General features: G+C 42.0%; 2 protein-coding genes across 2 annotated transcripts in view; one reads left to right on the top strand and one right to left on the bottom strand.

The window, feature by feature from the left end:
- The window catches only part of LOC139473214 (protein brambleberry-like), a 19,828-nt gene extending 5,316 nt beyond the window's left edge, over positions 1 to 14,512 (top strand). The window contains exons 3-11 of the mRNA XM_071255736.1: positions 1 to 93; positions 922 to 1,144; positions 2,207 to 2,323; positions 2,873 to 3,052; positions 5,882 to 6,088; positions 9,813 to 9,980; positions 11,613 to 11,731; positions 13,102 to 13,226; positions 13,520 to 14,512. The exon at positions 1 to 93 is cut by the window's left edge and continues 93 nt beyond it. Coding sequence (XP_071111837.1) covers positions 1 to 93; positions 922 to 1,144; positions 2,207 to 2,323; positions 2,873 to 3,052; positions 5,882 to 6,088; positions 9,813 to 9,980; positions 11,613 to 11,731; positions 13,102 to 13,226; positions 13,520 to 13,634 — 1,347 coding nt within the window. The 3' untranslated portion in view covers positions 13,635 to 14,512. The remainder of the gene's footprint in view (positions 94 to 921; positions 1,145 to 2,206; positions 2,324 to 2,872; positions 3,053 to 5,881; positions 6,089 to 9,812; positions 9,981 to 11,612; positions 11,732 to 13,101; positions 13,227 to 13,519) is intronic.
- Positions 14,513 to 21,421: 6,909 nt separating this feature from the next.
- Positions 21,422 to 68,820, bottom strand: LOC139473208 (autotransporter adhesin BpaC-like). The gene is made up of 11 exons (XM_071255729.1): positions 68,644 to 68,820; positions 46,588 to 46,790; positions 43,582 to 43,709; positions 41,347 to 41,492; positions 39,102 to 39,214; positions 37,583 to 37,730; positions 35,904 to 35,992; positions 33,936 to 34,082; positions 32,213 to 32,336; positions 30,731 to 30,787; positions 21,422 to 28,470 (listed from the first exon to the last, which is right to left on the bottom strand). Exons 1-11 carry the CDS (start codon positions 68,705 to 68,707, stop codon positions 27,572 to 27,574), a joined length of 2,118 nt encoding a protein of 705 aa, XP_071111830.1. The 5' UTR covers positions 68,708 to 68,820; the 3' UTR covers positions 21,422 to 27,571.
- Between the last annotated feature and the right edge of the window lie 3,269 nt (positions 68,821 to 72,089).

The following is a 72,089-nucleotide window of genomic DNA, read 5'->3' as shown; positions in this document are numbered from 1 at the left end:
CAGCAGGCCCAGTTTCACCGCCTCACGGAGAAGACGGTCAACAACCTGATGACCAGCGCTCATGGTCAGACCGAGGTCATGAAAGAACTCAAGGTGAGCATGTTAACAAATTATTTACCCCAAGGGGGTTCCGGTTCACCATAAGTCCCCAGCAATCTCTGCTGGGTGTAAGGGGTGACTTATGGATCAGGGCCCCGTTCCTCAAAGTGATCTCAGCACTAGGGTGATCGTAAGTCCCATACTTTAACATAGGCTTACGATCATCGTAGCGCTAAGATCACTTTGAGGAACGGGGCCCAGTTATCTTGACTGAGTTTGTTTGTTTGTTGTTTAATGCCTCATTCAGCACTATTCCAACTATGTGACAGCTGGATGTAAATAATGCAATCTGAACCAGACAAGCCCGTGATTGATATATGCAATTGGGATACGATGACATGCATTGACAAAATCAGCGAACCTGACCCCCTAATCCTGATGGCTAAACTCGGAAGTGTTTTTTCTCTCTCAATTTTATCTCCCCTGCATCCATGACTATCCCAGTATATCTCAATACGTATCGCAATGAAGATACCTGCATTACAGACCTGTGACGATCCGGGGTAGAATAGGTCTTCAGCAACCCATGGTTTCTGTAAAAGGCGACTATGCTTGTCGTAAGAGGCGACTAACGAAATGGGGTGGTCAGGCTTTGCCTTGATTGGTGCATGTCATCGATCCCAATTGCATGGATCGATGTTCATTATGTCAATCACCGGAATGTCTGGTTCAGACTCGATTATTTACACACTGCCGTCACATAGCCGGAATACTGCTGAGTGCGTAAACAACAAACAAACCTGTATTGTTAAATATAGCAATAATTTTTTGTGGCCAATACACATCCCTATTACATTTAATCAACACTGGTGGTATGTTCAGGATGGGCAGGAACAGCTTCACCTGATGACCACCGAGACGATACGGAAGCTGTTTGAGAGTCAGCAGGAACTACTCATCACCCATGAGAGCCTGCGGTCAGCCCAGGAGGGCGTGTTCACACACATCAAGGACAACATCCAGGAGCTGACGAAGGAGAAGTCCCTCATAGCGACCGGGAACAAGGAGCTGGCAGGCATGACCCAGAAGATTAAACAGGAGCTTGGTAGGATTTCATTTCTATTGGCTTCATTAGTCCTTGAAAGTATTTTCTCCCTTGATCATGTTGAAAAGGACTTGAAAGTGGATGATATGCCTTTGTCTGTTGGTAGCCTTGAAGAAGGTAAAACATGAGCATTTCTGATTAAATGCAGTGTTTTTATACTTACCTGACACTACACCTATAGGCCCACCCGGAATCCATCCTCCTCCTCCGCCTTAACGTTGGCGCCACTGTGTACTCTATGTCTGATGTCATCCAGTGAAGAATATGATGAGTAGGGGCCAAGGGGGATAACTCGTGGATGATGTGGCACGGGCTGTAGTCTGTTTAGACTGTCTCTTCGTCCAAGTACTGTCTGTTTGTATAAGGTGGGGAAGCTTAAGCACTGTGTAGTGTCAGGTAAGTTTAAAACATTGCATTTAATCAGAAATGCTTATTTGTATTCGATCTGTTAATGGTTACTGTAGTCTCCAAAATAAGCACCCCCAGATTGACAAAGGCACTTATACTGATTAATTACAAATTGGTCCAGAAGTTGGTCAGGGGTGCTTAATATGATGAATATATAGAAGTTGGTCGGGGTGCTTAATACGGTGAATACTACAGTAAGAACATAGCCATAGAGGCTGCATCTTCTCATGTTTCACTCTTTTGAGCAGTTTAAATGTTCAATGTTGTAGTAGTAATTCTTTAAGTTTGAGGATGGGGATATGAACAGGTTTTCAAACTTTCAATCAGACAAAAATCATCTTTTCAGGGTTCTAGAAGTAGATCTAGTCTTGCATACTTTTGCTCTTGAAATTAACAGCATCTCCATCATAGGCTAAAACTTTATGGCAGATCAAACTCCTTGTTAGTGTTCCATCAAAACCTGTTGTGCTCTACTCTATACAATGGTACTGTGATTTGTGGGATTTTTGAGTCTGGTAGAAGGTTTCACGCCAAGAGAGAATCTATGAGCAGCCGCAGGACCAGGAGTCTGCCCAGAGACAGAACCACCAGCCCTTCCTAGTGTAGTTTGTAGCATCTATTTCATGATGATGATGATTTTAATCTATGTGACAGATCTGACCCGTGAGCAGCTGCAGGACCAGGAGTCTGCCCAGAGACAGAACCATCAGACCATCCTGGAGGATCTCAAGAACATCCGCAACAGAGCCAAGGATGCCTTTGATAAACTTGGTATTGTCACATTCTACACAAAATGTTTTCAGTTGATTTATCGCCTAATTCCCCAAGATGAATTTCTATACCATCAATAAAAATGATATCATCTACAATCACGTGTTCTGTACAAGGGTTTGTCATGAGCATTCACAAATAAACTCTATTGACGTCTCTAACATGAGACAGCTGTCTTCCAGAAACAATGTATTGTACAAAGTATTTTGCAAGTCTATGACAAAATATTTCCTTGTTGCCATGGTTAAAGACTACAGCACCAAGAACCTTGAGTCATTGTCTGTAATATGTTATGTTGTCATGGTAACTGAGTCAAGCATTAAACACTTTCTAATCTCATCGCTAATCTGTCATGTTGCCATGGTTACAGACTCCAGCACCTACTGTCCAGTTTTGTCTGTAATCACTCCTCTTGCCATGGTTACAGAACCCAAGCACACAGCACCTTCTGCTCAGTCTTGTCTGTAATCTGTTATATTGCCATGGTTACAGACCCAAGCACCTTCTGTTCTGCCTTGTCTGTAATCTGTCGTGTTGCCATGGTTACAGACTCCAGCACCAAACACCTGCTGTTGAGCCACAGCAACATGACTACCCACTACCAGGAGATGTTCTCCAACCTGCAGAAGATCAACAAGACGGTGACTGGCCTGTTGAGGTCCGTGGCCGAGATGCAGGAGAACATGGAGAGGAAGTTAGGCTGGATCTCCCAGCTGCTTGGGGGAGCAGGTGAGTTGTTGTCCATACCGATTAGAAATTCATGATAGCATGTAGGACCATACTGATTTGAGGATCATCTGACAACATATCAGGTTGAAAATTTTTTGTTCTTGTACTTGGGCTGGGACAGGTAACTAGGGTACCAGGGTCAGGTGGGTATTGAGTAGGACCCGGGTACCCACAGGACTACCCAGACCCGTGGTTAGTCACGTGCTTATATTGTTTAATGGCAAAAAAATATTTTGAACTCTATGGTTACACTATAAGTGACAAATGTCTTTCTGATTGTACACACATTCCTTCTGACTTTATATGTTTGCATAATTATATAACTTCAGTGTATGCATGACCAGATCGCATTATACATGTATCTAAATTTATTTTTACATGAGTATGGTCAAACGTTTCCCAATCAGACATTTTGTACATCTCCCTTGAGACCTACAGTGGGTACCCGGGTAGGGTCGGGTAATAGGGGGTGGGTACCCGGGTAGTAAGTTTGGACTCATCCCTGCCAAATCATGTAGAAATCAAGAGTAAGAAATGTTCGAAATTTGAAGGAATACTGTAAATCTGGACAGTTTGACGCCATGGAATTATTGGGAGTGTTGATCACCAGCCTTAACTGCATCTTGAATTTTTTGCGACACCGTTGATGAGATTACCAAAGATTAAAGCTACTTCATCAGTAGGAATCGGTATGATTAAAGGGTACCGAGTGTCAGTCAGTGTTTAATGACAAAATTTATCTAGAGCTCTATGGTTACACTTTAAGTGTCTAAAGTTTGCATGCCTTCTGACGTCATTTGTTTGCATAAAGATAAAACTTCGGTCAACTTCAGTGTATGCATGACCAGATCGTTTTATATGTTATCCAAATACATTTTGTCCGGGCTACGGTCAAACTATTCCCAGTCGGACATTTGGACCTATCTCTTGAGACCTACAGCGGATACCCGGGTAGGGTCGGGTAATAGTGGGGTGGGTAAGCGGGTAGTTAATTTGGACTACCAGAGCTCCAGAGATTTTTTTGAGCAATTGTGTTTTTACTCGAAGGTTTCTATTTTACTTGGGTTCTTACATTTTTCATTGGGTAACCAATATCTTTTCACTCATCTATTCATCACTCTATTGGTTTTTTTCCCAAATGAGTAAACATTTTGAAATTTAAAAAAAATAATAATAATGTTTTAGATGTATATAAGGGTTCTAACTATAGGCATGACTCGGAAAGTATATTAGCTCGTAATTGTGTTTCGGAAATTAGCTCCTTTGTACACTTGCTGACAAAGCTTCATTGGGTATTCATGCATGCTGTTATTATACATTTGAGTTTGTCATTTAATGCATGCGTTTCGGTATGCAAGTTAATTGAAAGTAATCACGGTTGCCCCAATTATGTTTCTAGGTTTGTCAGCACCATACCCGTGCTCGTGGGTTTCACTTAAGTGGTAAACGTCTGAGACCTGCATCACTTCGGGCTTTCCTCCCACATTAAGTTGACACGCCGTGATATAACTGGAATACTGTTAAAAGCGGCATTAAACCCAACTGGTGGTGGGGATTGAAAATTGTACAAATCATGCAAGTGGTAGCGCTGACCCCCGTGGGGACTGAGGTCTGGGTCGAAATAGGGGTAATATGGCTGTATTTCTTTAAACGACTTCTTCTCTGGAACTTAAAGATAGATATCAACCATATTTGGTTGGAAGCATTCTCCGGTGGTGAGGATTCAAAATTGTACAAATGGAGGGGCTGACTCCCAAGGAGCTGACGGGCAGGGCCAAATAGGGGTAATATGGCTGTATTGCTTTAAACAACTTCTATTCTGGAACTAATGATAGATATCAACCATATTTGGTTGGAAGCATTCTCCGGTGGTGAGGATTCAAAATTGTACAAATGGAAGGGCTGGTCACCCTCAAGAGGCTGAGGGCCGGGTTGAAATAGGGGTAATTTGGCGTTACTGCTTTAAAAGACTTCTTCTCTGGAACTAAGAGATAGATATCAACGATATTTGCCTGGAAGCCTTCTCAAATGATGGGGTAATTCTGGAGTGATACTCTTCATTGTATAGATGGAGCGGGGCCCAGTGGGAGAAATTGAATCCAACTTGGAATCTATTTGTACAAATACTTGACATCATAACACAAGCACATTCATGTTACCAATATCTGCCTTGGATTCTGTTGCCACCCCAGGGGTCCGACTCGAAAGGGACTTTGGGTCATAATTACTTAAAAGATCATCAAAATCCCCATCCTATATACCCATGATCATCTTCATTAGACAATACATCCATGCTACCAGGACTGGCCCTTCTGTTCATCTGTCTGGCACTCCCAAAGGAGTTAGAACCTTGACCATACCATGCAAAACCAATATTATCCCCACCCTATAATAAACAGATACATTGTATACATTTGTTTGTTATGAAGAAAAAAATACATTTATGCCAATAGGATTTGCTCTGGGGTCCAGCCTTGCCTCTGGAAACTTAGATCCTGGATCATAACTTGGAAACGGTTCAGATCTTTATGCTACATTTGTATCTAGAGAAGTGCATGTTCATGCTGTCAGATTTGCCATTCAATTCTTTTAAATGCTGACAGTCAAAATAACGAAATATTTGCAGTATTATATACATGTACAATGTAAATGTATATTTTGTCATGATTGCGTAAATATCCAGGTGGGTGATATAGGCTCTATGGGCCTCTTGTTTACGGATTGTTGTGATATCTTTGGAATAATTCTGACTGTGTCATTAAACAATATTCATTCACTCATTTTGCCTAGACACATTGCCTTCATTATTCGATGTTTTGTGTTGGTCAGATGACAAGCTGCAGTTGTTGACCAGCTGCGTCCTGCACATCGCTTACTTCCTGCTGATGGTGGTAGCCGCTGCATTCCTCCATCTTCCTCTCTTCTCTCGCTTCCTCCTCCTGATTGTCATTGTCTCCAACGCTGCCGCAGAGATCAGCTACAGCACCAGCCTCGACTTCGCCGGCATGACAGCATTCATCTTCTCAACATCTATGGGTATCTACACATTTCTTTTGTCCTTTATTTTATTGGCATTTTGATAATACAGAGCTCCAGATAAGCTGCGTACCTGCATCAGAAGTGCAGAAATACGCAGTAAAATATAATCCAAGCGTATCAAATGCGCAACGAACATTACAGATACGCTACAAAAATAAAACTTGTGCGTATCATCAAAATATTGTGAAGTAACCCTGCGTATTCGATTAGCAAATCAGCAACTTATTTTGAAATTATAAACGGGCATTACGTCAACCTTGCCAAACTCCACGATGACAGTTACATCATGATCATTTGCCATCACACTTTCTTGTGGAAGTATCGTGGTATTTTTAAGTCCTATAAATCTCTCGAACCCACATGACACCAGTTTGCAGGGACTAGATGAATATTGTTTTTGAATATTTTAACTTAAATACCCACATGTGTAAAAACTAGTGGGTAACAGAAATTTGAATACCCAGATAGAATTACTGATACCCAATGATTTTAAAATGCATGGGTAAAATACCCACAACACCAAAAGCTTACCTGGAGCTCTGTAATACATTTGTGTGTTTATTGTTTAACGCAACACAGAGCAATATGACAGCGGTCTGTAAATAATGGGAGTCTGAGGTTGGAGCATGAAGCAACTCATCTTTAGAGACGTAGGTCACTGAAGTCACTGCAAGGTGCATCCGTTTTAGCAGGTCCCAAACCCTTACATGCTCATCTCTGCCTTGAGCAGTGGGCACAGATGGCACAGTCGTTTAAGGCGCCGCGATTTGCTGTGCAGAGTTGCGTCCCTTGGGCACAACAGAAACCTATGATTGTGGGTTCGAATCCCGGTTCCCCCAATTATGTTCCTAGGTTTTGTCAGCACAATACCCGTGCTCGTAGGTTTCGCCAAAGTGGTAAACATCCGAGACCTGCATCACTTCGGGCTTTCCTCCCACATTAAGCTGACACGCTGTGACGTAACTTGAATACTGTTAACAGCAGCGTTAAACCCAACTCACTCACTCCTTCACTCACACTGGCTTGAGCACGTGATGTCTCAGTATTGGTTTACAGATCCTCTTGTGGATGCTGTCGATCGTTGCCTCTTCTCATCTGTAAAAAATCGAGTTTGGAACAAACTCGTCAGTGATAAGCGTTAATTCATTTAATTGGGATACAATACCATGCCATCAACCAAGTCACCAAACCTGACCACCCAACCTATTTAGTACCGTCTTTGACAAGCATCGAATGCTGGGTCATCTATCCCTACACAGAATCCCAACAGTTATTGTGATCACAATAAGAATGCATTGAAACTCTGTTAATCCAGACAGGAAAGTTCTCAGGGAAATATACTGAACAACAAAAGTTCCTGTGACATTGAATAAGATTTAATGCAAAGTTATGTTTTTTACCCATTCTGGAACAATTTCGGTCTGCAACAGATAAAAGACTCCTGTAAGTGTTCCAATGGTTTAATTTGCCATACTGACTTCAGAAAATGAGTGATTTCATAAAAAACATAAACATGCCAAAATGTCAATTTACAAATCAATAGCGTGTGTGTCCACCTCTGATTGCGATGCAAGCAACACATCTTCGTCTCATGGAATGGACCAGGCATTGCACAAAGTCCTGTGGGATATCTGTCCATATCTGCTGGAGCATGTTTCAAAGTTCCTGGAGTGTCTGTGGATCACGTGGTTGACGTCGAAGGCACCGATCCATCTCATCCCACATGTGCTCGATTGGTGAGAGATCAGGGGAGCAAGCCTGCCAGGGTATGACATTCACGTTGTTTTGTTGAAGAGAATCCTGAACAAGTCGAGCAATATAAGGCCGGGCGTTATCATGAAAGGTAATGCCCGGGCCATGGCAACGAAACAGGGTTGATGAGCTCATCGTGGTAGCAATGTCCATTGACAATTCCCTCTACCACTATCAAACGGGTCCTCTGTCTTGCTGTAATCCCACCCTATATCATAACGCTGCCGACCCAAACCGATCTTCCATGAAACAATGATTGACATAACATTCACCTCGACGTCGGCATACTCGAATCCTTCCATCTCTGTGGCTGAGGTGAAAACGAGACATGTCAGTGACCAGAACTTGTTCCCACTGCATGGCCGTCCAGCGTAGACGCCGTCTGCACCACTGTAGACGTGCTTGACGGTGGTTTCCTGTCAAAATGGGACGTCTGGCGGGTCTTCTGGTGACAATCCCTGCACATCTGAGGCCGCGACGTACGGTTTGTGAAGAAGTCACTGTTGCTGGCCGGAATTGATTTCGTAAGGGTGTGGTTGGAATCCAGTTGTCTTGTCGATTATTGGTTACATGTGGCCTGCCACTCCGAGAATGGTCTCTGACTGCATTCATCTGTTGCCAACGTTGCCATAAACACCTAATGGTGTTTCTGTGGACGTTAAATTGTCTTGCAACATCACGTTGGCCTGATCCTGCTTCAAGCATACCAATTGCTCGCAGACGCTCATTTTTGGACAGGTGTGGCATTTTGTAATGTTGAATAATTGCATAAATTTTTGTTTTTCTGAGTGGTTTGTTGTCAGCACAATGCGAAACAATGCATATGGAATCCCGTTAACGCACTTGTTTTATTACCCATTCTTGGGTAGTGAAATGCATGGGGCTTGCATAAAAGTCAAGTTTTGCATGGAATGCATGCTTTTCCTTAGCAGTTGCGTTTTTGTGACTTGATTCCATACATGTGCTACAATATTGAAAACCAAGTTTAGTTGTTTGAAATACACTAAAATATTGGTGTCACAGGAACTTTAGTTGTTGAGTATATATGGAATTTTGAAATTTATCCTATCTCACACTTTCATTTCTCTTTTTTTCAATCTTGGTGTGAAAATGGTGAAAATATCAGGAGGTTGCTTAAGATTTTTGTCGAAGTTTCAGAAACAAAATATTGTAGAGCAACATACTGTCATTTGCCGATTGTAGTCGCTTACACGCTTGGGAATCTGTGCCCAATCGTCAAACAGTTGGATAAAATGCATAGTGTGAGATAGGATAAGTATATCTATATGCAATTTGTTGTAAAAATTCAAAATAATATATTATGGAGCAGATGGCGATGACCTTTGAATATAAGAAGACATTCTCAGTAATAATTGTATGGAATAATGAGACTGTCCAACACATTGGGAATTGCTTCCCAGTTTAGCATAAATGATATTTTAAGCGACATGATGGAGTGGCTCAATCGTTTTACTACTGTCTTAGCCATGCTTGTGGTTTTGACACAGAGGTCCACCCATGGTACGTCCCAGAATATGTAGAGGGCGTCTTGGAAAATGATCCATACAAAATTCTTTGGAATAGGCCTCTACACAGCCTCATACCTATCCGGGACAAAAAAACTGAGCTTGTATTTTTTGATAAATCCAATGAAATCATTTATATCATTCATTTTTCTGTCCCTTTTTACACAAATGTGATTGACAAGGTTCAGGAATTGATATTGATATTGCTGGAATATTGCTAAATCAGCATAAAAGCCAACTCACTCACTCACGCACCCACTCACTCACTCACACACTCACTCATCAACTCACCCACTTACTCACACACTCATCCACTCACTCACTCACTCATCCACTCACTCACTCACTCACTCACTCGATCACTCACTCACACACTCACTCATCCACTCACTCACTCACACACTCATCCACTCACTCTCACTCACTCACTCACTCATCCACAGCTTACTGGGCCCTTACCTGGATCCGTGGCAACCTGCAGTACAACAGCGCACCGGGTTCAGCAGCAGCAGCAATCACATTCTCCCCATCCTCATCTCGTCAATCGGCGCCATTGTCATCGGAGGAGCTGAGGCAGTTGACCACCACGTTAGGCAGGCTGTACAATACGAGTGAGTATTGCGTGCATGCCAGATTTCACTGTCCAAGTCAAATTTTCTTTGCTCAATCAATGAGTTTCTGCAAGACAAATTCCATCTATAAATAGGGTAAGGCATAATAGCATGGTACTATGTTTTATCACGATAGTTAGGAGATAACCATGACCAAATGCAATGCAAACACTTTGGTGTCAGCTAATATACTGAGTGAAGCAGCAGGGGTTGAGTCCAGTGTTTTGAGTGGGTTGTTGATCTGAATTTACGGATATGATGTCACAGTCGTATAAAGAAAAGCCCAAAATTCCCAGCTCTCTGTTGTCCCACTAACTTAACATGCATTCTCTTTGTAGATTTCTATTGTTTTCTGCATGAAATGTATTGCCTCACATCGTTTGAATATTGTAGCAACCGCAACTTTGCATTTTGTAACCTGTAATTGTAGATATAATTATTCAAATATGCCTATTACAACGACTAACAAAAGTACTATTCTATGAATATTAGCTTCCGCGGAGATGCAACTGTCAAACCAGCTGTTTTCATAAGAAGGGGTGTATTTTGATTTAATAGCCTCTGATTAACCAGACAGAATGGAGTACTTTCCAAATTCATGGTAGAATTAATAATCTATCATATTGATCAACTGACCTATTAAATCTTCCATACGTATTCTGTTACTTGTTATTTGTTTTGTTGACATCATATTTTATACATCAATGTGGGCCCATCCGCCATTTTTTACCCAAGAAATGTGCAACTTTATATTACCGTGGTATCACTATGTTCATGTATAAAACATGTGGAATATGTACATCTCATAACTTCAACAGAGACCTCAAAATGTATTTAGGCTAATGGTTTCAATTAAAAAAAAATAGGGCTTGTAGCTGTAGCTAAAAAACTATCCAGTCTCCATACAAGATCCTCCCAACCCCTAGAATGGTTGGTCCCTTGAAACACTGATGTCATGTAAAATCATATTCACTCACTCACACACTCCATGTCATGTGCAGAAAGGAAACTCTATTGTAACTTATTTAGGTCACAGACCGCCTCTGTGGTGCAGTGGTAGTGCGTCCAACTTGAGACTGGAAGGTCCGGGGTTCGATCCCCGGCCACGCCATACCAAAAGACGCTAAAAGATGGTACTTGTTTTTACCCTTCGTGGTTCTCAGCTTTAAGGGGCAAAAACAAGGACTGGTTGGCTCGGAGTCAGTATACTGTGTCTGAGCAGGTATTCATGTTAAACTGTGTGATTGTATCTCAGTGAGCTAGCACTATAAAACCGGTATTAGTCTGAATTAATACAAGTAGCCACACACACACACAAGTATATGGGCATTGCTATATAAGTGCAATAATCTTGGATGCGACATTCAACCCCATTTCACCTCACCACCTATTCATGTCACATGCTACTTCCAACCTTTTGAGGGGCGGCCGGGTAGCCTAGTGGATAAAGCATTAGCTCTTCATGCCAAAGACCCAGGTTCGAATCCCGTCATAGATAGAATGTCTGAAACCTATTTCTGGTGTCCCTTGCCATGATATTGCTGGAATATTGCTGGAATATTGCTGAAAGTGGCGTAAAACCATACTCACTCACTCCAATCTTTTGTTAAAGTGTCCAGTGTATTGTTGCAGTGACCGATAGTCTGAACCAGAGCACCTCACCAACATGTGCTGGGGATGCCATCCCCGAAGCCCGGACCCCCGCAGATACCCACAGGACTAATGTGCAACAGCCAGACAGTACAAACGAGGTACGTACGTGCAGGGTGTTACACAAGATGTAGACCGCCTCTGTAGCCTAGTGGATAGACTATCTGCCCAGAGAGTGGAAGGTTGGTAGTTTTATCCCCTGGCCAGGTTATACCAAACGATGGTAAGAGGTAGTGCTTGTTGTTACCCTGCCAAGCGTTCAACATTATGGGGATGAAACAAAGACTGCTTGGCTCAGAGTCAAAGTGGGATATCCATGTTAAACTGTGGCACAGTGTCTCACTAAGCTAGCACAAGCCCAGACTAGTACAAGCTGCTACACACAAACCTGCATGCACTTCGCTATAAAAGTGCAATAACCTTCAACCCCATTTTACCCCATGTTATACAAAACATTCAGTTCAATATCGTTGTTCCATAATTCCACTGTTGTGTTACACAAGAAGTTCAGTATTGTGTCATATACAGGAGGTTCAGTATTGTGTCATGCAAGATGTTCGGTATTGTGTCATACTGGAGGTTCAGTATTGTGTCATACAGGAGGTTCAGTATTGTGTCATACAGGAGGTTCAGTATTGTGTCATACAGATTGTTCAGTATTGTGTCATATAGGAGGTTCATTATTGTGTCTTACAGGAGGTTCAGTATTGTGTCATACAGGAGGTCCAGTATTGTGTCATACAGGAGGTTCAGTATTGTGTCATATACAGGAGGTTCAGTATTGTGTCATGCAAAATGTTCGGTATTGTGTCATACTGGAGGTTCAGTATTGTGTCATACAGGAGGTTCAGGATTGTGTCATACAGATTGTTCAGTATTGTGTCATATAGGAGGTTCAGTATTGTGTCTTACAGGAGGTTCAGTATTGTGTCATACAGGAGGTTCAGTATTGTGTCATACAGGAGGTTCAGTATTGTGTCATACAGGAGGTTAAGTATTGTGTCATACAGGAGGTTCAGTATTGTGTCATATACAGGAGGTTCAGTATTGTGTCATGCAAAATGTTCGGTATTGTGTCATACAGATTGTTCAGTATTGTGTCATACAGGAGATTCAGGATTGTGTCATACAGATTGTTCAGTATTGTGTCATATAGGAGGTTCAGTATTGTGTCTTACAGGAGGTTCAGTATTGTGTCATACAGGAGGTTCAGTATTGTGTCATATAGGAGGTTCAGTATTGTGTCTTACAGGAGGTTAAGTATTGTGTCATACATGAGGTTCAGTATTGTGTCATACAGGAGGTTCAGTATTGTGTCATACAGATTGTTCAGTATTGTGTCATACTAGGTGTTCAGTATTGTGTCGTTCAGAATGTTCAGTATTGTGTCATACTAGGTGTTCAGTATTGTGAAGTACAAGATGCTCCATATTGTCTCACAAAGGCCTCAGTTGTGTGTCTGTGTGTACAGGAGGTGAACCAGGTCCGCCGGGTGTTGCTGAACCACCTTGGAGGGGACACGCCAAACAGGTCCTCGCCAGCCAGGTTCTCATCAGGCTCTCGCACCCCGATGTCAGCCACGCCCCAGTCATCACGGTAGGTTTTAATGGGTGGGTGAGGGGTCCTCGTATCCCATTGCGTAGATCGATGCTCATGATGCCAATCACTGGATTGTCTGGTCCAGACTTGATTATTTACAGGCAGCTGTCATGTAGCTGAAATATTTCTGAGTGCAGGTTTAAAAAACCAACAAATAGTTATCTCCCATGTGTTAGACAAGGCTGTTCTGTTCTGTTATTTTAAAATCTAAAGCAAACAGATATCAGTCTAAACTAGGACAAATATCAATGATTTTTACATGTATTCTGTACGTAGTTTGTTTGTTACAGGGCTTCCACTCCGTCTCTAGCATCACGTTGTCTGGCCATCACCAGGACAGGTGCTCCCTGCCGCATGCAGTCAATGACTGGACAAGAATATTGCCATCGACACTTCAGAACATGACCTCTTTCATGTCCTGTTTTTTGTCAATTTGGAGCAGTTGGCCACAAATACATAAAACATATTTTTTAAATTTTTATTTACTTTTGTACATAACATTTAAGACTCTCATCCCTCAAAAATATAAAGAACTTTTCAATTATTTATGTTTTCAATTCCTGGAATTAAGATCATGTGTCTTATTTCAGTGTAAGATTCCAAACGTGGATCATGTTAATTGTTGAATTGTTCTTATTATATGACGATATAGGAATGTTCATGAATCTTGTAACGCACAAAAGTTTCTTAATGATGTTAATTCGAAGTTGAAAATAATAGTTATTATTTTGGATATATGTGTTTTGACATTACCTGACCCAAGTGACATAAAGTGGAATTTGAAAATAACAGTTGTTATTTAGAATACGTTTTTTGATGTTACTTAACCCAAGTAGAGATGGATTCAATTGGGTTTAGAGTGACATGAATGCTGGGTAAATTATCTTTGTGTTATCACAGAAACTGTTGGATGAAAAGAGGAAACTGGAGTCATCCACACAACAGCTGAAACAAGAATAGGGGAGATGTGCATTATGCCCACTGCTTTTGTAGCAGGGCGTGGAGTCATCTCACAGATGACATCCTTACCTTGTCAGCTTGCTGATGGGGTTAACCTCTTTGGTGATGTGGACAAGGCGTCCGACCTCTTATGTCCCCAATAATTGGAACATACAGCTTCCAATTACACTCTTTTTTCATGTGGTGCTAAGATTGGGTAAGAAAAGTTTATTCAGCAACCCATGCTTGCCGTAAAAGGCGACTATGCTTGTCTTAAGAGACTTGATTATTTACAGACCGCCGTCATATAGCTGGAATATTGCTGAGTGCGGTGTTAAACAACAAACAACTTTATGTGGTGCTGATGAAAAAAAAATGAAATGTTTTCGAAAATGGTCATTAATGAACTGTTGTATCTCCTTGTTATGGATTTTCGAACGCTTAAGAAACATTCTTAGTTTTCTCTCTTAATCACATGAACACCTGTAAAACATGTCATTCACTTATAAATGACAACTTTCTCGAATTAACGTGGCCGTTCTAAAACGTATGACGTTCGAAAACCTATGATCTGACGATATTTTAACTGTATTGAACAATGCCTGACATTTACAGTATTCTCAGTCTCGGAGATCATCGCCCCTTTAAACATTTCAGCATTTCAGCATGTGATGATGGAGATGACGTTGTTACTGTTTCATCATCTACTTCAAATGTATTAAGCAGATCATGTAAGCTGGACCAATTTAATATCCTGTCTTACAGATTTTCTTGCTCCATAGCCAGGATGAAAAAAGTGTTGATTTTGAGATTAGTACCCATTATTATTTTTGAAAACTTGAAATAAATATTGACAAAAATATGAAAAAAAGATGTTAAATCTTTTTTTTATTATTTAAATCAAACAGCATTATAAGCAGTATCACTCGGGACATATGTGGTTTTATGTGTTTTATGCCATGAACTACAGGTTTTTGACTTAATCATTCTATATGTGTTAAGTTTGTGAATGGGACAATGTTTGTGAGACGCTTTAACCCCCTATCCTCTATATCTCCAGGGCTCGCATTTCGGTAAAACCTACACTAACCCCTGGTTCCACTCCCATGGTCCTCGCGATCTTGAGTTACCCCCCCTTGATTTTCATTGGCTTAACAGGATTTTTGTGTGTGTGGGTCTGTTTTTCAGTGTTGAATTTCTCCCAAATACCATAGTAAACAGTGTGACTAGCCACCATGGCGGTGATATCGCCAACCCAGCATTGTTTTGTTTGTTGGTGCAGTTCGCCATGGCGGAATATAAATGTGTTAATTGGTTCACTCAGCATTGAGATTTATATCTACCTACTATTTTTTGTGTTTTGCGAAATGTAAAAGAACTGGGAATAAAGGCTATTGTCCTGTGTCGTATTTGGAACAAGGGTTTAGAAGAAATCATATTTAAAGATTATTGGCATGTGCAAAAAATTTTTGATCCGCGAACAACGACTTCATAATGTCTGTGATTATGCTTAAGACAGATAACATTAGGGCAGTTTCGTTATATCATCAACTTTTGATATGACATTCTTCAGTATCAGTAATAAATTTGATTTAACTTCTTCCGACAATATGGACAACAATCAGTAATGTCCAAGAAAATGAACCGACCTCAAACCCTGGTGTCTAGCTAATGTTTCAGTGTGTCATTATTTTTCAAGAGCAGCTAAAAATCTTGTAAGTTTGTGAGAAAAGCTGTTGGTTCACAGGCATTGTTTTTTTTTAAATGGATTCAAACAGGTAACATTGGTAACCGTATCTCTGTGCTGCTCCTAAGGGGCGATGGGTAGCCAAGTGGTTAAAGCGTTAGCTTGTCACGTCAAAGGCCCTTGTCCCCTCGTCACGTCAAAGGCCCGGGTTCGAGTCCCCACATGGGTACAATTTGTGAAGACCATTTCTGGTTTCCCCTGCCGTGATATTTGTGGAATATTGCTAAAAGCGGAGTAAAACCATACTCACTCTCTGTGCTGCTCCCTAATAACGATGTTGATATTGAGTTATGGCCACAACAAAGAGCTAGGAGCTGCCCTATCGTGTTTTTCTCGCAAGGTGTTTTCCAGAATGGAGATTCTGTCCAATATGCAATATTTATTTCAACTGACTGCGACTAGTCAGAATTGTATGCCTAAGATCCTAAATGCTTCCCTTCTAGTTTATAATACCTGTGTACTAAGATACATTTTTCAGTGTCTGTATGCAATTTATGTGACATGGGAGTTATATCAAGTCTTTGAATAGCATTCAGAAGTGATACACATAAGGAAGGGAATATAAGGATGTCAGCTTCTTTAACATAAGGAACATGTTTCGGAGTATACACTTACTCCTTCTTTAGGTGAAAGGGACGGCCGGGTAGCCTAGTGGTTAAGGCGTTCGCTCGTCACGCCGAAGACCCGGGTTTGACTCCCGCCATGGGTACAATGTGTGAAGCCCATTTCTGTTGTCTCCCACTGTGATATTGCTGAAATATTGCTAAAATTGGCTTAAAAACACACTCACTCTTCAGGTGAAAAAAAATATCACCTGATGAATGAATAAGTACTGTATTCGACGTAATAAGCACCCCGCTCCAATAAGCGCCCACGGCGAGATTTGTTAATATACTGGCTAGTGAACAATCCTAATTAGCCCCCCTTCCGACGGATAAATGTACACAAGGCTATTTATTCGAGCATAATATGTTTGTAACATGCACCCTTAATGATGGGCAATTAAATTCTGGAAAAATATATCTGTCATTTATAAACATTTCAGCATAAACCCCGAAATTTATGCTCTTTGAACTCTGTTGTTTTTCATCAAAATAATATTCTAATAAGCGCGCCCCCCCCCCCCCCCCATTTCTAATTTTAAGAGCACCCTGGGCGCTTATTATGTCGAATACAGTATATATACTCCTTAACGTTGTGTTCCTCATTATAAAGAAGTTGACATCCATAAATTGTCATCATTTTTTCGCTTTTACCAGTATGTGTTCATTCCAATGTGAAGTGACAAATATAGTACTCAAAAGGTTAAAGACACCCGCCCCTTTCATATTACTACAGTTAATGTGTCATGCCATTATACGAAAGAATCAGGTGGTCCTTAACTTCTTTTGAGTAGTATATCATCTTTACCCAAAGACTCACTATGGTTCAATGTTGTCTCATACTTCAAATGCAGCTGTTCATGTCAAACTTACTTGAGTCGATAGCGTTTTGTGAATCAGGACTTTGAGCGTGTGCATGTGGTAGTGTAGTATAATTATTATTATTATTGACAGAATTGTTATGGTTTTGACAAATATTCCAAACTAATGATTACTCTCCATACTGATTTTAGGATCATCTGACAACATATCAGGTTGAAAAAATGTTGTACTCGAGCTGGGACGGGTAACTATGGTACCAGGGTCAGATGGGTACTGAGTAGGACCCGGGTACCCACAGGACTACCCGGACCCATCGTTAGTCACGTGCTTATATTGTTTCATGGCAAAAAAATATTTAGAACTCTATGGTTACACTATAAGTGACAAATGTCTTTCTGATTGTACACACATTCCTTCTGACTTTATATGTTTGCATAATTATATAACTTCAGTCAATTTCAGTGTATGCATGACCAGATCGCATTATGCATGTATCTAAATTTATTTTGATGGGAGTATGGTCAAACGTTTCCCAATCAGACATTTTGTACATCTTCCTCGAGACCTACAGTGGGTACCCGGGTAGGGTCGGGTAATAGGGGGTGGGTACCCGGGTAGTAAGTTTGGACTCATCCCTGCTAAATCATGTAGAAATCAAAAGTAAGAAATGTTAGAAATTTGAAGGAATACTGTTAATCTGGACAGTTTGACACCATGGAATTATTGGGAGTGTTGATCACCAGCCTTAACTGCATCTTGAATTTTTTGCGACACCGTTGATGAGATTACCAAAGATTAAAGCTACTTCATCAGTAGAAATCGGTATGATAAAAGGGTAACGAGTGTGAGTCAGTGTTGTTGTTTTTTAACTACAGATGCATGTGTTGTAGAAGAAAGTTGATGTAGTGTGTTTATCTGACAGTACAGATAGCTGGCGTGACAACTCAATGTAACTGCTTTACGAGATGTGGTAGGTCAGTGAACTTTCCTGATAGACTATGAACACATAATGACAATGTGTGATGAAGGAAACAGAATGTGGGATTACCATTAACTATTGACTGGTTGGCAATGTTTGGAAGTAAATAAAGTTAGTTGGTTGAAAATTGTTGTGTTTTTCAGAACATACACAAAGTTGTTTTGGTGGAACAAATTTATTCAGTTACATGTGTATTGATTGTGTAATGGTGGAACATGTGGAATAATGTCAGATTTAGCATGATGATGATGAGAAGAGCATGTCCATTAAGATTGCTTCATATCATGACAGAAGTGGAGAAAGTGTCTAAAATTAAAATATCTTAAGATTTGTCTTTTGTTAAATTGTCTTTTAGAACCTACCGTATTCGATGTAATAAGTGCCCAGGAAATCTTAAAATTAGAAATAGTGGGTTTTTATTAGAATTTTGGTGGAAACAAAAACAGAGTTGAAAGATCGTAAATTGAATTGCCCGTAATTACGGGTGCATATAACACACGAATAAATAAGTCTTGTGTACACTGATCAATCGGAAGAGGTGCCAACTGGGATTGTTCACCAGCCAATATATTAGCAAATATCGCCGTGGGCGCTTATTAAGTCAAATACGGTAATAGAATATGTTCGTTTCCTGAAACTACGTTGCTTGGGAGTTTTAGGACCTTCTGTCAGCACAATATATCCGTTCTTCGTGAGTGAACATCTTTGATCTGTGCCACTTTCGGCTCGTTGAAAGCCGGAATTGTCTGAGGCACTGCAGCTGTCCATTGTTTAATGATGGGCATCCTGTCTCACTCCTGTGGGTTCGAATCCCGTTTCGCCCCGATTATGTTTCTAGGTTTGTCAGCACCATTCCCGTGCTCGTGGGTTTCACCGGAGTGATAAACGTCTGAGACCTGCATCACTTTGGGCTTTCCTCTCACATTAAACTGACACTCCGTGATTTAACTGGAATACTGTTGCAAGCGGCGTTAAACCCGACTCACTCACTCCTGTGGTCCCTGTTTCGCCAACATCTCTGTCCCTCCTGTACAACCGACAAACGATGCCCACTGATATGAATATTTCTTGTGTACTTTTTTGAAGGGCACAATTGGGCCACACTTATTATTTTTTATATTTCATAGATTTATTTCAGCTTTTCCACATAAGGTCGGTCGAAATTAAAAAAAGAAACAGCTATTTTAATCATTTATTTATTTGAAAGTCAGTCTGCCGTGGAGTTAAAACTGCAGCTGACTTCTTAAAAACTGATCGTGACGTAGACATGGAATTTATACACACATATACACACATAAGAGGGTCTATATTACTAGCAGGAGACATAATAAAAATAAATATTACATTTAGTTTATTGCCTTTCCATATCCTAGTTGTTTTCCGGAGAAGAAAAAGGAAATCCACGTTCATCCATTTGTTTGTTTCTTGTTTAATGCTTTAATGCTGCACTCAACAATATTACAACAATGTGACAGCGGTCTGTAAATAATCGAATCTGGACCAGACAATCCAGGGATTAACATCATGAGCATCGATCCATGCAATTGGGATGCGATGACATGCATCAACAAAGTCAGCGAGCCTGACCACCCGATCCCGTTAGTCGCCTCTTACAGGCCTATGGGAAAACCTTTTTTGAAGCCATCAGCCTTATAATCGACGATGTGGATTTAAGAACCTAAATAAATCATATTTCTTGAAATTGCATTCCAGGTTTTTTATTTACCCACTAAGATAATGGTTTTGATGTTAATATTCATATTTATTTAATATACAGTTATGTACAGTTATTAAGGAGAATAAATTAAATACAAGGGGTTAAGACATATCACGATATTGCCAAAACGGCACGAAAGATGTGACATAAAATATTCTGTTACCCATAGGGTTACAAATAACCGAGTTAATAAAAAGTATTAAATGTGCTCTGGTGCAATATCGTTCACTTGGACTGGTATATTATTGTTTGCGTCATCCGGTCGTCATTGGTGGCGTCATTCCAATATTATTCTGAAGAAAAGACAAACACCTAATTTACGTTTTCTTTGAGTTTCGACAAATGAAGGTTTGGCGTTTATATCGTATAATAATAATATTTGTCCAATGCTTACAAAAAGAAATCACATGAGTGTTATCGGGACAAAACTACAACTTCATACCAAATTTACTATACATGTATCTTGTTCACAAACAGACGCGTGAAAAGGATTTTTTCTGTTCTGAAATTAACATGGGTTACAAGGAAAAATACCCCGTGTTGCGAGGGGTTTCTAAATGCAGCTAAAACAATTGGGTTTTACTTGTTTTAACAAGTGACAAGTTTCCAATAAATGTAATCACTGATGTGAAGTTATTTAAACTTCAGCATTGAGAGCATTATTATATCGTTATGTAAGCAATGATAAATATCCACCATTCATTGCCAACAGAGAGTGGTATACAATACATTTTCTTGCAGCATTTCAATGATATTATAACATGATTTGCGTAGGAGTGAGTGAGTTGGATTAAACGCCTCTCTTAACAGTATTCCTGTGTCAGCTTAATGCGGGAGGAAAGCCCGAAGTGATGTACGTCTCAGACGTTTACCACTTCGGTGAAACCCACGAGCACGTAAATGGTGCTGACAAACCTAAATACATAATCGGGTCGAACCGGGATTCGAACCCACTATCACAGGTTTCTGGCGTGCCCAAGGGACGCAACTCTGCACAGCGAAAGGCGGCGCCTTAGAGGACTGGGCCACCCGTGCCCCCGATGCCACGAGAGAGATTTGTCGTAAAGTAAACAGGGCATACTCCAACATTCCTGACATATCACATCAAATATGGTTACATACCACTTGAGTCAAAAGTATGAAAAACAACAACTTTATTGTCAAGAATATATACAGTGGTGAAATAAGACACAACGGGTTATTAACTATCAATATTCCACCTCAGTCAAGGCATGTATCAAGCGACGCATGTTGCCTGACAGTGTCAATCACGTTTTGTCAGCGTCGAAAGACAAAACGTACAGTTTGATAGAACCTACGGAATCCTTTTAGGGCCATTTTTTATTTCGATACTATCTTGAAATGTCAAGATACTATCTTGAAATGTCAAGATACTAAGTTGAAATTTCAAGTCGCTAGGTTGAAATTTCAAGATACTAAGTTGAAAATCCAAGTTATTATCTTAAAATTTCAACTTAGTATGTATCTTGAAATTTCAGCTTTTTATCTTGAAATTTCAACATAACATCTTGAAATTACAAGAAAAAAAATAAAAACTGACACATGACCCTTAAAGGTTTCCGTAAGATCCAGAGATTGGAGGTGCAGGGAATATATTTGTTGGTAAAAGTACTTATGTTGCTGTCGTCATGTTGAACTGTCTAGCAAACAAAGTCCACAAAGTAAATGTTTAAATATTTAATTTAATATAAAATCAATATGACAGTTTATGTTTTACCTTCTGAAACAGATGAAGACATAACATGGAGATAGCATGACATTGTTAAATTCCTCCTCGAACGTGACCCAGATTTATTAATCGCAGAGAGCGAGTAAATAAGTCAGGTTTACCGCCGCTTTTAACATTGTATCAGTCATGTCACGACTTATCAACTTTATTGTGAGAGGAAATCGTTGTTGTGTTTTATACAGTGCGGACAAACAAGGGCACATAAACGAGCGGATTAGGCAAGCTCCTCACAGCGATAGTACGTTCCGGGATTCTCTATACTATCGCTGCCACCAGTCAAAACTCCCCACTGTGAATAGGTGGCCACAACCATGCTTGGAGTTGAACTCGCAACCGAATAACCGTTATGTTTACAAACAAGTGACGACTGTCGTGACGCCGAATACACTTATCGCTGCTAAATTACTTTCTTCGTTTGTCAATTTGAATTTCTGTTTCATTAAAACTATCGTGTTATTGATATAGTAAGAATGTAAGGGAGAAGTTGGTTGATTTTCCGTTAGTCTGCAATCTCAAACCAATCTGATTATCAAAACAACAAAGTAAATTCATCTGGAAAACATGGTCAGTCGTAAACCTTTTCAAACTGAAATGGCATGATGGCATTCCCAAAGACAGAAACAAAAGTATAAACTTTACTACATATGGGGTTGGAGGGCAAATTTCAAGATTCTTGTAATGGCCGCGCCCACACTGGTGGCAGCGATGTTACCGAGAGTGTAACGAAGGTGTCACGCGCTGGGAAGGAGCTTGCGGATTAGGCAGCCAAGGGGCGCAACTCTGCAGAGCAAATTGCTGCGTCTTAAACCATATGTCAAAGAAAGGGGTAAACAAAATATAAACATGAGTAAAGAACAAATATTGGAGGTAGAATATATATTTATAAGTGAATTGAATATGGGGACCAATGAAGGCGACTCTCGTTGAGATAAGTGCATGTCTGTCGAGATGGTCCTATGTCGACATAGCCCTAAGTTGAACTATAGACGTATTGATATAACTCAAGTCGACCATGATTCAAACCAACGCACCTACATTGAAACACAATACATATGGATTTTCAATAAAATAGACTAATCACAGACATCCGTCTGACGTAAGTTGCATTCTTCAAACGGGGAGGTTGAAAGTTGTTCGTTATCATTACTTTAATCTGCAGGGACACTTCGAAAGACTCCTATTGTTACATGTTGCTGTATGTAACGATTGCCTACATTCAGTTCACGTGCGGATGCTTCTTGTATACATACATGTGTGCAACTGGGTTTTAAAACAAACCGTCAATAATGTACGTGTTCTGAACCCCCTGTGACGTCAAATCAATGGCGACGCTGCGACGTGGAACAGTGTAGTTCTTGTTCGCCCTACATCAGCATCAGACCGTGACACTTATGTGGGCTGCTTGCAACTAATGTTCATCCTTTTAATGCCAGGAATCGGTTCATTATCACTGCTTACAAAAGTCGTTATTGACGTTTCAGTTCGTGTATCATCAAAGCGTTTGGGGTCGATTGAAACAAATGTCAACCGACAAGGACAGACTGACTATTATTATGGTCTGAACAATGTACATTCATGCATCGCCCCCGTAACGTCCCTATTAAAGTGCACATTAATATATTTATTTTTTTATGACTCGTATGGCCATGATCCCCCCTTTATTGTCCATTAGGAGGTGTCGAATCTTAAGAAATTATTTAGCTATCCAATATGGAACTATTGAATGCTTCCTTGCAGCACTTGAAACTTGAAATGCGACTGTGATAAAGGATGGATAAATTGTTTCCGAGAGAACATATTCACCCTTGATAAACTGTAGCAATTATTCTAGCTGGCAATTATTGTAGCAGGCATAACACGGGTAATGCCTTTCGAATGCTGGGATAGATGAATGGTTTGATATACAATTGTATTAGATGAGGTTAACGGGTAGTGATGATGCTTCTCGATGCAATCAGAGACCAAAGCAGTTTTTGATAGTAGTATTGATTAGATTGTCTTTCTAACTGTGAAACTTGTATTGAAATACAGCTGGTTGAGAATCTGAATATTGACAGAAACTTGATAACAACAACATTGTTATATCGACGTGAGTCGTGGCACATGGAGACGAGCTAACATATATTGTGGAATAACAATAAAACCTAATAAAAAAAGCGCGTTTCTATCTGAAACGGACAATATAAAAATAACGTTTATCATCACATCCGGCAATATGGTAATAAAAAGAACCGGTGATTAACATTTGCAGATATTGATAAATAGGTAAGTGAGCGAGTGAGTTGGCTTTACTCCGCGTTAGCAGTATTCCAGCAATGTCACGGCGGGGGACACCAGAAATGGGCTTCACACATTGTACCCATGTGGGGAATCGAAACCTGGCCTTAAACGTGACAAACAAACGCTTTAACCACTGGGCTACCCCAACGTCCCGTAAAATATTACAAGTTACGTGTCACAACGTTGGAATGTAACCTTATTTACACGCTAAGTAAACACTTGTGTAAGCAAAGAAACGAAACCAGATCACTGGACACATGTGCTTAAAACATGGGAAAACTAGGACTAATAATACATCACAAACAGAAACAAATCCCGTCTGTATAAGTAAGTAATCGGGCACTACAAACTGTGACATGGATATATTTGTGCGACTATTTTCAAGATGAGGTACGTCGCCGAAAATGTGCTAGTTTCAACTAATTAATGCTTTTAAAAAGACCATGTGTGCATTCGTGAAAACTCGTGTCATTCCGCCGAGACCAAACCATTCGTCACCACTCGCCCCTTTCCGTAACCTGCAAGAAGACTCGTCCCCCTATCGATGAATGTTATGTGCGAAAATACTACAAACCAATCAGAATGCGCGTATGATTTCAAGTTCTTCGTCAAAGAATCCCTCAGAAACAATTTTTGATTTAACATATGTCTTGCATCTAAAAATATACCCAAGACACAGTTAAATGTGGTCAATCATACTGTATAATTCCGCATGTCCCCGATGTGCCTTAAATTGCATCTGAAATATATATAATATATGGGGAAATATATGTGAACCATTACTCATTGAGTTGACAATTGTTTTAGATATGCCCGTTTGCGCAAAGACGGAACCCGGTCGCAAAAATGGCCATGAGAGGGACACGAGTCGCTATTCGGCTTGTCCCGGAATAACACGAGTTGGTCACGAATGGGACACGAGTCGCTATTCGGCTTGTCCCGGAATAACATGAGTTGGTCACGAAAGGATTCACCAAAACTACAAGGGAGTCCATTATTTAAAGCGTTAATACATATAGATTTTTCTTACTTTCCTGTACACATACGAAATGCATTTCCCATAAGATCGCAATTATTTTATAGGCGTACAAGTATTAAAATACATTCTATATACATATTTGATAACGGGAGAAGTTGCCCCGTAGATACGATTCCGGGGGTTGTCATCAGCTGGCCGTGATCACAATTACTGCTGGAACTAAGTATATACACAGTACAAATTAACACCACATATCTTTCAATATTAGTTGACAATTCTCACATGTAAAGCACACTTACCGTACATATATGACTTGTATTTATAATTATGTACACAGAGGACTGGCTAAACGAAGGCACGTCATGATAATCACATGTTGTTCAGTTCTGGCCACTGTTGAATGCGCATGCGCTTGAGCCCAAACATTTTTCAATTCGGGACAAGTACTCGTAGACCGACATCCTAATATCATACCACAGTGTGAAACTCCCAAGTTAATATAAGCACTGGAAATAGTATCCCCGATTATCCAGTGCATTATATCTCCTACACTGGATAATCGAGGATGCAGTACGTATGTCTTTGTCAGGAACCATTATAGTCTATAGAAGTTGTAGCGAGTGAGTTTTTTTACCACCTCGATTCGGAAATTTCAATGTGTTCTAACCACCATTTTGGGTCGAGAATGACGCTTAGAGGTGACAGGGTGAATAAAATATTTCGCAAAGATTTATTGGCATTTCTTCATCTCAATTCGGAACTGGTCGTCTTAGTTCGTTTTCAATATACAGAAATCAGATGGTGGTCTGAGTGCTTAGCTTACTCGTTCCGAGAATTTAGAAGCCTCGATACTGATTGGCTGATTAGAGAGGTCACCTGACGCGACCTCAAAAAAGGGTGTCTTTGGATCGTGACGCAAAGCGGTATTGGACGAACATTCGATATGTAATATTTGTTACATATTTATCCTTTGTAGCAAGTGCGGAAAAGGTGAACTGGTATTACCAAAGGAATTGAATGTATCTGTTATGTCACACCATTCCAAATAGGTGACGTCATAGCATGTATTTACTTCTTGGTGAATGGTAATGGCGAATTTCACGATGAAATGCGTATACCATATACTAGGCGTTTATCTAGCATATACGTTATGAGTGGCACAACAAATATACTTGGTAATAGTGTTACAAAAAGATGTCAGGATTAAAATATGTTTTCATATAAAAAGAGAGATCTTGACTGGCCTCTTATTGATATTCCTCGTGATATATACGAGTACAACACGCCGATCACATGTGTTAAATATGTACATGTATGTATATATGTATGTTGGTTGGTTCGTTGTTCAACGCCGCACTCAGCAATATTGCAGCTATATAACGACAAAATAATAGAAGTCTGTAAATAATCGAGTGATTAATCCAGTGATTAATATCATGAGCATCGATCCAAACAATTGATATCGATGAAGATGGATGTATGTGGGTGGGTGGAGTTGGGGGTGCGGATGTGTGAGTGTGTGTTTGTGTGTGTGGGTGGGGTGGGGTGGGTCGGGGGTGGATTGGGTGTGTGGTGGGGTGGTAGGTACCGGTGTGTGGTGGGGTGGTAGGTATCGGTGTGTGGGTGTGTTTGTGTGTGGTGTATGCATGTGGATGTATGTATCATTTGATTTGGTGTGTAGTGGGGTGGTAGGTATCGGTGTGTGGGTGTGTTTGTGTGTGGGGGTGGGGTGGGGTGGATTGGGTGTGTAGTGGGGTGGTAGGTATCGGTGTGTGGTAGGGTGGTAGGTATCGGTGTGTTGGTGTGTTTGTGTGTGGGGGTGGGGTGGGGGTGGATTGGGTGTGTGGTGGGGTGGTAGGTATCGGTGTATGGTAGGGTGGTGGGTATCGGTGTGTGGGTGTGTTTGTGTGTGGGGGTGGGGTGGGGGTGGGGGTGGATTGGGTGTGTGGTGGGGTGGTAGGTATCGGTGTGTGGTAGGGTGGTAGGTATCGGTGTGTGGGTGTGTTTGTGTGTGGGGGTGGGGTGGGGGTGGATTGGGTGTGTGGTGGGGTGGTAGGTATCGATGTGTGGTAGGGTGGTAGGTATCGGTGTGTGTGTGTGTGTGTGTGTGTGTGTGTGGTGTATGCATGTGGATGTATGTATCATTTGATGGGTACCCTCTCAACTGTAGGCGTTGAACGTCAGAGATACAGAACATTGCAACGTCACATACATACATTCGTACTGGAATATTAAACATCAGGATCGTTTTCATCACCAACACACCTATATATGTATATGTATTATATATGTGTGTGTTTTCGATGGACTTCATCTGCAAACATCGGACTCTTTGTATTTGATTGCAAAAATATTACACTATCTGTACATCAAAGGTGTTGACACTTTCCATGATAAATAGTTCTCACCAATAACCCCACACAAACACTACAACAACGTATATCGTGCTGTTCTGAGTACGGGTCGTCGTTAACAACATACTACCACATGTGGCCGACTTAATTAATTTCTTAATGAATATACAGCTTCACGCCTTGCCAAGGAACGAGCTGACATTAGATTTCAGGAGATGCAGGTGCGTCATGATTGACAGAGCGTCAGCCAGGAGGAACGCCAGCCCAATGCCACTCAACAGGAGGCAGGCCACGTAGCCACCGGCTGAGGCCGAGGGACGTTCATCGCTAGCGCTCTCCTTCCTCCGGATGGTAGCAGAGAGGTTCCTGGTGTCCAGGTGTAACTCTTCGGATACCTGCTCCGCTCTCTCCACCGCCGCCTCCAACGGCGTCTGATTGGGCTTCAGCGGAGGCGGTTTGCAGCGGCATGTACACGCCTCGTAGATCAAACGACCGTCTGGGCTGTAGAATACCACTGGGCCAGGGGTTGAAGCGCTTCCGCCAGTACCAGCGCCAGGTGTTGTCGTTGGCGCTACACCCCCAGAACCAACAGTAGCGCTGGCTGTGGCTCCTGCCGTTGCACCTGCTGTCATACCTGCAGTCGCACCTGCCGTCGCACCTGCTGTTGTCCCTGCTGTCGCACCTGCTGTTGCACCTGCCGTCGAACCTGCTGTTACTCCCATCGTTGCACCCACTGTCCCACCGGCCGCTGTTTCACCAGCTGTGCTTCCACCCCCAGCTGTTGCGCCCACTGACCCACCGGCCGCTGTTCCACCAGCTGTGCTTCCACCCACAGCTGTTGCGCCCACGGTTGCTGTGGGATTGATGGTCGTCTGGCCGGCGTTGTCGCCGGTCGTTACAGGGATGTCTGGCGTACTTGACGACATCACCATCGTGGTGGACATCATGAGGCTTGTATCTATAGTTGACGAGTCGATGCTCGTCATTGACATCTCGTCAGACGAAGACATGTCAATGCTGGATGATTCTATCATTGATGATTCAGTCGAGGACAATATGGAGGACGAGCTCTCTGAAAAGAACAATAGTGTTAATGAAACGAAAAATACAACATGTGGCCTCAGCTATATCCTAGTTGTTGCCTGTAGAAGAAAAAGTAGATCCACGTTCACTTATGATTTGTTTGTTTGTTTGTTTGTTGTTTAACGCCGCACTCAGCAATATTCCAGCTATATGATGGCGGTCTGTACATAACCGACACTGGACCAGACAATCCAGTGATTGATAATCACGAACATCGATCCACGCAATCAACCAAGTCAGTGAGTCTGACCACCCGATCCCGTTAGTCGCCTCTTACGACAAGCATGGGTTGCTGAAGACCTATTCTACCCCGGACATTCACGGGTTGTATGAATAACGAGCCATGCTGTCAGGGTACGCTAACTAGAAGCCACCAGGTGAGAGAACCTGACCACCGAATCCCCATTTATACCTCCCTGACTCGGATACACCATCACGCATGGATATGAGTAAGGGACGTACCATTTGATGTTTGAAAAAAATATATTTTGCCCGAAAATTGCGTGCCGCAAAAAATTCATTATTGCAATGAATGTTTCTGGTTTTTTAGCTGTAGCAGAACAATAACTTATCTCGATACAAAATCCCAGCCCCCCCTAGAATACCAAATGCGCGATTCCTAATTGTATACATCCCTTCATTACACGACACTTGATGTCGACTGTATTTTGTGTGGGATTTACTGGTGCCAGGAACAGTACTTCATTTTCATCATCAGCTGAGTGAGTGAGTGACACAACCGTTCACACCCTCACAAAGGGAGATAACCCTCACCTTACACAGTGGGAGAACCCATCACACTCTCACACAGTGAGAGGACCGATCACACTGTCTCACAGTCAGATAACACCCATGACACCCTCACACTGAGGAGAACACATCACAACCTCACACTGAGGGAGAATTCATCACATCCTCACTCAGTGAGAACCCATCACACTGTCTCACAGCGAGAGAACCGATCACACCCTTACATAGTCAGAGAACCGATCACACCCTCACACAGTGAGAGAACTCATCACACTGTCTCACAGCGAGAGAACCGATCACACCCTTACACACAGAGAGAACCCATCACACCCCCACATAGTCAGAGAACCGATCACACCCTCACACAGTGAGAACACTCATCAAACCCTCACACACAGAGAGAGAAACCATCACACTGTCACACAAAGAGAACCCATCACACCCTCACATAGTCAGAGAACCCATCACACCCTCACATAGTCAGAGAACCGATCACACCCTCACAGTGAGAGAACTCATCACACCCTCACACACAGAGAGAGAAACCATCACACTGTCACACAAAGAGAATCCATCACACCCCCACTCAGTGAAAACCCATCACATTGTCTCACAGTGAGAGAACCGATCACACCCTCACTCAGTGAGAGAACCCATCACACTGTCTCACAGTGAGAGAACCCATCAAACCCTCACACAGTGAGAGAACCCTCACACCCTCACACAGTGAGAGAACCCATCACACCCTCACACAATGAGAGAACCCATCACACCCTCAAACAGAGAGAGAACCCATCACACCCTCACTCAGTGACAGAACCCATCTCACTGTCTCACAGTGAGAGAACCCATCACATCCTCGCTCAGTGAGAGAACCCACCACATCCTCACAAAGGGAGTGAATCCGTCACACCCTCACACTCACAGTCAGAGAACCCATCACACTGTCTCACAGTGAGAGAACCCATCACACTGTCTCACAGTGAGAGAACCCATCACACTGTCTCACAGTGAGAAAACCCATCACACCCTCACACAGTGAGAGATCCCACCAAACTGTCTCACAGTGAGAGAACCCATCACACCCTCACACAGAGAGAGAACCCATCACACCCTCACACAGAGAGAGAACCCATCACACCCTAACTCATTGAGAGAACCCATCTCCTTGTCTCACAGTGAGAGAACCCATCACACCCTCACACAGAGAGAGAACCCATCATACCCTCACTCAGTGACAGAACCCATCATACCCTCACACAGAGAGAAAACCCAGTCACACCCTAACTCATTGAGAGAACCCATCTCCTTGTCTCACAGTGAGAGAACCCATCACACCCTCACACACAGAGAGAACCCATCATACCCTCACTCAGTGACAGAACCCATCTCATTGTCTCACAGTGAGACAACCCATCACATCCTCATACAGAGAGAGAACCCACACAATTAGAGACTAGTTGTGGGACGATGTAATACAATGGTTTATATGTGCCTACCTGGAATGGTCCACGTGCCTCTGATGACGAACATGCCTCCAACACTCACCACATCACCTGCAACAGTTCACATATCATGGTTATGACAAAGAGACGTCAAGTTCCTATCAGCGAGAGCCCGCTTGTGGACCTCTCAAGACTATGGCTGCCACCAACCACAGCTCCCCACTGTGCCAGGCGGCATACATCCCTGCATGGAGTTGAACTCAGTTGATGACCACCGTCATGACTCCCACGTTTACAAACAATGTGAAGACTGTCGTAAAGACGAGTATACTCCATAGTAGTGGCAACCCCAGTACCCCGTAACAATAGTAGCGGCAACCACAGTATCTCGTAACAATAGTAGTGGCAGCCTCATTACCTCGTAGCAATAGTAGTTGCAACCCCAGTATCTCGTAACAATAGTAGTAGCAACCCCAGTACCTCGTAACAATAGTAGTTGCAACCCCAGTACCTCTAAGCAATAGTAGTGGCAACCCCAGTACCTCGTAACAATAGTAGTTGCAACCCCAGTACCTCTAAGCAATAGTAGTGGCAACCCCAGTACCTCGTAATAATAGTAGTGGCAGCCTCAGTACCTCGTAACAATGGTAGTTGCAACCACAGTACCTCGTAACAATAGTAGTTGCAACCCCAGTTCCTCGTAACAATAGTTGTGGCAACCACAGTACCTCGTAGCAATAGTAGTTGCAGCCCCTGTGGTAGTGGTCGCCGTACTAGTCGTCGTAGTAGTGGTAGCAGTATAGATAGTAGTAGAATAAGAAGGAGTGAGTATGGTTTAGCAATATTCCAGCAATATCACGGCGGGGGACACCAGAAATGGGATTCATACATTGTACCCATGTGGGGAATCGAACCCGGGTCTTCGGCGTGACGAGCGAACGCTTGAACAACTAGGCTCCCCCACCGCTGCTGATAGAATAAGAAGTAGTAGAGGTAGTAGTAGTGATAGCAGTAGTAGTAGTAGTAGTGGTATTAGTAGTAGTAGCAGTAGTAGTAGTAGTAGTAGTAGTAGTAGTAGTAGTAGTGGTGGCCATCGTAGTAGTAGTAGCAGTAGTAGAAGTGGTGGTGGTCGTAGTAGTAGTAGTAGTAGTGGTGGTCGTAGTAGTAGTAGCAGTAGTAGTAGTGGTGGTCATAGTAGTAGTAGTAGTAGCAGTAGTAGTAGTGGTGGTCATAATAGTAGTAGTAGTAGCAGTAGTAGTAGTAGTAGTGGTGGTGGTAGTAGTAGTAGTAGTAGTAGTGGTGGTCATAGTAGTAGTAGTAGTAGTAGTAGTGGTGGTCGTATTAGTAGTAGCAGTAGTAGTAGTGGTGGTCATAGTAGTAGTAGTAGTAGCAGTAGTAGTAGTAGTAGCAGTAGTAGTAGTAGTAGTAGTAGTAGTAGTTGTGGTCGTAGTAGTAGTAGTAGTAGTAGTAGTAGCAGCAGCGGTAGAGATAGAGGTAGTGGTACAAGAAGCATCAGACATGGTAGTTGACACGTACCAGACGGCCCTAGTATGGAGATGGTGGCGCGGGGGAAGGTGTAGTTGTTGTCCCCGGGCTCCAATAGCACACAGCCGCTCTTGACAGCGCCGAACGTCTCCACCTGCCCCGTCCCGTCCAGCACCTGTCGGCGGACAACCAGTCAGAGAGTAGGTAAATGCGTGTCACATACACTTATATACATGCAACAAACATGCAACATACTCTCTCACACTCTCACATACATGTAACATACTCTCACATACTCTCACATACATGTAACATACTCTCACATACATGCAAAATTCTCTTACATACATGCAACATTCTCTCACATACATGCAACATACTCTCACATACATGTAACATACTCTCACATACATGTAACATACTCTCACATACATGTAACATACTCTCACATACATGCAACATACTCTCACATACATGCAACACAGTCTCACATACATGTAACATACTCTCACATACATGCAACATACTCTCACATACATGTAACATACTCTCACATACATGTAACATACTCTCACATACATGCAACATACTCTCACATACATGCAACACAGTCTCACATACATGTAACATACTCTCACATACATGCAACATACTCTCACATACATGCAATATACTCTCACATACATGCAATATACTCTCTCACTACATGCAACACAGTCTCACATACTCTCACATACATGTAACATACTCTCACATACTCTCACATACATGCAACATTCTCTCACATACATGCAACATACTCTCACATACATGTAACATTCTCTCACATACATGTAACATACTCTGACATACTCTCAAATACATGCAACATACTCTCACATACATGCAACATACTCTCACATACATGCAACATACTCTCACATACATGTAACATACTCTCACATACATGCAATATGCTCTCACATACAGGCAATATACTCTGAAATACATGCAATATACTCTCTCACTACATGCAACACAGTCTCACATACTCTCACATACTCTCACATACATGCAACATACTCTCACATACATGCAATATACTCTCTCGCTACATGCAACACAGTCTCACATACTCTCACACACTCTCACATACATGTAACATATTCTCTCATACATGAAACATTCTCTCACTACATGCAACATGCTCTCACATACTCTCATATTGTGTCAAAGAGAAAATCACATCTCAAACGTTTCTCCAACTTATCACTAATGGGCAATGACAGGCATAACCCAATAACATCTGTGAGGAGTCAGTATTTGGAAATCGAGAAGCGTCCTGGACAATTATAGCTGGGCAATAAAGTTGTGATTCTGACAATGGGAGAATGATAGAGAAGAGTGGTGGACAATGGGATACATTATTTGAGCAGAGGCTCATAAAAGCAGGTTAGGGCAATGGGAGCCATTTTGGGAAAATATTCCGGCATTTAGTAGTAGGAACAGTATTTGGTATTTATGTATATCATGACGGTTTGGGGACAGCGGGCCAACGTTTTGTTGTAAAGACTGTTTGTTGATACTGGTGCTAAACACTTCACCTTACACCCAGATAAAACTACTGTAAACCATCACCCCCAGCTCTGCTACCGTTAGTATTTGTCTATGAAGACAGTTTGGGGTCAGCAGCCCGGTATCCGGGTTATAAAGACAAGTAGGTGACAGTGGGACAGTACTGCGTGTTGCCAGAGAGACAATTGCTCTGGTACGCGTGCGGGGTGGGGCAACTCACGGCATGGAGTGACCCTGGGGTCGTAGAGCAGGAACTGGAGACCATGAGGTTGTATGTGGGCGGCTGCACATCAAAGTACAAATTGGTCAGCTGACATTCTTCCTCCTCAACAACCTTCGCACCGCTCACATAGTCCGTGGTCGGGAACTGCAACACCATCGACAACAGTTTCACAACGAGGAGAAGGACAATATATCTTTACTCATCAAAGTGATATTTCGCCAGGTAGTCTGACGTAATTTACCAATTTTGGTCATTCAAACTGTATCCGTTAAGGATATTATTTAATGCTTATGTAGCCCGTAATAGTTATGGTTCAAGTTGATTGAACATTGGGGCGGTCGGGTAGCCTAGTGGTTAAAGCGTTCGCTCATCACGCTGAAGACCCAGGTTCGATTCCCGACATGGGTACAATTTGTGAAGCCCATTTCTGGTGTCCCCCGCCGTGATACTGCTGGAATATTGCTAAAAGCGGCGTAAAATCATACTCACTCACTCACTTGATTGAACATTGGTGTCTTGAAGGTTAGATTATTATCTGCCAAGTCATGACAGTTAACTATTCTCGAACCATCCACGTGGGGGCAATAGCATAGATATTTACTATGTGCATAATTACACCGAATGAAAGGGAGACACATAAATACTGGCATGATATACAACATTAAGTTTTTGTAGGCATTTGGAAGTGGGGAGAACATGAATTCATGACACTTCCTTATGGACAGCAGTTTCGTTCAGTCTTTGCACGACGTTTCAGAGCTACTTCTTGCTCTTCATCAGTTGAATGCCTAGTTAGTGCAAAGAGTACTGTTTAAAAACGTCGTGACAAAGAATAAATAAATACGTTTGGCCAAGTAACAGCAATAAATACATGCACTTAGCATCTATGAGAGCTACAAGGAGGACATTTGAATAGAAAATAATACCTCGATACTACCTGTAGCCTTTAGAAGTATGTGGCAACAAATATGGCTCGCCAGCACCCCATGCGCTTTTCATGTATAACATACAGGGACAACACCCTTTCCATATCCATAAGAAATTCTGATCAAAGCTAAGAGTCGATTGTACAATTCCGAACAATTAATGAGCATGTGTTTATGAATCACTATCAAATGGTATTGGTACCAGATGTTCGCGAAAAGGTGAGCTTATCCTGTCTCACCCGTGACATCCGTTACAAACCCATGCAAAGGCAGGTCAATGTTAACCCGAAAAAACACGGGGACATATGTTACAAGTCAAAATAGGGAATTGCAACTGACAAAATTGTTGTCACTGATGGAAATGTCCTCCACATGTTTACATACAAACAACATTTTGAAAGCTTAACTGAGGCACCGAATGTTGTAACAGTAAAACGTTCTCAACAGTACCAAAGTGAGTGAGTGAGTTGGGTTTAACGCCGCTTTTAACAGTATCCCAGTTATATCACGGCGTGTCAGCTTAATGTGGGAGGAAAGTCCGAAGTGATGCAGATCTCAGACGTTTACCACTTCGGTGAAACCCACGAGCATGGGTATGGTGCTGACAAACCTAGAAACAAAATCGGGTCGAACCGGGATTCGAACCCAAAACCATAGGTTTCTGGCGTGCCCAAGGGACGCAACTCTGCACAGCGAATCGCGGCGCCTTAGACGACTGGGCCACCCGTGCCCTCTACAGTACCCGAGGAGTGGGTCATATTAGCATGGCTTAGGAGAAAGTGATAAACCAATTTCAGCTATAATGCGTTCTAATTGTAAAAGGGCGGTCGGGTAGCCTAGTGGTTAAAGCGTTCGCTCGTCACGCCGAAGACCCGGGTTCGATTCCTGACATGGGTACAATGTGTGAAGCCCATTTCTGGTGACCCCCGCCGTGATATTGCTGGAATATTGCTAAAAGCGGCATAAAACCATACTCACTCACTCTAATTGTAAAATATAAGTTAAATGAATAATAACAATGATCTAAAAGTCTCCTCACCGTCTTTAGACTTGTGCTGTTAATGATGACGGTGCCTAGCTCGGTCGTTGCGTTTAAACCCTGATAAAAGTTGACGTAATTTTCAAATGCTGAAACAGTCAAACACGCACATATCAAATATAAGCCAATGTGTTGTATCAATACAATACAACGCTCATTGTGAAGGAAGTGTATGCAACCCAGTTTGTGGTCATTTTTGGCTCTACGAGGTTCCCGTTATATTCGGGGCCATACATGAAATGCGCCTTGTATACCAAGGACCGAGTAAACATGATAGAATATTCCGTCTGTCAAAAACGGCGTTAAACCAAACTCACACACCCTCACTAACTGCCTTTACTCATTTTGATTGGTTTGTTTGTTTATTAAAACCGTGCGCTACCCGTTGTAAGTAACAAAAGATCTATATCGTTTCTGTTGAGTCACACGCAATGTCTGTAGCAAATAGCAAGGGAGAGACGCGTCCCTCAAATCTATATACAGTAAACTACGGTTATAACGAACACGCTTATAACGAACTGACCGATATTACGAACTTTTTTTTTAGTCCCGGCCTTTTGTTGCATATATGTTGTATATCTGCTTATAACGAACTACGGTTATAACGAACTACGGTTATGACGAACTAAAGTTAGTGGTCCCCTCGTTATAACCGTAGTTCACTGTATATCTATATACAACGAACCACCACATTAACACTAGTAAAAGTCCTGATTAAAAAAATTCCGATCACTGCAATTTCTGAGTAATGTCCCTTTGATACACAGAATTCCATACAGGGGGGATTAACGATTCTCGGATTAACGTGTTTTTTTACAGTGAGGTGTTATAAAAGTCCTCATTACCGCAATTTCTGGGTAATGTACCTTTAACCTTTGATATATGACATTCAATACAGAACTGTTTAACACGTCCCATTTTAATTCTGGAAGCCCATTTGTCCAGAAATTCTCTACGTCGTGGCCAGTCTCTGTCAGAGGTATTTATAAAATTGAACATGCTGTTATCATGGGTACAAAAAAAGGAAGATAAAATGTAAAAAATATTGGGGAAAACTCAAAATTTAAACTATGTGGGCGAAGATTGGCCCATGGGCGAGAATATATTCCTTTACTCAAAACACATGTTTTTTCTTTGGCAAATACATAAATGTTTGTCCACAAGCGTCGTCATGACACATGATTCAACTCATTTTGATTTAATTCAACTAAGTTGTGGCGTTATTAAAATATTTTTTACATGGGCGAAAAGGTTTGGCCCATGGGCAGGCCATACAAAAACTGTAAATTTACAGTTTCCGGAAGACCATATCCGGATTAACGATATCGGGATTAATGATATCCGGATTAACGGGATGTTTACAGTAGTAGTAGTAGAGTAGTAGTAGTAGTAGTAGTAGTAGTAGTAGTAGTAGTAGTTGTATTAGTATTAGTATTAGTATTATTATTATTAGTAGTAGTAGTAGTAGAGTAGTAGTAGTAGTAGTAGTAGTAGTAGTAGAAGTAGTAGTAGTAGTAGTAGTAGTAGTAGTAGTAGTAGTAGTAGTAGCAGTAGTAGTAGTTTACATTTGGGTATAATGTGTGAAGCCCATTTCTGGTGTCCCCTGTCGTGATATTGCCAAAATATTGCTAAAAGCGGCCTAAACCAAGACACACTCACTCACTCACTCACTCACTCACCTGCCCTGTAGAACACGCTGCTGGAGGAGGGACCGCCGCAGAGCTGTTTGCTGTCCCCGTCACAAAGCGTGGAGCAGTCCGAGTCTTGTGCCACGGTGAGACCGGCAGGTACCCCGCCATTGTCAGCCACGCAGAAGCAGGACGTACCCTACAAGTGGCGACAAGGGGTATCAATTCCTTGTTATATTTACACAGTCATATGCGATTGAAGTGATGTTATGGGAACCGTTCCTTTCAGATTGTCAAATCCTTGCTTCATTGAATTTATTTTCCAAAAATGGCATTTCCAGTGTACATTTCAGTGAAGATAGAGTTGAGTGATGACTGATTGATTTCAATATGTTTATTCTTCCTAGGAGACGTTGCTAGTCCTCGTGCTAGAACCACATCTCAACAAAGATGCGAGCACTTGTGCTGAAATGTCACATAGAAGCGGAAGTCAACTCTGTCTCCATGGATACATTTTGTATTTTTGTTTGTGTTTTTTTTATGTTGAACGCCATACTCTGCAATAATCCAGCTAAATGACGGCGGTCCTAAAATAATCGTGTCTGAACTAGACAATCCAATGATTGACATCACGATCATTTATCCACACTTTTGGGGAACGATGACATGCATCAACTACGTCAGCGAGCCTGACCATCCGATCCCGTTAGTCACCGCATGGGTTGCTGAAGACAAATGCACACCCGGATCTTCAAGGTTCCTCCGTTGATACACGTGAAAAAGGATCACGACCACGTCTTCGCGCTTCTTGGCGACCCTGCTCACTGTTTGCATGTGCATAACGTGCAATACGACGGCACATCGTAGTCTGATGAACCTGTACATCCACTGCCGGCCATGTCAAGATCCAGAGTAGAATAGGTCTTCAGCAACCCATGCTTGCCGTAAAAGGCGACTATGCTTGTCGAAAGAGGCAACTAACGGGATCGGGTGGTGAGACTCGCTGACTTGGTTGATGCATGTCATCGATCCCAATCCCGTGGATCGATGCTAATGATCAACTACTGGATTATTTGGTCCAGACTGGCCCGTTCCATAGCTGGATTATTGATGAGTGTGATGTCAAGCAATCAAAACAAACTACAGCTTGCCATATAAAATGATAAGGGTTTAGGGCATGAGTTAGTGTGTGCCCGTGCTTATTATAGCCATAGCACACTATGGTATACACTGTATTTACGCATAATTGTTAAAGGATTTTACAGATAGTGACGCATTTGGTTGGTGTGTTGAGACAGACTGAACTGTATACTTTCAACCCTGTGTGGTCCATCTTTAAGCACATGCGTATACATGTATGAACAAGTAGGAGCGTAGCTTTGGTGTTCAGCAAGCATCTGTCAACACTCAATGTAAGTAGCAACAATATCTCCACCCTTTAGTTTTATAACTGATTACACAACGGCTTGTTTCACTCACTCACTCACTCTGTTGCTGTGATATTGTTAAAGGCATCGAAAATAAAATTCGGCAACACATATATACCCCGTGTCAGAAACACAATACTGACCTGTATCGCGAAATACTCTGTTGTTGTGCATACTTCGTAGCATTTCCTGATGTTCATATTTGTCTGGATATCGTCCGCTGTGCCCGACGGTACTGAGTAGCAGCCGTTGCAACCTGCAACACGACAACAAAAAGATTGCTGACTCAACACAAAAAAGTCCTGTTGATTCACGGAACATAACATCAGGAAGGCATCCGGGTGATCTGTTGGATGTATGGTAAATCAGATCAAGGCCAGGTGGGGTTTGGGGGGTGGGGGGAGAGAGAGTAGCGGGTGCTAGTCCATCCAGCCGACCAGTCCGTGTTTTAGCCCCTTAATGCCGAGCGCCAGGTATTGTTACAACACGAATAGTCGTTTAACGGCTTTTGGTACGACGCGGCTGGGAGGTGAACTTCGGGCCTTCCGCTCTCCATGAGGACGTTCTACCACTAGACAACAGAGGCGGTTACTTATCAACAAGAAGACCATCTGGATGTACGGACATAAGATCAAGAAGGGACACGGTGACCAGCTGGATGTATGGACATAAGATCAAGAAGGAACACGGTGACCATCTGGATGTACGGACATAAGATCAAGAAGGAACACGGTGACCATCTGGGTGTATGGACATAAGATCAAGAAGGAACACGGAGACCATCTGGATGTACGGACATAAGATCAAGAAGGAACACGGTGACCAGCTGGATTTATGGACATAAGATCAAGAAGGGACATGGTGACCATCTGGATGTACGGACATAAGATCAAGAAGGAACACGGAGACCAGCTGGGTGTACGGACATAAGATCAAGAAGGAACACGATGACCATCTGGATGTACGGGCATAAGATCAAGAAGGAACACGGTGACCAGCTGGATGTACGGACATAAGATCAAGAAGGGACACAGTGACCATCTGGATGTACGGACATAAGATCAAGAAGGGACACAGTGACCAGCTGGATGTACGGACATAAGATCAAGAAGGAACACGGTGACCAGCTGGATGTACGGACATAAGATCAAGAAGGAACACGATGACCATCTGGATGTACGGGCATAAGATCAAGAAGGAACACGGTGACCATCTGGATGTACGGACATAAGATCAAGAAGGAACACGGTGACCATCTGGATGTATGGACATAAGATCAAGAAGGAACACGGTGACCATCTGGATGTATGGACATACGATCAAGAAGGGACACGGTGACCAGCTGGATGTATGGACATAAGATCAAGAAGGAACACGGTGACCATCTGGGTGTACGGACATACGATCAAGAAGGAACACGGTGACCATCTGGGTGTACGGACATAAGATCAAGAAGGAACACGGTGACCATCTGGATGTACGGACATAAGATCAAGAAGGGACATGGTGACCATCTGGATGTACGGACATAAGATCAAGAAGGAACACGGTGACCAACTGGATGTATGGACATAAGATCAAGAAGGAACACGGTGACCATCTGGATGTACAGACATAAGATCAAGAAGGGACACAGTGACCATCTGGATGTACGGACATAAGATCAAGAAGGAACACGGTGACCATCTGGATGTACGGACATAAGACCAAGAAGGAACACGGTGACCAGCTGGATTTATGGACATAAGATCAAGAAGGGACACGGTGACCAGCTGGATGTACGGACATAAGACCAAGAAGGAACACGGTGATCATCTGGATGTATGGACATAAGAACAAGAAGGGACACGGTGACCAGCTGGATTTATGGACATAAGATCAAGAAGGGACACGGTGACCATCTGGATGTACGGACATAAGACCAAGAAGGAACACGGTGACCAGCTGGATTTATGGACATAAGATCAAGAAGGGACACGGTGACCAGCTGGATGTACGGACATAAGACCAAGAAGGAACACGGTGATCATCTGGATGTATGGACATAAGATCAAGAAGGGACATGGTGACCATCTGGATGTACGGACATAAGATCAAGAAGGGACATGGTGACCATCTGGATGTATGGACATACGATCAAGAAGGGACACGATGACCATCTGGATGTATGGACATAAGATCAAGAATGGACACAGTGACCATCTGGATGTACGGATATCAGATCAAGAAGGGACACGGTGACCAGCTGGATGCTCGCTACATCTGCAGGCACTATTTGCGAGCGTTTTATTGCTCACACATTCATTTGTTGCAGCTGAAAACAAACAGTGTTACTGATTAACAAGTACTTAGTATGGACATACTTTTGACGAAGATCCAAAGTCTCACCTGGATCCGGCATGTTTTGTAGAGTTGTCCCCGTAGAGATGAGGATCTCCACCCCGTCGAGGGTGTCACTAAGGTAGTGGCGAGGGTTGACGATGGCCACGAGCGTGTTGTCAGTGTTATTCGTGTGCAGGCGAAACCCGTCATACCTAAAGTGGTATACAGAGTCATTGATTGGGAGAGATCAATCACTGAGAAACAAGACAGAGTAAGATACTACTATATAGACCTGTTTAATTGGCTACATATCCCATTGGCTTCCACCTATGTGTTCTCTGTCCATCGTGTCGTGACAGTATTATCCTTCTGTTGTCAACACTTACTCATGTTATCCCACTCATGTATGCAACTGTTGTTGCTGTTAATCCTCCACCTGCTATATATATTCTGTACAATGTCCTTCATTCATCCGTGTGCGAAATACGCTGTAGTCGGAAAGCGCACGTTAAATCTTTTATATCAGTCAGTCCTTCATTCAGTCTTACTTGACGACGGTATAAGGATCTACATCGGAATCTCTTTCTACAGTATTATAGAAGTTGTTAACCATAAAATTGTGTCTACCTTGTCATTCGTCAACTTCTAAGTAATGCCTGTCAAACAATTCAATGTTGTGCGTGGTCTAAATACTTCAGGTATATGTGAAGGTGAAATGGGGTTTAACGCCGCGTTCAAGATTAGCGTACCTGTCTGTGCGGCTGCCTTTGCTAAACAAGATCAATGCTAGTTTTATAGTGCTAGCCAACTGAGATACCATGCCGCAGTTTAACATGGATACCGCACTCATCAGGTCTATGGAAACATTAATGCAGAGTCCATTGCTTGGTTAGTTAGTCAAGTGCTAATGCCTTTTCAAAGAGTGCAAAGTGAATCGGGATTAGTCTGGAAATATGACACGTGACCAGCGACGATTACCCACGTTTCGACGTTGTGTACATCATTGACGCCTGATGGCAATATGACGTTGTGTAAAGGGCGGTACAACTCATTGCCGTCGAGCACAGAAATTGTGGATCGATGCAGGTGTCAAATTCAGGAATGACACCCTACGGACGTGTGTGGCGCTTACTGCGTGAGGCACGTGCAAACTATATGGCACGGGTGGCCCAGTCGTCTAAGGCGCCGCGATTTGCTGTGCAGAGTTGCGTCCCTTGGGCACGCCAGAAACCTATGATTGCGGGTTCGAATCCCGGTTCACCCCAATTATGTTTCTAGGTTTGTTAACACCATACCCGTGCTCGTGGGTTTCACCGAAGTGGTAAACGTCTGAGACCTGCATCACTTCGGGCTTTGCTCGCACATTAAGCTGACACGCAGCGATATAACTGGAATACTGTTAAAAGCGGCGTTTAACTCAACTCACTCTTTCACTGCAAACTATAGGATGAAGTTTTCCAGACATAAACGTTCTTGCACAGGACGTTTGTCGTCAACTTTTATCTTTTTTCTTATACTATTAACATCTATATATCATGATTCCTCACATTTTTACGAGTATATATCAACTAAAAATAGTGCATCGTGCGTGAGGGAGAGTAAATGTTTATAAATATAACAAGACTTTACAAATGACTTAATCTACATGTGAAGAGGGTATGTAATCGAATAGAAACGTCAAACGCCAGCGAATAACCAGTCTCGATTATCTACCGTAAGTTTCCATTGAGCGTAAGAGTCAAAATAGCGGTGACAATCATATAATCGATGACACCAGCTCTTCACTAAGGACAAGCATGTCCTTCTGCCAGTAGCATCCGCCACTCAAACAATTGCATAAAGAGTGAGTGAGTGAGTGAGTTGGGTTTAACGCCGCTTTTAACAGTGTTCCAGTCATATCGCGGCGTGTCAGCTTAATGTGGTAGGAAAGCCCGAAGTGATGCAGGTCTCAGACGTTTACCACTTCGGTGAAACCCACGAGCACGGGTATGGTGCTGACAAACCTAGAAACATAATTTGGGCGAACCGGGATTCGAACCCGCAATCCTAGGTTTCTGGCGTGCCCAAGGGACGCAACTCTGCACAGCGAATCGCTGCGCCTTAGACGACTGGGCCACCCGTGTCCTCAACTGCATAAAGACACAGCAGTAATACCATGTGTTGTGTGTAGAGAGAGAGATGTGTTATGGATGATGAAGAGTAAAAGTAGTTTAAACTCGAAGAATTTCATCCTATCCAGATGAACATCTGTGAAGTAGGGAATATACAAGAGAAAATATGAAGGGTATACATATGTCTTACAAAGTAAAGTCTGACGTGATCACATCTGATCCCGAGTAAGGACATGCCATTTGGTAACTATCGGTGTAAGGGCAGACTCCGGTTTTCAGTATCTCTTCACCGTGGTCGTTGTACACATGCATCGTCATCTGGAAGCAGAAGAAGCTGTTACTAGGGAGGGTTCATTGTTTATTGGGCATTGATCGGAAGGAGTTCAATACGACATACCGAAGGGAGAGTTCAGTGCGATGTTGATTAAACGTGAATTAAGACGGAGATACAAATCAGGCGTAGTTCACTGCGCACGTTGAATCAACGTGAATTTATGTATCAGGGAAATATACGACAGGGGATATTCTTTGCGTACGTTGAATCAGCGTGAATTGATATATCAGAGAAATATACGTCGGCGGATATTATTTGCGCACGTTGAATCAGAGTGAATTGATGCAACAGAGAAATATACGACAGGGGATATTCTTTGCGTACGTTGAATCAGCGTGAATTGATATATCAGAGAAATATACGTCGGCGGATATTATTTGCGCACGTTGAATCAACGTGAATTTATGTATCAGGGAAATATACGACAGGGGATATTCTTTGCGTACGTTGAATCAGCGTGAATTGATATATCAGAGAAATATACGTCGGCGGATATTATTTGCGCACGTTGAATCAGAGTGAATTGATGCAACAGAGAAATATACGACAGGGGATATTCTTTGCGTACGTTGAATCAGCGTGAATTGATATATCAGAGAAATATACGTCGGCGGATATTATTTGCGCACGTTGAATCAACGTGAATTTATGTATCAGGGAAATATACGACAGGGGATATTCTTTGCGTACGTTGAATCAGCGTGAATTGATATATCAGAGAAATATACGTCGGCGGATATTATTTGCGCACGTTGAATCAGAGTGAATTGATGCAACAGAGAAATATACGACAGGGGATATTCTTTGCGTACGTTGAATCAGCGTGAATTGATATATCAGAGAAATATACGTCGGCGGATATTATTTGCGCACGTTGAATCAGAGTGAATTGATGCAACAGAGAAATATACGTCAGGGGAAATTCATTGCGTACTTTGAATCAGCGTGAATTGATATATCAGAGAAATATATGACGGGGTTAATTCATTGCGTACGTTGAATCAGAGTGAATTGATGCATCAGAGAAATACACGTCGGCGGATATTATTTGCGCACGTTGAATGAGCGTGAATTGATGCAACAGAGAAATATACGTCAGGGGAAATTCTTTGTGTACATTGAATCAGTGTGAATTAATGCAACAGAGAAATATACGACATGGGGAATTCATTGCGCACGTTCAATAAACGTGATTATTTTTTCACCGTGCTTGTAAGATGGGAAGTTGTAAAATTGGTAAAAATTGCTAAAGTCCTCTAAGCTGGAAGTGGGAGAGTTCCTCGGACGCCCGACGCCAACTTCCACGTGATCTGTTCTACCTAAACAGCTCTTAATGTACATTATCATCTAAACGAGAACGAATGTTCGATCGTCCGAAATTCCCTATTTAATATTTGTTTAACGAGAGGAATAAATGGATAATTGAGTCTAAAATTATCGACTCATGTATGTTAACGAACTTAATGGATTTTAGGGTTTTCCGTTGCGCATCACTTAATGGATTAGAAAAGAGTAAATATTTATTAGACGCATCTATGTTTACTCAGAGACAGGTTTATCCATGGGGGAAAATAAAGCCTTATAAATTCTAAGAGTGCCTTTCTATCCAGTTGAACTTTGTATAGGGTAAATTTATTGGTCATGTTAAATATCAAAGAGAGAATACTTGATAAGTTGGGTATATAATTACACTACATGTCTGCTACAGTCGGAACCAAATGTCATAGCCTTGAAAACAGGGACAAGGAGTGCTCAATGATAACAACACTGTTGTCCTCTGTGATGCTGAAACCAATAACCAACGTATCAATAACAGCTTAATCAATGACACATAAAGGAGAATATTGATTTCACCTGTTCTCGGTATATAATTGATTTCTCCCTTACACGTGTGAAGGTACATTTTAAAAAAGACACGTTTTGTAGCTTAGCGATACGAACGAGGCCGCGTTACCTGCTAATTTGTCAGTGTTGTGCACGGAACTATATTTACTAACCTAATTCTAAATAATTATTTTGTTCATCGATGCACAGATAGATTGTACTATCGTATATCAGATAAATGCTTCTAGTGGTAATTTCCTACGGGGGTATGTATGTATATTTGAACACTTGTTTGTGTGATGGTAGACCTTAATCGATCACTGAATCATTCAGTACATTTTTGTACATTTTCCTCTGACGTGGCGATCCAGCGTTTGCTCAATTGCAAGACTCTGCTTTGAATCCCATATTGACACAATGTGTGAATCCCATGACTAATGTCCACTACCGGACAATGGAAAATGTTTAAAGCGTCGTAAATCAATATTCACTCATTTACGGATAATACATGGATGTATGATGCGTTTACTAGTATATATCAATTTGTATATATATTCATCGAAATACAAAGATATGTTTATGTTAAGTAAAGTGGAGACTCCTTGTCTATGGAGAACGTATTAGGAATGTTTATAGACAACCAAAGACGGGGATGAAGGGTGTGTAGGGACCCGAATGTCTAGATGAGTCCGTTACTTTATATCTTATATGTATCGTCATGTTGACGATCGTTTCTGATCAATATACGTTATACGCGTACATAATTTTGAACACAATAGAGAAACTTGATGTGGATAGTAGGCTTAAAGGGGATATGGCTCGGTCAAATTAGCAGTCATGGCAATAAGTTCTATCAAATTACATTCGTATATCACTAAAGCAGTAAATGTTTATGCATAGAATATTATGCCAATTTCACAAATTACACGTATTACAAAGTATTGGCCTAGGTTTGAATTGGACAACAGACAAAGCAGTCGTCATCTTTCATATCAGTGATGCATGAAGATGATGTGGAAATTTTAAAGCAAAGATTACCGTGACGTCTTCATAGTAACTCAAGTTGAACATCCGTTCGCTGCGGAACGTGCCTTTCAGAGCCAAGTCCACAACATCAAGTGATTCGTCATCCGGGCAGTCGTTTACCCCTACCAGGCTGCTGATGTCAGCATCCCAGAGTTTGGATGGATCATACATGCCCCCAGCTGGCACCAACATCAGGATCCCGCTCTCCGTCACACCTGGCGAACACACGGACATCAGGGGGTAGTAACACATTGTGATGGCCGTAACACAATCAAATAATAATAATAATAATAATAATAATAATAATAATAATAATAATAATAATAACCGTCAATGTGTGATTTTTGCATCAAAATGAAAATATGAAATGTAGATTCTGTAATGAATTTAATGAGACTGTCCAACACATTGTCAGTGGATGCTCAGCTTTGGCACAAACACAATATCTTTTAACGACATGATGGTGTAGCTCGATAATTTTATTACCGTCTTCGCCATGCTTGCGGTTTTGACACAGAGGTCCACCGATGGAACGACCCGGAATATGTAGAGGGCGTCATGGAAAATGATAAATACAAAATTCTTTGGAACAGGCCCATTTACAGCCTCAGACGTATCCAGGCCAACAAACCTGATCTTGTCCTTCTTGATAAATCCAATTATATTATTGAATTTTCTGTCCCTTTTGACACGAATGTGAATAATAAGACGGTGATGGTGACGGTGACGGTGATGTCACGGTGACGGTGACGGTGACGTGACGGTGACGGTGATGTAGTGGTAATGTAATGGTGACGGTGACGGTGACGGTGATGTAATGGTGATGTGATGGTGATGTGATGGTGATGTGACGGTGACGGTGATGTAATGGTGATGTGATGGTGATAGTGATGGTGATAATATCGAACGTCTGGGACGCCTTTACTGTTAATTTTGATTTGGAGGGGCATTCGTATGATCTCACCGTTGTTTCACAAGAAACTTAAATAGCCTTATGATCTGGTATTATTCAGGAAAGTCAACAGACAACTATGTCAGTCCTCTCAGAACCAGAAAAGGATCATCCTGTTGCTTAGTTTGTTGAAAGAAATAATCACTTTCGGTTACGGTATCTTAAACCACAAAGTCTCATAGTTCTAGCTCAGTTTATAACAAAATCATTAGTAGTTCCTGTTTTTGATTAATGCCATTAACGGTTTCGGGAGACACATTATTATCAACCCAAAAGTCCCATGGTTGTAGCTCGTTTTACGACAAAGCAATTAGTGTTTAAATTGTCTTACTTCCGGTTTCAGAAAATACTTTCTTACTGCATTAAAACCTTAAATCTGAAAGTCACCTGGTTCTATCTCAGTATGTAAAAAAAAAAATGGCACTACCAGTTTGGATTTTATCACTTCCGGTTTCAGAAAAAGCCTTAAAACGGAGTTCTTATTGTCCTAGCTGAGTTGGTTACAAAGTTTTAAGTACATCCGGTTTTGATTATTTGACTTCATTGGTTATTACCGTTAAATATGTTTAAATGCCAATCTCTCTTTAACAAAAATACGTTAGCTTGTTTTATTTTATTTTACACCAGATACCCCGTCCATGTAAAGGCAGTAAATGAGAGTATTTCCGGTATTTTCTTGACGCTACATCGTTGTGTCGACAAAGTATTAGAGGTGAAGTGAAGTGAAAGGGAGTGAAACGTCGAGTACAAGATCATTACACTTGTATAGCAACGTGCATGTACGTGTGTGTGTGGCTGCTTGTTCTAGTCCGGACTGGCGCCGATTTTTTAGTGCTGACCGATTCGGGACACCCATTGTCTGAAGAAACATTTCATTTCAAAGACTCGTTACCCTGGAGCCATGAATTGATGTTATTTATAAGATGCTAATACCAATTGTTAATCCCCTTGTATTGTTCATCGACTGTCTGCCGTCCTGAACAAGATATGCAAGTATGTCACTGATGGATATATTGTTGTGTAAATTTTTGACTTACTAAATGTCAGGTTACCTTGGCCATATAAGCCTTACTGAGACAAAATTGTTATGGATGAGCAACTTCTTTATTACAATTGGGCGAAGTTTCGGTGTAGATTCTAACACCGTTATCAAGCATCATTTGCTTTGATGGCGGCAACCAATCGAGATATCTTAAATATACCTGTGTCACCTATGTGTTTATATGGCACTCGTGTGTCTTTCTTCCGTATGTGTCAACAATATATCTGCATGTGTCACCCTAGAAGACTATAATCCTCCATCCTAATAAGATTAATTTTAATTTGTTTGTTGTATAGCGTCAACAAAATTCAAGCTATATGACGGAGGTCTGTAAATAAATAAGTCTGGCTCAGACAATCTAGCGATTGGCATCATGAGCATCGATCCTTGCAATCGGAATACGATGACCTGCATCAACCAAGTCAGCGAGCCTGACCACCCGATTCCGTAACTTGCCTCTCACGACAAGCATAGTCGCCTTTTACGGCAAACATGGGTTGCTGAAACCTATTCTACCCCGGATCTTCACGGGTCCCCCGTACCTGCTCACCTAACATGTACCTACATGTACCTCGCCACCTACATTACAAATGTACCTACGAACCAATCTATCAACTGTGTAACGTAAACAGGCAAAGACATGCTAAGTTATTAACATATTCCTCTGAAACATAAATTGCCTCTGGGACTGTTATCATTATATTTCACTACGAACGCAAGCCAAGGCTCCATGCATATTGATGTGGCTCCGAGCCACGATCATCAGCAAATCCTGGATTCTGTTCATCTTTAGAAATCAAAGTATTTTATTATACAAAAGACCAGACAATGAACACAGGAATACACAACCACAAACCAGTGTCCCCACACACCACGCAACGCCGCTGGCAAATCACACCTGCACGCCGTCTTTTTCTTGTTACAATCGCACGCTGCAATTGTTAATTTACTTAAGCTAGTGTGTTGCCTCAGGACAATAGAATGATTGAATATTGTTTTACGCCACATCAGCAATTTTCCAGCTATTACGTCGAGAACCAATTAATAAAACATCCAACATTTGCATATAAAGAACAATCATGAAAGTATGATATCAAAGATCATATAACATATATGTCGTATATCACAGCACGCAAGAAACTTTACAATAGATCACGATCTGATACCATTAACAAGGTCTTTAAATAGGAACAGCTTTTATACGAAATGCGGATTTTATGATATTGTTACAAGTGAATTTGGCGAAATATGTTAAAATTCAGGAACTACCATAAAGTACATAAATGCTTTGAGAGGCATTTAGAAGATTGAGTACAAAGTAAGGTCAAGATTTATTGATGGTCAAGCTTATATTGGAGAAACATCTAGGCCCTTCAAAGGGTGAGGTGAGGTGAAATGGGGTTTAACGCCGAGTCCAAGATTATTGCACTTATATAGCGACGTGCATGCACGTGTATGTGTCTGCTTGTACTAGTCCGGACTGATGCCGATTTATAGTGCTAGCACACTGATACCATGCCGCTGTTTAACACGAATACCCCACTCAGACACAGTATACTGACTCCGAGCCGACCAGTCCTTGATTTAGCCTCTTAATGCCGAGCGCCAGACATGGTAACAACAACCATCTTTTAACAACCATCTTTTAACGTCTTTTGGTATGACGCGGCTGGGGCTGCAAATGTAAATGTAAATTTGCACTGTGTACATATTGTATGTTGCAATGTGAACGTTTATGTCAACGTAAGAGGATGATCTAATTAATATCTGTTCTTTTAGCTTAGGAAGTTTTAAAAGTTTTAATAAAAAGCAATGCTAGGAATGGTATACACTTTGATACAAATTATGGATCAAGATTCTGTCAGGTTATGCACTTCCGTCTCAGGTCTTGGCTGCAGTGATCTTAACGCCGACAAATTTGCCAGATTTATATCCGACAGCCCGAGATGTTGTTGTGGCTATCATACGGAAGATGCACTTCATTTCTTTCTTACGTGTCCCTTAAACAGTACAGTGAGGCAAAACATGTATTATTTCGTAAAAAGCTACGATTTAAATTCAATTCTAAATGGTAATTCAAATGTAACGACAGTAACAAATCTTGACATTTTGAAATCGGTGCACAGTTTTAAGCAAAATTTGCTTGTTTGCCAATCCCTCCACTTTATGGAAATAATTATGTTTATATCATCTGTTCTTTTGTCAACACCAAACAAATTTTCCACAGTTGCCAACTTTTATGCGTATATATAGAGTTGAGCGGGCGGTGTTTTCTTTTGGTTTCAAGGAGACAGAACTTTGTGTACACATTAAATGAAATATAATTTGCGTTACGCTACAATTCGCGGTGACGTCACTCTCTTCTCATTCAACTTTGATTGGACGACAACCTGTTTTGTGTTGAAAGTCGTGAACAGACTGACGAATAGTAAATTTACATATACGCACATATGTATAGCAACGCATGTTTAAAATTACTTACGTTAGTAAATGTTGTGCATGTGAACGGGGTATAAGTCAGCTCTATCAGACCCTATCCGTGACAACCCCAGCCACAGCATCCTGTGGGACTACATCCATGCCCTCGCCACAAATCTCAAACACTACAAAATCAGAAAACTTCAAGAAGCCATCAACATCACTAGACTCCAACCGTCAATCAACCGTGACCAAGGCTATTACATACCCCCGGCTTACCATCAACTCATCAAAGACCCCAATCAGTCATAATCCTTTTGTTTCTGTTACTGGCTTCACTCCTTTGTATATATTTCTTCGCCGTTCAATATGTTAAACCCTTTTTTGTGCACATCACAGGCTTCCCCGCCTCGGTGCAACTACATCTGATATCTGCTGTGTTGTATAAACACTGCCTCCTACCTGCCAACCATACTCTGTACATCAGTTGCTTGATAACGGCGTTAGAACATACAGCGAAACGTCGCTCCTATTTGTAATAAAGAAGTTGTTCATACATAAATCTTCTCCTTACATAAAGTATATGAGGAAACCATTTCCAGATATGACCTCTGTGAATGATACTCAAGATGAATATCAATTATATATATATATATATATATATTTGTCGACCCCCCCAAAAAACAAAAACAAACAAAAACAAAAACAACAACAACCAAAAACAACAACAACAAATATTTCACCTCGAATCTATTATATACTGTAAATCTTGAAATTAATGCGTCTACTCAATGTCAATGCGACACCCCCCCCACAAACCCACCCAACCCCCCTCTTCCCCCAACCCCCATCCCCCCCCACACACCCGTTTTAGGGTCAGTCAGGTAGCCTAGTGGGTAAAGCATTCGCTCATCACGCCGAAGACCCGAGTTCGATTCCCCACATGGGTACAATGTATGAAGCCCATTTCTGGTGTCCCCCGGCGTGATATTGCTGGGATATTGCTAAAAGCGGCGTAAAATCAAACTCACTCAGTCACACACTACCTTTTCAAATACATACTGCTGATATCATAATACATAATACAATGTACATCAGATTGCTTCGCTGTTGTCTTTACCATTGCAAGATGTTGTGGCGGACTGGCTCTATGTGTTTATATAATCCAAATAGGTAGCGTTGTTAGTATGACTGCCAGGGGATACCTCATGCGGCATCGAACGGCTCAACATTGCATGACAGCAGGACTCTCTCCACTTTCAAGTATGTAGACAATAAGTGTTTTGTATCGCAACAGACTGTTATAAGAAGCCTTAATTAGCTGTAGAGGTGAAAAGAAACCGTTCGGTAACGGTGCTACGAATACCTTTCAACAGCCACATGGTACGAATCGAATCATGACAATTCAGGGACAATGTGTTACGGCTACGTGAATTACTGTATTTTTGGGTTGTTTACAGAACTGTTAAAAACAACGTTTGCGCATCGATTGTGAAACTTTGCTCAAAGTGACATTATGCTGTGGTCGCTAACCTTGTTGTCTGACACTGTCCATTAAGGATTAAGGACTGACTGAGTTTGGCTTTACGCCGCTTTTAGCAATATTCCAGCAATATCACGGCGGGGGACCCCAGAAATGGGCTTCACACATTGTACCCATGTCGGGAATCGAACCTGGGTCTTCGGCGTGACGAGCTAACGCTTTAACCACTAGGCTACCCGGCCGCCCTAAGGCTTAAGGAGCTGCCATTACATTTGCAGAGTATGTGGAGTAGGGGTTGGGGGTTCCTCAAAATAGTCAAGCCCCTGTTTTGCCAAAATAAAATAATTTATGGTTCGCTTTTTAGAAAAAATGATCATGTCCTTTTCCTTCAGACAAATATCGGGGGGGTCGGGTAGCCTAGTAGTTAAAGCGTTCGCTCGTCACGCCGAAGACCCGGGTTCGATTCCCGACATGGGTACAATGTGTGAAGCCCATTTCTGGTGTCCCACGCCGTGATATTGCTGGAATATTGCTAAAAGCGGCGTAAAATCATACTCACTCACTCACTCAGACAAGTATCCAAAAATACAATTCTTTATATGTATCTATGTATTGAGCTCAGATAAAGAACTCACGACAGACAGACATACAGACTGGAGCAAAGAGTCTGTGTGTTGGGGAAAGAACGACGATAGGCGGGCTTGACAGGTGCCATCGATTTAGACGTGTTTTGACGCGTTTTGTTTGTGAACAAGATTTATTTAAAAAAAACTTCGATAAGTGAGTGGTACAAATTCACAGCAGGGGCTTGGGTCCGGATCACAAAATGACGATGTCTAACTCCCAAAGTACGGCTCACATTGTTTTGACTGTCTCATTATGTAGCTCAATGTATTAATTTTGCTTGTGGAGGGGGTATAGTGCTATAAGAGTATTTGCAGTGAATATTGTTGAATTCGACCTCAAACAAACTTGGCGAGATGACATCGTTACACCCCTTTCCGATTCATTCAGCGCGGACACTGATCGTGACGACAACATCGTATTGTAGAGTTGCTAATGTTTGCGTTTCAGACATATAACAGCCGTTGTTTAGTCCTATTTTGTGCGAGGTCTATTACCATGTTCAACAGAAGCCCAAAGGACCATTTCCATAATCAATAAAAACATTGTTCAGCTGTATTGTTAGAGCAAGACAGCGGAATACTCAATCAATCTGTTCTCTGAACCTGACAACCTTTGTTTGTTTGTTTGTTTGTTGTTTAACGCCGCGCTCAGCTGTCTGACAAACATGCTCTGTAAAGCATCGACTCTGGTCCAGACAATCCCGTGATTGATGTCATGAACATCGACCCACGCAACTGGGATACGATGACATGCAATTATCAAGTCACCGAGCCTGATCACCCCATCTCGGTAATCGCTGCTCACGACAAGCATGGAATGCTGAAGATCAATTCTAGGCCTGTCGTCACGGGTCCGTCAACCTCTGGTTCTAAATGCTTTCTATAAATTTCTATATATTGAACGTACGTGAGACTTGGATGCTTTTGGATAGAATTACTCTTTTTCTTGCCGAGGGCTACGTTTGCTCGTAATGGGTCTGTCAACTAATACAAGTAAATGAAATGATTGATTAATATTTTCGAGATAATCCCATACGAGCATTGTGCAATTCATAACCCCGACTCCCTAGTGAGTGAGGATCGCATGCGAAAAGCTGCGGACAAAAACGTGTCACGCATCACACATCTGTTACATACACAGTGTTTTCTCAGTTTCAAAATATACTCAACAGCAAAAGTTCCTGTGACACCAATATTTTAGTGTATTTTTCAAACAATTTAAGTTTGGTTTTCAGTATTGTAGTACATGTATGGAATCAAGTCATAAAAACGCAACTGCTACAGAAAAGCATGCATTCCTTGCAAAAGTTGACTTTTATGCAAGCCCCATGCTTTTTACTACCCAAAACTGGGTATAAAACATGTGCGGGATTCCATATGCATTGTTTAGCATCGTGCTGACAACAACCACTCAGAAAAACAACAAAATTACGCAATTATTCAACATTACGAAATGCCACGCCTGTCCAAAAATAAGCGTCTGCGATCCATTGGTATGCTTGAAGTAGGTCAACGTGATGTTGCAAGACAATTTAACGTCCACAGAAACATCATTTGGTGTTCATGGCAACGTTGGCAACAGACGAATGCAGTCAGAGACCATACTCGGAGTGGCAGGCCACGCGTAACCAATAATCGACAAGACAACTGGATTCGAACAACACACCTACGAAATCGATTCCAGCCAGCAACAGTGACTACAAGGAGCATCTCTGGCCTTCGATGAATATCGACACAAACCGTACGTCGCCGCCTCAGATGTGCAGGGATTGTCGCCAGAAGACCCGCCAGACGTCCCATTTTGACAGGAAACCACCGTCAAGCACGTCTACAGTGGTGCAGACAGCGTCTACGCTAGACTGCCATGCAGTGGGGACAAGTTCTATTCACTGACGAGTCTTGTTTTCACCTCAGCCACAGCCATGTACTGATTCGAGTGTACCGACGTCGAGGTGAACGTTACGTCAATCATTGTGTCATGGAAGAAGATCGGTCCGGGGGCGGCAGCGTTATGGTATGGGATGGGATTGCAGCAAGACAGAGGACCCGTTTGATAGTGGTAGAGGGAAATCTCAATAGACAGCGCTCCTGCGACGAGATCATCGGCCAATTAAACCATTTGAACACTTACAGGAGTCTTTATCTGTTGCAAACCGAAACTGTTTCAGATTTGGTAAAAAACATAACTTTGCATTAAATTCAATGTCACAGGAACTTTTGTTGTTCAGTATATATTCAACCACCTGTCTTACTGAATTTATATACCAATGTCTAGCACTGTAGTAAAAAAGATAACTGAGCTACTAAACATTAAAAAAGTAACAACCAACATCAACACCACCACACCACTACCCTTCACACACACACACACACACACACACACACACACACACACACCTCCACCCTCCCCCTCCCCCAACCCCAACCCCCAACCCCTCCACCTAAGGTTCGCGTACATTACATTACCTGCGATTGACTTCTTCAAAAAAGGAATACTTGAGACGTTGTGAAGCATATGATTCGCAAATAGCTAAATACATACTTGTAGAAAACTATGTTTTATCGATTCACTGACTTGCAAACATTTGTGCATATCGGTTGACTCAATTATATATTTGTGCACACTGAGGTTGGATATCTCTGACATGACATGATGAGACGAATCCAATGTAACCAACGTGCACGTGAGATCTGTTTATTGTGAGCGATGTATACTCACACGCAAAAGAAACGCAAGTCGAGTATGCAGTATACATGTTATTTATTTTCAACAGTAAAGACAAGAAATACTAATAGGGCAAAATTGACAAAAAATTGACTGAAGACAGTTTAATGGATTAAAAGCCAGATGACATAATTGTTTGTTTTTCAAATGTTAAGGGCTTACACAGTTCGGGTCAATACCCAAAATGTCAGTCTATACCTGGTGGGACCACCATTAGCATATTGGTCACTGCCACACATCTCCTGTACATTGAGTGGATCAGACGATTTGTGAAGGCTCTAGGGACCCCCCTGCACACATCCAGAGCAGCTGTGCGTAGTTCATCGGCAGTTGGACGGACTGGGCGCACATTGTGCAGACGCCTTTGAACCTCATCCTCCAAGGGTTCGATGGGGTTCAGATCAGGGCTGAGGGCTGGCAACGGTAGAACACGGATGTTGTGTTGTTGCAGAAAGGTCATGGTAGCTCTGGCAACATGGGGACGAGCATTGTCCTGCTGGAAAATGTGTTGTTGATGTTGTGCAGAAAATGGAACAACGTGGGGTCTGATCACTTGGTCGATATACCGCTGAGCAGTGACTCCGTGTCCCCAACCTTGACGAACATTCAGAAAGCACATGGGTCCAAGTCTCGCATTAAGTCCAATCCCTGCCCATATCAGGACGCCAGGTCCACCCCATGGATCCCGTTCAACAACATTTCTGTCAGCGAAACGATCCCCCTGACGCCGCCAAATTCTGACTCTTCCGTCTGCATGGGAGACACAAAAGCGACTTTCATCAGAGAAGATGACACGCCTCCACTCACGATGACGCCAGTTGCGATGACCCTGTACCCACTGAAGTCGTGCTTGTCGATGCCATGGTTGGAGAACAGGACGTCGTGCTGGTCGGCGACATCTGAGGTTGTTGGAACGGAGACGTCGGATCACCGTTTCCCGGCTAATGTGTCGATTATGTGTTCCTATGGTCTGTAGAGCACTTTCACTTGCAGTTAGGAACGGATGTCGCTGGTGTTGACGGGTAATCTGCCGATCTTGTCGAGGTGTGGTGACCCTAGGACGACCGCTCAGAGGAAGGTCATCTGTGGCCTGTGTAGCATTGTATCGATACAGGAGACGGTAAATTGGGCAACATCTCTCCAGCTTCCAAACGTCCGCTAGTCTGGTTTCTCTGAATTTGAGTTAGGCGTGGCATTGTTGACCAAGGAGTGGTAGGTTCAAGAATCGGCCACAGTTTTATACCCACTACAGTTCGTGACAGTTCGTGCATTTTCGATTTCGCGAGAAATGGGTGCACGATACCCACATATTCATTGAAATGGTGCGTTTTGGCGATTCGTTTTTTATGTTACGTTTTTACTCGAGGCGTCCAAAATGCAACCAAAAATATTGATAACACCATCAGGCTTCACTTCATGCTAAAACTCGTATCAATTTATGGTTCTGTGTTTGTTACCTATTTCCTTAAAACCTCTTGCGTTTCTTTTGCGTGTGTGAATACGATCTGGAAGATAGACACGAAGAAAGAGTTTGCAACAAAACACTAACTTGAACGTCGCGGAAATTGATTTTCCACTTTGCTCAAGCAGCGTGTCGCGAGGCTTTGTGCATAATTCATGTGACTTATACCGACAGTAGTTCATCCAGGTCAGCAATAGGAGGTGGTTCCAATACCGGATACTTTCCGAATGGTTGTGAATCATCTGATCCCCCTTTGATGTTATTCATAGTGGTACTTATGCTTTTAATGTGAGAGAACTATCACCTTTTATTTATAACTGTCAATATCTACATTTTGTTATGAATGATGTGACGTGAGTGGGCGAGGGCGTGAGTGAGGCAGGGAAGGGGGGGTGGGGGGGGGGGTGAGAGAGAGAGGGAGGGGGAAGAAGAGGGTGAGGGAGAGGATGTGGATGGGGTAGAGGGAGGGGTAGTGGGTAAGGGAGAGGGGGGTATAGGATGGGGTAGTGGGTGCTATAGTGGCTGAGGGAGAGGGTGGGGTAGAGGGGGGTAGTGGGTGAGGGAGAGGGGGTATAGGATGGGGTAGTGGGTGCTATAGTGGCTGAGGGAGAGGGTGGGGTAGAGGGGGGTAGTGGGTGAGGGAGAGGGGGGGGGGGGTATCGACGCAGAGGGGAACGTTTGGCTCCGGCGTGTATTCGAGAGGTCCATCCATTCGACGGGGGGGGGGGGGGGTTGTCATGGTGTGGGGCGGATCAGAAGATCAGAAGACTGATTTGGTGATTGTACCGGGCAACCTGAACGCTGTGCAGTACAGAGACCAAGTGTTGCAGCCAGTTGTGCTTCCGTTCTTACAAAACCAACAGCTGACGTCATCGATGAGGCGGCGTATCACAGCATGCATTGAGGCAGCTGGAGGTCATACACGCTATTGAAGGCAACTGTGTCGACAATGAACTTGTAGTGTGTCTGACAATTTTTTGGTGACATTTCAGACAACTTTTGAAAAAAAAAATTCGTACCCCACCATTGTTTTTACCTTGAGCTTACATTACCTGTGCTTGCACAATTTCATTCAAACTGTGTTTGATCAAACATTTGTTACTCCTCCCCAGATTATATTATAATGCACAACAAAACCTCTACTTGTTATTTTTTTATCGATCATGGAACTCGACCTATATTTTTGCCGCCCAGTTTACATGTTTTTTCGAATGGCAAGTATCAATATTGTGAATATACATTGCATGAAGCGAGCCCTTGTGAGCCGAGTACGTGTACACGGTATTTTGTTTATGCATGATGCGGGATATTTGTTAACCCCAAACACAAAAGCGTTATAACCTCTTTATCATAATTATAATGTTGTTCTTAATTTCTATGATCACATACGCTTCCTAAACAGTTTTCTGCCCAAAAGGTTTCCTGGAATGTGTGATCAGTTTATTGCGTCAAAAGGTCAGTGCTTAGTCAGTGGGACATTGGCAACAGCGCCAAATGTGAGACTGTGACAATGTAATGGGCGTCAAATGTGAACCTGTGACATTGTATTGAGCGCCAAATGTGAAAGTGTGCCACTATAATGAGCGCCAAATGTGAAACTGTGACAATGTAATGAGCGTCAAATGTGAAACTGTGACAATGTAATGGGCGTCACATGTGAACCTGTGACATTGTATTGAGCGCCAAATGTGAAAGTGTGCCACTATAATGAGCGCCAAATGTGAAACTGTGACAATGTAATGAGCGTCAAATGTGAAACTGTGACAATGTAATGGGCGTCAAATGTGAAACTGTGACAATGTAATGAGCGCCAAATGTGAAACTGTGACAATGTAATGGGCGTTAAATGTGAAACCGTGACATGGTTATGAGCGCCAAATGTGAAACTGTGACAATGCAATGAACGCCAAATGTGAAACTGTGACATTGTAATAGGCTTCAAATGTGAAACTGTGACACTGTAATGGGCGCCAATGTGAAACTGTGACATTGTAATAAGTGCCATGTCCTAAACTGAGACATAGTTTCATTAGAAAAATGTCTGGTTCTGCAACTCTAGCTGAAGAAATATATGGTCTCAATAAAAAAATCCCTGCTACCGCTACCTAAAAATAGTCAAGCATGTAACATTTAAACCTATTACAGACCCATAAGGGAACTAACTATCAGGGTAGTTCAAACCTTATATATAGAAATATACATACACAGAGCGTGTATTCTATCCACGGGTGTGATACTATTCCGACGTGACTTTACCGGTTTAATCGATGCCTGTTGGGTACCTAGACACATTCTCGCCATGCCCTATATACTATATGTTATGGAAAACTAGATTGAACATTGTCGCGTTTTGGCATTGTTGTTCTTTGTTGAAAACATGAAATGCGAGAATGTGAGAATTGGTCAAAATGTGGCGCTGCCTCATTATTGTGATTTCGCACCTTGGTTCCATTATGGCCGTTTTTGATTGGTTTTGTAAAGTCGACAACGCGACAATATCCCTCTAGGATCCCAATATACAGTCTACATACAATTGTCTCTTCTTGAAAACATCTTGGACAAAAGTGTCTCATTAGGCGTAGCTATGGTAGCGACCTACCTCCTTCAGTGTGGTCAATATGAACGGACAGTATACCTCCATATATCTAACGATCGGAACTGGGTCTCTATAGACGTAGGTATTCATTAAAACAGGTTCTGACACCTGAATAACATTACCATTAATGATAAAAGGAAGCCTTTGTCTTCACAGTAGACATTCTTATGAAAGCCAAAATGAACTCAGATTCTTCATGAATTATGTATCATCTAAAAAAAAAACACACGATGAAGGCGATAAGAAGACAAATATTCATGGCAGAAGATGATTAAACAGTTTTAAAAGGTCGTGAGATTTGTAGTGTGTACTTAGCGACCAAAACGTTGAGCAATACTGCCGGGTAACTTAAAACTGGATTTGACCCCAAAATGACAAACGTTATCAAAACATTACTTGGCTGAAAACAGTCGCTGAAACACTGCAAACGTAAGGTCCAAAACACAACTCCAGTAAACTACGGTTATAACGAACTCAAAGGGACTACTAATTTTAGTTCGTTATAACCGTAGTTCGTCATAAGTACATATACAGCATGACAACAGCAAGTAGTCGGGACCAAAAAGTAAGTTCGTTATATCCATCAGTTCGTTATAAGCGTGTTCCCCGTATCAAATACATCACCGTCGAATAACCATCTCTTGTTTGTTTCGTTTTAGCTACCAATAAACATGGATGTACACTTTCTTCTGGCTATGAAAATTCAACATTGATATCCCAATGGAGTACAATTACATGTAAATTCGATCACGTGAAATCAAGATTTGGAGGTCTGATAAGGTGAAAGGGTTTTTTTGCCGTGAAGATATTATAAAACTAGCTTAAAGTATCAATGCATTAAATTAAATATAGTTAGCTTCGTTTTTTTTAAATATTAGGTATTGAACTGGATACGGCTTCCAAACATTCCCATTTCCATCTAAAAACATGAATGGTTGTTGCAAAAGGGGACCTTTGGAGTGAGTAAGTATTTTGTGTCTGGAAAGTACCAACTAATGTCAGGTTTATGTCCCGAGTGAAATAATTCTCAGTTTGCACGAGGTTTACCAGAAAATTACTTCACGAGAGACATAAACTTGATATCAGTTTGAAGCGAGTTCAATATTCTATTTATTATCAGGGGGCACGGGTGGCCCAGTCGTTTAAGGCGCCGTGATTCGCTGTGCAGAGTTGCGTCTCTTGGGCACACCAGACTCCTATGATTGTGGGTTCGAACCCCGGTTCGACCCGATTATGTTTCTAGGTTTGTCAGCACCATACCCGTGCTCGTGGGTTTCACCGAAGTGGTAAAACCATCACTTCGGGCTTTCCTCCCACATTAAGCTGATACGCCGTGATATAACTGGCATACTGTTAAAAGCGGCGTTAAACCCAACTCACTCACTCACTCACTATTTATTATCACAGGCGTAATATCAGAGGAAGCAGCAAAACAAAAAGTTTTAGTATCGCCTGTGTATCAACTAAGCGAAAGGTCAAGGTTACAACGTTACAACATCGCGGAAGTCACTGATATCATGGCACAGTAAAAAATGTCCCCGTTCATTTTTTATCCAAAACAGTTGAAGGACAAAATGTTATGTTTGCCAAACGGAAAGGACGTATAAGTGTGTTGTCAAAGCAGGCCTTATCATAAATCGCTAATTTAAAGTTAAATTGATCGTAATTTTTCGTTACTTTCGTCCTATGAAATAATGCCAAGTCCTGTCAGTAATGATAAGATACATGGATCAACAAGTCCTTATCACAATTCTAATTGTAATAAAGAAGTTATCCGTCAATATCAATAAATGTTGTCGTATCCTTTCTTTGTACTCCGACTTCTAAATGCTTCTAGACAAGAGTGAGTGAGTGAATATGGTTTTACGCCGCTTTTAGCAATTATTCCAGCAATATCACGGCGGGGGACACCAGAAATGGGCTTCACACATTGTACCCATGTCGGGAATCGAACCCGGGTCTTCGGCGTGACGAGCGAACGCTTCAACCACTAGGCTACCCGACCGCCCCCTTTTAGACAAGACAAATGTGTAGCGCCAGCGCAGCATACCCAGGGAACCAGGCCGGTAAATACACAGCAGGGTTTGACTTGTCACATTCAGTTTAGAGTCCAACACAGTCAAAGTGTTTAAATTGTTTCAAGTGTAAACCGTCGGGAATCTTTCACGGACAGTCTCAATGGATACCTCCTGGTCGTTCATTCGTCTGATTTCGCCGTTTTGAAATCACGCTCTAAATGTCTTACGTTGCTACCCTTGTTTTCTGATCGGAGTGTTCTGGTCAGACTGTAGTTTTCCGACCGGTCGGGTAGATGTCTTTGTGCGTCTTCATATAACATTTGTAATCGAATAAAGATAATTACTTGTTTCTATAGGAACCAGGAAAGTTCTAGCTGCACTGGCGTGATGTGCTCATATTTCTTAGACTGGGTGGCGATCTTTATTGGAAAGGTTGCGTCCCGGATTACAAGACGGTGTCGGGGACGTTGTCGTACGTCTACGCTGGCTGGTTAAGTCAGTACGAAGTGCAACCTCTACACGAACATACTTCTTTTTGTAATAATTTAAGGCTGACGTTAAGAGGTTAAAGATTACTTTTATATATTGATAATATGTAGATAGTATGCGACGTGTCACTGAAGATTGCTTGTAAACATCTTGAGTGTGAGTGAGTGAGTTTGTGAGTGAGTTTGGTTTTACGCTGCTCTTAGCAATATTCCAGCAATATCACGGCGGGGGACATCAGAAATGGGCTTCACACATTGTACCCATGTCGGGAATCGAACCCGGGTCTTCGGCGTGACGAGCGAACGCTTAAACAACTAGGCTACCCGATCGCCCCTATAAACATCTTGAGGCATGGGCTTATTGAATGTTTCAATAAATCCAGCGAAACGTCACCAAACAAAGTGTTGAACTTACATGATAATAATACGAGAACACAATTAATACTTACAAGTTATTACCATTTCCTTCATAGATTTGTGTCAATTTAAAAATCATTGATGCGTGACGTCGTTTACGGATTTGGACATAGTGAAGGAACAGGGTGTACCTAGCTACTGACGTGGTGACGTAAGAAGGACATTAGTAACACACCCTTGAACTTCGTGTAGTGCGAATGTCTCAGCTGTCTGAATAATTCCGAATACAATTGTTTTCATTGACAACAACCGCCTCCGTGGTCTAGTGGTAGAGCGTCCGTTCGGAGAGCGGAAGGTCCGGAGTTCGATCCCCGGCCGCGTCATACCAAAAGACGTTAAAATATGGTACTTGTTGTTACCCTGTCTGGTGTTAAACTGAGGCATGGTATCTCAGTGAGGTAGCACTATACATCGGCATCAGTCCAGTACAAGCAGCCACACACACATGTGCATGCACGTCGCTATATAAGTGCAGTAATCTTGGACGCGACGTTAAACCCAATTTCACCTCATCTCATTGACAACAAAGATGAGATGAGGTCACGAGCTGAAAATCTCAAAAATCAAAGTGACGCTGGAACAAACTCTGCAGCATAATGTACTCTGACTTGTTCTACAGTGGCGATAGCTTGGTTCTCCAAATGATTCCTGATTGATAAAGGTGTAAGACTCTACATCGAAACGCCGCAATATGCAACAAACCAGAGTGAGTGAGTATGATTTTACGCCGCTTTTAGCAATATTCCAGCAATGTCACGGCGGGGGACACCAGAAATGGGCTTCTCACATTGTATCCATATCGGGAATCGAACCCGGGTCTTTGGCGTGACGAGCGAACACTTAAACAACAAGGCTACCCGACCGCCCCCGCAACAAACAAGAAGTTTTTATCCATAAAGTGTTTCGTTTTTCCACTTATTTGGCACTTATTTGCCATCTTTTAGAATGCCAATTAAACAGTTTGTTTTAAAAACCTACGAGATGTGCATGGTTGACATACTGAACTTTTGTAACCCGAAATTTTGAAATTTTGTGAAAAATATTATTTGTTCAGAAAATGGTGAAGAGAATTGATTTGAAAGAAAAAGCCCCACCCACCCGAAATATGAGAAATGAAGATCAATTGCACATATATGTTCCTAATGTCATACTATTTCACATTCTACCCTGACCGAGTATTTCATTCGGATTGGTCGGCGGTATGAAACGGTTTTGACGATAACAGCATCACCGCGAACCAACTTCTTTATCAACCCGACCGGTAGACATGCCGATCATATTATCACTGTCTCGCACTTGAAGTCCGTTGAATCCCGGCACTTAATGGATAAGGGTTATGTTGATGAAGAGAGTTTAACATTTTGCGTTATATTGCGTCACGCACACCACATCTCAAAGCTTTGTCTTCTTTCTGTAGAACATTATGACGTCATATTAGCAATATGAACTTTGTAATTAAACATTGCAATGTGACTTAATTATCTATAGGTAGGGCCGTTTGAATACTGCTGACTATCGCTATTTATTCCTTGAATCATGAATGCATTGGTATATATTGTCACAGTATAATGGATGTTAACGTGTACTTACTGTTTTCGAGTTGGATGTTTCGAACAGCTTTTAGAAACCTATGCATTGAAAACACAGAAGGTTTATCATCGAAAGCCCACACAGATTCTTACTCTTAATGTGTTTTGTTCCTCCAGACTGTTAACATACTCCGTTAAGTCGCATTAACGAACTGAATGCCTCATCTCGATCGAGTGACTGTCTTTGAAAATTCTTTGTCGTTGTCTTTATAGTCTCAATAATTTAAAGAACGGGCTCATTCTTATAACTCATCAGTCTGCACTTAGCCCCACTGAAACAACTATAAGTATATCATTTATGTATTTACTTCCATTTACCCCCCCCCCCCCCCCCCCCCCCAAAGGCCGACAATGGTCAATTATGAGTCCTGATATACATGCAAAGTTGACGTGCAGAAACAGTGGAATAATGTAGCCTATGAGTAAACGTTGACCAGTAATATACTCCTCAGGTTTCACTCAAACAATGGTTATTGTATCCTTCCCCGTTCCAGGAACACCTGTCGTAATCACTGATTTTCTGTAGTCCATTCATATCATTGTCACTACTATGTTGCCTTTCACGGCCATTGGAATCTGTTTCGGCGGATAATGGAGACATGTGGATAATGAAACTGTGGCTAATGCGTAACCGTGGGATGTTTGTTTGTTTGTTTATTGTTTAACGTCACACTCAGCAATATTCAAGTTATATGACGAAGGTCTGTAGATAATCGAGTCTGGACCAGACAACCCAGTGACCTCATCGTAAAGCCACAGCTACGGAGGCTGCAGGACGCATCCCTGGTTTGAGGAGGATATCGGACCAGAGCATCAATCTACGCAATTGGGATACCATGACATGCATCAACCAAGTCAGCGAGCCTGACCACCCGATCCCGTTAATCGCCTCTTACGACAAACATAGCCGCCTTATATGGCAAGCATGGGTTGCTGAAGACCTTTTCTACCCCGGATCTTCACGGGTTCCGTGGGATTAAACTATGGCAGATCGAAACCTTGGAGGGGTCGATCTGTTTCGCCTGTCTAATCCTCATCGACACATCCTGCTCGAGGTCGTCCACGACAGCACTCGGAATGCCAAGCTGACTAACAGTGTAATGATAACACATATATAGTAATGAACAACAATGGACAGACAAAGAGACAATGGCGTTGCTCTGGACATGGGACATATGGGCGTCATGAACCGACACAGCTCAGAGGATGATCAATCAAGACACTAAATGTCATACTATAAATAGCAGTAATTAACGGTAAGTGATATGGTAGGCCAGGTTGGTTGACAGTCAATATACAATGAAATGTTTGTGAGGATTTACAACGGGGATTAGTATCTTATGAATAATGGAAACGCAGAGGTAGTATGTAGTTCATTGAACCTGACCACACAAAAAATCCGGTATATGAATTGGAAATATGTTATTGGAAAATGTTGGTGGCCTGATATTCGACAAACGATGTGTCAAAACGAAGCCATTGTCTATTTGCAATGTCTTAAACACTTGTTCAAAAATGTCATGAAGGAAAACAGTAAAGCAAAATGTACGTGCAAGTTATGGCATTCGTACTCGTGGTAGTAGCTATAAAAAGGTAAGCATGAGCCAATAATTTGTCATTCAATTGTCAACATTTTTCAAGTTCGAAAATGCGGAGGCTTAGCGCCGCCGATCGGAATATCGCCATAGGACGTATCCAAAGCGGGGAATCGCAGTCTTCTGTTGCACGCCACTTTAACGCCCACCACAGCACCATTTCCTGCCTTTGTGACCGATACACAAAGTTCAATTACACTGCAGACCGTCCGAGAACCGGCCAACCAAAAGTTACAACCCCTGCACAGGATCGCGAAATTCGACTGTTTCACCTACATCATCGCAATGCCACAGCTACGGAGACTACACGACGCATCCCTGGTTTGAGGAGGATATCGGACTAGACTATCAGGAACCATCTTCGCGATTCTTCAACCTCACCTTCTTCCAATCATTGACCGGCAGAGGGAGCTGTTTCAACAGGACAACGCTCCACCGCACACAGCTCGTGTCACGGTAGACTACCGTCATAATGCCAACATCAACGGCTTGCCCTGGTCGTCCAGATCTCCAGATCTCAACCCAATTGAACACCTCTGGGATGAACTCGATCGTCGTGTACGTAAACGTCAGAACATGCCGCAGACACTCCCACAACTGACCAACGCTTTACAAGCAGAATGGCGCAGAATTCCGCAGGACAGAATTCGTACACTTATCCAGTCAGTGCCGAGGAGATGCAGAGCCGTGATTGCTGCCCGGGGCGGTTACACGGATACTCGTGGCCTTATATGACATGACAATGGACAGTTTTCAATGCCTTTGTACAACGACAACATGTGACTACCGAGCTCCAAAATTTCATATTTGTATCAATGATATTAGATGAAATATATCGACTTTATTAGGTACAATAAATTTAGATATATAAAGATATATAAACAATAATATTTTTAGTTATGGTGTCTTTAGTTGCAATATACGGTGTAATATCAGTAATACCTAATATGATACCGTATACGGCAAGTTTACACTATTTGGTCTCTTTACTGGACATGCCATGTCAAAATGAAAACTTGACACAAGCGGTATAAACGATAGGACCAGTACATATGTTTCCGATACAACGCTTTAATATAAACACAATCGTGAACAATGGAATATGTAATGCACTAAATACGAACGTTTAAACAAAGATTATAGCTAAAATGGAGAGAGTTATCACAAATATGCCCGCATGTTATCAGAAATCTTGAGGCCACTGTAACTTGATAGCAGTCCGATGTTCCCTAACGAGGGGCAACTATCTTTTCTATTGCTATGTAACGTCATTGGTGTCACGTTTCTTGTTTGTGACGTCATCTTATATTATGTTCTATGACGTTGCCACTTGTACTTCAGTGACCTTTTTTTCTTTCTTTAAAACATCATGTCTTTGTACATCACATTTGATGACATTAAAACACAAAATAGTGTCGAATAACGAATTTCTGTACCAGAATTGTCATATGAAATAACTGAGGTGGGTGTTGGAATATCCAAAATGGCTGTAACTGACGGTATACGGTCTCACATTAGATCAGTAACAACCATCTTGGATTGTTGCTGTGGGTATACGGGCTCATATGGGGTTAGTAGTTATGCTCCCTGATTGGTCAATCTCACTATGAGGCATAATGAATGAGCTTCATGAATACTAAAATGTTTGTTTGATAAACACTATAATGTGAAAAACATTTCGTACGACAATACATTGTTCGCGTCGTAATAAACTTCCTACTCTCTGAACTGCGTCGTAATCGTGAAATGCATATTTTGAATCCTTTAGGCAACTAATCACAAAAGGATCACAATTACACATTGTTTCAGCTTATTACAATAGGACATGAATTCTGAATACTGGCTCAATAGTTGCACCAGTCTTGCTGACGCCTCTACACTTTGCACAACGTAATCTAGAAACGTAGTTATCACGACACAAGTTTGAAAAAACCGTCCCTGAAACATAATCAAATATAAGAAATATGTCTGTGTGATATTACCTAACTATTTTGTGAAAATTATTGGCATGAGCTAGATTTGAACTTCGATCCGCAGTCACAAAATCCCCAAACGTATTTACCTTATAGAAGCATCAGTGTTTTATGAGGAAGATGATACAGTGACTGCAGACTGTTAATAGTTTTAAGGGATCGTAGCTTCCACGGCAATGGTATCAGAAGCTAGCAAAGATAAATTTGACCTCGGATTTAAGAAAAACAATAAATACATGTCGCGCTGAACATGCTTGATGTCCTCAAAAGAAATATGATGTTGGTCCGTCAAACACATTAAATTGTTAAAACATTGTAAACGCACAGTAGGATATAGATAGTCCTTACAGCCACTTCATAAGCTGCAGATAGAAGCAATTAAAAGTAATAGTTGGGGGGCGCTATTGCTATATATTATACCACGAGGCCAAATGTTCATTCAACTATTCTGAATATGTTAACGACATGGATGAATTATAACACGAGAAAGATAATATTGCTTATTAAGTTATACATTTGAATTTGGTTAATAATGAAACTACAACTAACCATATCTTACGAACATGTCTCGATAAAATCTATTCACCCCAAGACGATGTTACTATATGACAAATACCAATAATGTTTCCTATTTAAGCTGAACATGTGTCAAAGATACAGGAGAGAAAAGAGAGACGTTGTTACCTTCCACTGTCCCGACAACCACCAGAAACAGTATTGTAAAGAGTCCATAGAGAAATCCCGACATCTTGTGACAAGCAGTAATGGTTGCTCCAGCACTGCTTCCTGTCCTACAGATGTATCGACAAAGACAGGTCTGTCCTTACCGTCCACGCATCTCTAGGCACACTCACAAGCCCTCTCTGAAACACACTCGCACAATAGAACAGGAAGATCCAGTCCGGGACCCAGCACCACGACGTCGATAAACGTCACGACGGTTTACATGTGAAAGGCCTTGACGCTGGGGAGATATTGACTGCATTTCGATGCTTCTGCGAATATTGATTGCTGTCTGTTCTTGATGTTAGCAACAGGGCCGGTTGGCAATGAATACTTCTTAAGGTTTACATTGGGTTTTTGCAATAAACAATGGATTAAAAATAGAACTGTATTTACAAAATGAATCAACTCAAATTATTTTATGAATTCCCTGAAACTGTTTTAATAAGCCATGGATTGACAGTGCTTGAAAGCATATGGATTTAGTCTATATTGTTAAATGCAAAATATTTCCGGACGAAAGCTTAGATTCATCTTAATTTCACCTCCGCATTAAGAGCACAGGATGTCGGTATCTATGTCGGGAATTTTGTAATTGAATCCCGTTTTGTGTTTTTTATACAGCGTCGTCACTCTCTAAATTATGTTTTTTTTAAAATCCTGTAGTCCTCCTGTATCCTCCATAACATCGCTCTTCCAGGCGTCATCTCTGATTTGAGCGATATTAAATCCATAAATGACCATCTGTCATTTTGGCCTTGCAATTATGGAACTTACGTCAAAAGGAAGTCAACAGTTTCGTATGGGCAAGCCACTTACGATAAAGGGAGACAATTTGAGGGGTAGTAACTCTTGTATGACAATAGTTCCGTCAAAGTGTTATGTTCACAAATATCACTTTTCTCGACTTCGGAAACTTCGGCGTAAGCAAGCACCCACACACTGAACATGTATTGTGTTTGTGTAGCTCTTGGGCGTAGTGTTCTATTTGACACTTTAAACCTCGAACAATACATGTGTATTGTTGACTGTGCAGATGACGAAGTAAAACTTGTATTATAGAGGATACGAGCCTTGACAGCTGGTCTCAGTTCATATCTTCTGTATACGAGACATAAGCTCCTGGAACCTGCGATCAATGTTATCTATCTGTAGACAATCAAGAAATGTAAATATTCATTCAGGGGCGCTCGGGTAGCCTAGTGGTTAAAGCGTTTGCTCGTCACGCCGAAGACCCGGGTTCGATTCCGGACATAGGTACAATGCGTAAAGCCCGTTTCTGGTGTCCCCCTCCCCCCCCTCCCCCCGCCGTGATATTACTGGACTATTGCTATAAGCGGCGTAAAACCAAACTCACTAACTCACTGACTCACATTCATTCATTCAGGGGCGGTCGGGTAGCCTAGTTGTTGAAGCGTTCGCTCGTCACGCCGAAGACCCGGGTTGCATTCCCGACATGGGTACAATGTGTGAAGCCCATTTCTGGTGTCCCCCGCCGTGATATTGCCGGAATATTGCTAAAAGCGGCGTATAACCAAACTCACTAACTCATTCATTCATTCAGGGGCGGTCGGGTAGCCTAGTGGTTAAAGCGTTCGCTCGTCACGCCGAGGACCCGGGTTGGATTCCCGACATGGGTACAATGTGTGAAGCCCATTTCTGGTGTCCCCCGCGTGATATTGCCGGAATATAGCTAAAAGCGGCGTAAAACCAAACTCATTCTTTCATTCATTCATGTATTGTATATGTGTAGCTCCTGGACGTAGTGTTCAACTATATCTCTCTGGTCGACACAGGCTGCTTGCTCCTCACTATCCTAGTTGTAAAAACTCATGAACATTTCGAGGCGTCGTACGATACAGACTGTAGTTTGTGATCTTACTTTATATGCCACGGAAAACGTAAAGGAAAATCGCCATTCCTTGAAGGGGGCACGGGTGGCCCAGTCGTCTAAGGCGCAGCGATTCGCTGTGCAGAGTTGCGTCCCTTGGGCACGTCAGAAACCTATGATTGTGGGTTCGAATCCCGGTTCGCCCCGAATATGTTTCTATGTTTGTCAGCACCATACCCGTGCTCGTGGGCTCCATCGAAGTGGTAAACGTCTGAAACCTGCATCACTTCGGGCTTTCCTCCCACATTAAGCTGATACGCCGTGGTATGACTGAAATTCTTTTAAAAGCGGCGTTATACCAAACTCACTCACTCAGACGTATCCATGTCAACAAACCTGATCTTGTGATTCTCGTCCTTTTTGATAAATCCAATGAAATCATTTATATCATTTTCTGTCCCGTTTGACAGTAATGTGATTGATAAGATTCAGGAAAAACATGGCAAATATGCTTTGCAGACCTCACTTTCGAAATGTCACGCTTGCATCCCGAATAACAAGTTGTCCGTTTCCCCATTGTTCTTGGTTTGGTACCTCCCAGTTTATTGAGATTGAGAGAGTATCCAGGTTTGCTACCAGGAATACAGCCCTTCTGACAATTTTGGTAATGCAGAAGGCTGCAGTGTTGGGGAGTCTTCACATTCTCCGAAAAGTTCTCGGTGGGTTCGACCAGGCAGCGCATTTTGGGTGAAGTCCCATTCGCTGTCTGTGCTGCTTGTAGAGGGGGCACGGGCCCTGGGTTGATGATGAGCCTAACCAGCCTGACCGTGCCACGATCACCCACACCCTCTTTGGTGCATTCTAATTTGATGAAGTTTGCATCTGCAAGTGTGACAGGTAAGTGTATATGTAGCGTGTATATGTGTAATGTACAAGTGTAGATGTAGCGTGTATGTATAAGTGTGATATACAAGTGTAGATGGAGCGTGTATGTATGTGTGATATACAAGTGTAAATGTAGCGAGTATGTATAAGTGTGATATACTAGTGTAGATGTAGCGTGTATATGTGTAATGTACAAGTGTAGATGTAGCGTTCATTTGTAAGTGTGATATACAAGTGTAGATGTGGCATGCATGTATAAGTGTGATATACAAGTGTAGATGGAGCGTGTATGTATAAGTGTGATATACAAGTGTAGATGTAGCTTGTATGTATGTGTGATATACAAGTGTAGATGTAGCGAGTATGTATAAGTGTGATATACTAGTGTAGATGTAGCGAGTATGTATAAGTGTGATATACTAGTGTAGATGTAGCGTGTATGTATAAGTGTGATATACAAGTGTAGATGTAGCGTGTATGTATAAGTGTGATATACTAGTGTAGATGGAGCGTGTACGTATAAGTGTGATATACAAGTGTAGATGTGGCATGCATGTATAAGTGTGATATACAAGTGTAGATGGAGCGTGTATGTATAAGTGTGATATACTAGTGTAGATGTAGCGTGTATGTATAAGTGTGATATACTAGTGTAGGTGGAGCGTGTATGTATAAGTGTGATATACAAGTG

Source organism: Haliotis cracherodii, unplaced genomic scaffold, assembly GCF_022045235.1.
Source record: "Haliotis cracherodii isolate W230 unplaced genomic scaffold, xgHalCrac1.p SCAF_27, whole genome shotgun sequence".
Classification (NCBI taxonomy): domain Eukaryota; kingdom Metazoa; phylum Mollusca; class Gastropoda; order Lepetellida; family Haliotidae; genus Haliotis; species Haliotis cracherodii.
This window is presented reverse-complemented; position numbering and strand designations above follow the sequence as displayed.

Excerpts from the sequence above, each read along its gene's own strand:
- LOC139473208 (XM_071255729.1), bottom strand. The coding sequence starts at position 68,707 with ATGTCGGGATTTCTCTATGGACTCTTTACAATACTGTTTCTGGTGGTT. Across the intron at positions 32,337-33,935 it reads CCCCAGGGTCACTCCATGCC|GTGCTGGACGGGACGGGGCA; the intron begins GTGAGTTGCCCC and ends GTCCGCCGACAG. Across the intron at positions 28,471-30,730 it reads AGGCACGTGGACCATTCCAG|AGAGCTCGTCCTCCATATTG; the intron begins GTAGGCACATAT and ends TGTTCTTTTCAG.